Here is a 72,089-nt window from a genome sequence, read left to right as displayed (position 1 = left end):
GAAAGAACGAGGTCCATGCCAGGACTCCTTTGGGCAAACTGATCTCTTTGGTTCTCGTGTAAGATTTTTCTATGCAGGTCTTTGCCGGGGAACCATGGCTCAAAATCTCGGAATGATGGCAGAGGTGCTCGGTCATCCATATCTGTAGGAGCAAGTTACAACCTTCGAAGAAATTTCCCCCAGCTTTACAAACTGTAAGAGCTCGAAAGATGTCAGATACCACCATAGGCGCGAGAGTACTGTCATTTTGCGTGAGTAAAGTGCTGACGACCCCGGATATCTTCAAATCAATGTTTCCGTCTTTCCTTGGAAATACCAGAAGGCCCAGGAACATCATTATGAACGCTACCCGTCTGTGCTTGTCCCACTTCTGACGAACACCTTTGCTGCACAGTTTGTTGATTGGATTGTTTAATCCCCCCTCATGACTGTACCTATCATATATGAAGCATGGAGTACAAAATCCGGCTGCCAGATCCGGGTTGTGGACTGTTCTGGGTATCTTCAATGAATCTAGGAACCGATGTACCGTGACGACTCTTGGGGCGACCAAGTATTTTTGCCTTAACGGAAGTTCAGCATTCCCGATGTACCCAGCCATTTCTTCCAAAGTCGGGGTGAGTTCAAAAATCAGAGAAATGGAAAACATTGTGCGCCGGGTCCCAGTAGGTAATCAAAGCTCTTATGATATCTCCCCGAGGCTGGATTTCCAACAAACCCACGAGACCTTTCAGATATTTCTTGACCTCATTTTGTCCTTCAACACCTAGATCATTCCACCATAGCCGTAACTTGACAGGGATTTTGGTCATTATTGAAAAATGTTCATTTTGCATCGTGCTCATCCTGCACATTTATTAAGGTGATTTTAACAAAAATGAATTGACTCAAAAATATTTTACAAAGGGGATCAAGTTTTGAACACGGCCTTTAAACACTTTGGGGACGAAGATTTTAAGGCTGTGTGGGTCAACTGGACAAAAATGCTAAGCAAGACCCAAAGGTGGCTGTTTATGCAAAGTCAGCCTTCCGGCGTCCCTTTTTTCGGAAACATTAGCGTCACCCGACTTATTTATGACTCTTTTTTTTTAAAATTGACACATCTTCTTTTTTCCTATTTATTTATTGATTTTGGCTATTTTAGCAAAATGGGGTTGAACCCGACGAGGGTTGCCTACGTATCTCACATCCGGTGAGAATCAAACCGGCGTAGTTTGGGCTATCGTGAATAGAGAAAATCAAATAAACCTAGAAAACAAGAATGTATATTTTTATACTACTTTTGAAAAGAGATAAAGACTAAAGAAAATATTTATTATTATTTTTTTTTAGGAAATATTTGGACTATTAGTCTGAATTTATAAAGGGGTACTACAAAAGAAACAACATTTTTTTTGAATTATGAATTTTCCCTTCTTTTTTTTTTACTTTTAAATCAATACCTTCTCTTTTTTTTTTTTTTGATTTTGAAAATGATAAAAAGAATTTTTTTATATTTTTTTAAAAAAAAATCAAACTAGAAGACAATCTCTCTTTTTTTTATATATATTTTAGAAGAAATTCCGGCGAGGTTTCGACACTACTCGGACATTGGTTTTTCCAAAAGAAGTAATTATCTCCCTACGCTGCTATTTTTTCCTTTTATTTTTTTTAAAAACCGGTCAACATGCGGAACTGAAGCAAATAAATGCACAAAACAAATAGGATGCAGCAGGATGGTCTTTTCATTTCAGGTTGCCTGTCCTAGACGGACCCAACCCCTGTGTTGAGTCCCCTAAGTCAAATGCAACATGATGCAAATAAGCGTTCCTACTAGGGATCCGGCATGAAGTCAAGTTATTCTAGGTTCGTAACCTGGGTATTTGTTCTGGACTGTGTACCCGAGCGGACAACTCGAGTCGAGGAGGGGGCTACGTACCGGGGACCCGCGAGATCGTCCGGCTTTGTAACTTGTCCGACCTCTTTCTTATTTCAGGTATTGACACTGACAGAATAGGGAGTCTCGACCAGCGAGCTTCTCCCCGGAGGTAAGAAGAGAAGGGTTTCGGCACAGTTTATATACAGTTCAGATAATATCAAAGCGGTAAAAGACAACGTTTAGCACGTTATGCAAAAACATGTAATAAAGATCAGATAATAAAGCCAAATATAACAATTATTCTAAGCTCGAATTCTTGAACCCTGAACCAGTGGTTCTGGGTTAAACCTCCCCAGCAGAGTCGCCAGAGCTGTCACACCTCCTTTTTGCGCGCCCGCCCCGAAGGGTTAAATGCGCGAGGGGAGTTTTTCCAATTTAAGTGACAATATTCGAAATGGGATTATTTATTTAATTCAGAGTCGCCACTTGGGAAAGGTTTGGCTTTTGGTGTCCCAAGTCACCGGTTTATCTTGAATCCCAAATCGAGGAAATTTTCGACTTTTCCAAATGAAGTCTGCGAACCAGAAATTCTAAGTAAGGAATTCTGTTGACCCGAGGGAAGGTGTTAGGCACCCTCGAATCCCGTGGTTCTAGCACGGTCGCTTAAATTGTTATAATGGCTAAATATCTGATTTAAATACATGTTATGACTTACGTGCTTTTATTAAGTTTAAACCGCTTTTATTATTATCATTTATTTTTATAGAATTGCAACGTCGTGAAAATGCATCTCGAACCACGTCACAATCAATGCACCCGTGGTCGTCGACACATTTTGACTCCGTTGAGATTTGGATTTGGGTCACATCAATGTGCACCCGTAATTTAAGAATATAATTTAATTAAACCGTGCCTAAAAGAAAGTCTAACGCGTTATATTTTGGAGAAAAGCCGTGAGATTCACTAAACGACCTGTCCTGAATTCTAAATATTTATTATGGTTAGTTATTGAGGGCCCCGCAATTTGCATTCTTACTTGGCGAGGCTCGTCTCATTATTTTAGAAAAGGATATCCTGAAGCGACTATATTTCTATTACGTTTGTCTCTAAAAAGAATAAAAGAGAAAAATACCAAACTTACTTGTTTAAGCGACTAACGTCCTAAATCTCTACTATATGTGACGAGTCCGAATTTTGCTTGATTGCCTAATTGGTTGTTTATGGGGTGAGGATTATTTCATGCCTCGTCTTCAAGGAGTGAATAAGCTTTGTTAATTTGATAGGAGAGATTGCAAGCAACAAATAACTCATACTAAATTTACATTAAACAAACCTTAAGTTTGAACTTTATAATTAACTTATTTAGGCTTGATAAATGAAATCGGCTACTTATTAAAAAAAACTACTGTTAATTGGATTCGAGAATGCCTATTAGTTTTCCTCGAAAGTCATCGCATCGTTTCGAAATAATGAATATATATTGAAACCCATATCGAAACTATGTAGAAACAAGTAATCTAACAAAAAGGGTAGGCGTACATTATCACCCTGTTAACGTAACGCTGCGTGAGAATTAGTTTGGGGTACACTTATCTTGAAGTCAAATGGAACCGAATATAGCAGATTCGATAGTTCAGAGATCTAGGCAAAAATACATACATATGCTTGCTATGATTCTATGTTGTGATGTCATAACTGAAACAAAACTAACGGTTGTATGCCTTAAAACACATCTGATCTAACAAGCAAATGCTATCTAATTGTTCATCTCAACTTAAGATGTATGTTAATTTATACAGAATATTTGCAGTTTTGCAGTTAAACAAATACAGGCTAAACTAGCATTCAACCTACTTTGAACACAAGTATTATAAAGTAAACAGACATTTGTTTCTTTATTTCTGCCTCAAACTTCAAACTTTCAACGACATATAGTTTCAGAAGTTGTGTACCTGGAAATGTTTGACAATTGAAGAAAAAAGGGGAGTCAGCAGAGTAACAATGGCAACAAGTGCAGCAGCAGTAACAGCAGGTAACCAATAGAACAAATCCCAGTGCAAGATGCAGTTAGAGCCGATGGAAAATGGCAAAAAAAAAAAACAATTTCCCAGTACTGTGGAATCAGAAGTTAGGCAGAACAAATCCAGAAGTGAACCAGTGCTACCACCCAACCAGTAACCTCAATCAAGACTCAGAGGAAAACAATATGGAACAAGGAAATCCAGACCAGTGAGAATCGAGATGAAGATGAAAATGCAGTCCATTTTCCTGTGATATGGCTCTGTCTATCTATTTCTGTCTGTCTGTGTATCTATCCAAAAATCCCCCCCTGTGTCTGTCTCCTGTATGTTCTGTGTGTATTAATATGTATGTATTTCAGCTCTCTCCTCTCAAATCTATCCTCTCTCTGTTCTCTTATGTCTCTCCTTAAACTGATGGAAGTTCTTCCTTTTATAAGCCTAAAGTCTGCCCTTAACAGCCTGTTCATCAATCAGATACCCCTCCCATGTGCTATCTTCTTTTCAGTTCCACTTAGCTATTTAAGTATTAACCCCCCATCAACATTCCCTGGCAGACTTACTCTTTTAAAAAAGGTTTAATACTTCTTAAACTAAAGCAGGGTAATGGGCAGCAGAATATATCTGACAGCATATGCTGTCAAACTATTTTAAATGTAACAAAGGCCTTTATGCACATGTTGTGCACAAGTGCACATGTTGTGCACAAGTGCACATGCCCTCCAATTCTGACCGCAACTAAACAAAACCAATCCTTTTATACTTCTGATTCAGATTAACAACTATAAGTAGCTAAATTCAATTCCTAACTGATTCATACTTTGATTCAAACAAAGTTGCAGCAGGCAACAGGTTCAATTGTTAACATTTGAACTACTGAAATTAATTAACGACATTTGTCGACTCGACTATATTAGTTATAACACATACAACCAAAATCAGACATTTAACAGTACAGGACACGTGATTCGAATTGTATTGACTAAACAGAATTGTATCCGAGGAATCAGTTAATCAGTTCAAATTTGAAATTCAACTAATTGCACAACAAATACATACATACACATTATCAGAACAAGTAGAAGAAGAAACTCAATCAAACAACAAAGGTTCAGGCAAGGTGGACAGGACACAGTTGATAAAACTCAAAACACAGATTTCACGAAACATGAACAGCCTTTAGAACAATCACATGGACTAAAACAAATAAAGAAAAGAGAAAGCAAAACTCACCTTAAAATCCGAAAAATCAAAAGACCCTAGCTTGGACTCGAACAGACCTTTCTTAAGGCTGAACGGACTTTAATCGAAGTGTTTCTCAGATGAGAAACACTTCGATTAAGGTCCATTAGACCTTAATCTCTTCGGCTTGAACAAGACACGGACCATCGACGAGGAACCCTATGGTTCCAAAAATCAGATCTGGGATTCATGCTTCCCTGGTCAGATTCGGACCAAACCAAGCATGGTTTGGTCACGAGGGGGGTCTGGGGAGTGTCTGGTGTGAAACTGGGGTCAAACGGTGTAAGTCAGGTTCCGACTCGAATCTTCAAATGAAGATTCGAGAAGGTGGGAAGGGATTCGAGCTAGGTGGTTAACAGATCCAGGTTCAGGATGGCAAGGGGGTTCTATGTTGTTAAGGGGAAGGTTACCGGCGTTCATGCCGCCGGGTTTCTGGTGAAGGGAGATGGGGGCGGCTAGGGTTTGAAGGGGAATGGTCTGTGAAGACGAAAGCCGGGGTATTGGATAGGGGGGGCAGGGTATGGTTGGAAGATTATATATGGGATAGGTGGGTTGATCTCGGCCGTTGGATGAGTCAAGATGGAAGGCCCAGATCTTTCATCTGATGGGGAAACGGTGTCGTTTCATCCTAAAGGGGTTTGGGTCGGTCCGGGTGGAAATGGGTCGGGTTCCTCAGTGGGTTATGGGGAATTGATCTTGGCCGTTGATCAATTTGAGATCAACGGCCCAGATCAGACTGGATTAACACGGCGTCGTTTGGACGCTCTGGGTGTTAGGTGGTGTGGACCGGGTTTCACAGGGGTTTTGGGCTGAGTTTCTTTGGGCTTTGAAAAAATAAAAATAGGCCCAACCGATTTTTAAACCCAATTCTGCATCTCTTTTTTATTATTTTTATATAAATATTTTTTTATTTTATTTTTAAAACAAAACCTAAGTAAATAAAAATAAAATTTCATAAACACTTAATACAATTATTTGCACACATATATCAAAATATTTAAAGCAGGCAAGATCGAACAAAACAACAATCACGGAACAAAGATGCATATTTATGATTTTTTTATTTAACAACCGGATTTCGGTTCAAACAGCACATGACACACACATTTTTTGTATTTTGTTTTAATAAAAATGGGCAAAAATCATAAATAATTAACAAAGTGCCATGTAAAAATCCAATTCGTACAGCAGGACCATTTGTTATTATTTTTTAATTCTTTTGGAGTGATTGTCGTGTAAAACAAAAATCACGTGCTCACAATATTCCCACGAGCACCACGATCAAAATACTTTATCCTGAAAAGACTTTATGCGAATCTAAATCCGCTACCTTTACCTTCATGATACTGATACATAAAATCCCATAATTACATAGAAGTTCCACAAGTCTTGAACCCTTCCAATGAAAACTCGATTTCTAGCCGCATATACTACTTTGAGATACCCAGTTGTTACATGTAGAATCTTGAACACATTAGAACCTTTCTCGAGAGTCATTCACACTATTCCAACTGCAATTAGCCTGATCAAATGAACAGACCACCCGTACCTCATTAGCAATCTGACACTGCAAGATGTAGCCTTATCTCAATACAACCAAGCAATCTCCTGCTCTATGCACCGATCACCCTTTACCAATGATAACTTAAGACATCCCATGATTCTCTTTCTCCATAAAGCATAGTATACCCTTTGTCAAAATCTTCCTTTACTCGAGCCATTCTCGGTCTCAATTTCCACAAGTCATAGCTAATTCACTCGCACGCCTCAAACTAAAACCAACATAGCACCTAACCGTGCAATTAACTGCTCACAGCAGACTCCCCCACTTGGTTCGATGCCATAGATCAAGATACCCTCAATAACTCATAACACTTTTACTCTATTGATGCCACAATACCATAATGACATTAAACTCAAATCATTTGTAAGCCTGTGAAAACACAGATCATCTAGTACTATAAACCTTCTACAAATCTCGCATTCATCCCCACAAGAATTAATCCCACTCTCTTAAGTGATCCGGAATTTCAAATTTCAACACGTACTTTTCACTTACACATGAGATCTTCTAACATACACATAAGGATCACACCACTTCAGAACACTCCGCAGGAGATAACCCGCCTACTTCGCCTCAATATAACATTTTTGTATACCTTCTACCGTCATACATATTACACAGTCACTTAGTCTTCCTTAGTCTGAACTCATACCGTAATATGAAATTTACTTCACTCCAACTAGGGGATATGAAAAGATTCTTCACACGCCCATAACTCGGGGCCACACATCCAATCACAATGGAAATCAAACACTTAATAGTTCATCTATCATCCAGTAGACCTTCCTCGTCACTTCCAAGTCATATAGATACATCTCGCAGTACTAACATACTTACCACATAACTATCCAGTCGTCATTCCCACTAATAGGGACAATACCGAACATATAAGTTCAAAAAACTTTCTGACACAATCAGCACCTCGGTGCTCAAGCCCTAGGCAAAGATCCGGCCTCAAGTCCTTCAGACTGGCCCAACATCAACTCATAGAGATCACATCTCGCCCCTGGATCAGGGGATCATAAGCTAACAAGGCACATCTGATATTGAGCGCTCATGCGCGCATGCGAACACGTGGAAGGAATTTAAAGAGTTACTTCCCAAGCTCAAATAAGGACACACGATAAGAATTCCAAGAATGTGAAGTTTTTCCTAAAGGTTCTGCAGCCTCTTGAGGATAAATACAGACGTCTCTGTACCGATCCGTGAGACTCTACTAAACCAGCTCATGACTCGTGAGACCTATGTAACCTAGGCTCTGATACCAACTTGTCATGACCCCAAATCGGCCCGGTCATGATGGAGCCTATCGTGAAGACAAGGCCAGCCGGCACAACACTCACCTTAACCCTTTAAGCATTAAGAGTCATTTTTAAGTCTTTAAATTAAACAATGTTTCCTAATAAAATCCTAGAATAACAGTGCAGAATAAAATACCAGCCCGAAATCGGGGTGTCACTAGTCATGAACAACTATCAAGGTCTGAATACAACAAAAGTCTAAAAATGTACTAAATACAATAACAACAATGAGGGGAAGGAAGTGGTGCTGCGAACGTCATGCAGCCACCTTGCTAACTCTGATGACTCCGCGGCTGAGCTATCAACACCCGCTACCGGGTTTTGATATACCTGAATCTGCACACGAGGTGCAGGGAGTAATGTGAGTACTCCAACCCAATAAGTAATAAGAGTAAATAAAGACTGAGCAATAGGAAACAATGAATCCACATTCACGTTAGGCTCAATAAACACAACAGGCTTTCAAATCATAATACGAGTCAATCTTCCCTTTTAAAATCCAGCTTTCAGTAAAAATCATTTTGAAATACTTTCCAGCAGTTTCGATAGGGGTTCAATACCATTTAAGATAATAAAAGAGATTAAAGTCATACTCGGCCCCTCGGGCAAAACATAGTTCGTAAAATAGCCCCTCGGGCAAAACAGTAAACATAAACACTTCATAACTTGAAAATCTCAGTGGAAATAACCAATGTCAAATCAGTGATTAATTTCTGAACATCTCATTAACCCAGTTTAAATAAAAGTTGTTTTAAAATATTTGTGCAACTTTCCGACAGAGGCTCAATATAAATATGAGTGAAAATAGTAAATAAATCAACATATTCGATAGAAACTCATTTTAAGAGGAGTCAAATCAATAAGTCCATAAACAGGCCTCTCAGGAAAAACAACACTCATATGCATGTATATATCTATAGCCCCTCGGGATAGCCTCTCTGTCACTCGTGACTCAACTCTTACCAATCAGTACTCGCACTCAGCATTCACGCTCAATTGGTACCATATAGTAACCGTTGCGGCGTGTAGCCTGATCCGTATATCTTTCACAATAACTAAAATCAAAGTAACCGCTGCGTCGTGCAGCCCGATCCATGCATCGCTGTGGCGCACAACCCGATCCATATAAATAGTCGATTGCGCTCACTGGGGGTGTGCAAACTCCGGAGGGGCTCCTACAACCCAAGCGATATATTGCTGCGGCGCGCAGCTCGATCCATATAAGTATTGCTGCGATGTGTAGCCCGATCCATACACACACACACACACACACACACACACACACACACACACACATATATATATATATATATATATATATATTGTTGCGGCGTGCTGCCCGATCCATACATATATAATCCTCACAACTAGGCCCTTGGCCTCTCTCAGTCATTAGCCTCACCATCAGACTCTCAGTCTATCTCAGTCATCAATCTCACAATCAGACCCTCGGTCTATCTCAGTAAAACAGGGAACTCAGCCCAAAACAATTTCCACATGTTAAGAATATAGTGATAAAGCCAGATTTGAGCAATAAACAGGTAAAACATGACTGAGAATATGCTTTCAAACAAATAGGGTGAGGAAAGATAGTAAAAATGCCCCTAAGTGTCTCAACAAGTCGGCACAAGGCCCCAAACATGGCATACAACCCAAAAATATAATAATGTCAAACAATTAACTATCAAATACGCATTAAAATATTCGTTCGGGATGGACTAGGTCACAATCCCCAGCGGTACTCTACCCCACGCTAGTCATCCAGCGTGCAAGTCACCTCAAAGTAACACAACGACGTATAATCCGGGGTTTCAAACCCTCATGACAGTATTTACAATCATTACTTACCTCGAACCGACGAAATCTCTAGCTCGCGATGCCTTTGCCCCTCAAATTGGCCTCCACACGCATTGATTCTATCCAAAATCAGAACGAATACATCACAATATGCTAAGGGAGCAAAGCCCAAGCGAAAACAATCGAAAAGTATCAAAAATCCTGAAATTAGCAAAACCCAAGCCCTTGGCCTACTTCTAGAAATTAAGAAATTTTTACATCAACGGGTCCCTTATCCTTCCATGAGTTTAACCATACAAATTTTACCAAAAGCCGACAACAATTCAGCCTCCAAATCTAGAATTTTCGTTTTTGAAAAGTTTACAAATTTTCTCCAATTTCTTCCATTTGATTCACTAATTCTTGATGAAGATAACCATGGAATCATTAAATATAATCACTTTTAGATATAGAACACTTACCCCAATCGATATGGTGAAAATCGCTTCGAAAATCGCTTCAATCCGAGCTCCACAGCTCCAAAAATGAGAAAACTCTCAGACTGCCCGAATCATACAATGTGCAGAAATTTTCACGGTTACTGTTCACGCATTTTATTGTTCCTCGGTATTGTATACGGGGTACTGTTCATATGTACTGTGCATAGGTACTGTTCATGTTTACTGTACATGGTACTGTACACGAATACTGTACACGCAGGTGCGGTTACTGTTCACACGTGCAAAAAATGCAGAAACTGCCCAGAAAACTGCAGCAATTTTTCTTTTCACTAAAAAGGCTCTAACTCGTAATTCAATGATTCTTGTTCCTATGAGTCACAAATAGTAATACGAACATAGCCCTTTAGTCGAAACTCAATTCGGAGCTCATTTGCTCAGTTCAATACCCATTTCGCTCGTTAAACAATTAACGCATGTTTCGTGTCAAAAACCCAATCGTGACTTGATGAAATTAGACCAAACATTTCAGATCAGTCCTATAATTCATTATCAAAATTTCGAAAGTCTCAAAATCAAATTTCAACCTCTAGAACTAAAAATGGACCTTTGGATCATTACATGCTTATAATCAAAATGCCAAAATCTTCCAAAAACTCTTCCAAAACATATCCGAGCCTCATGGGACCCCGACCAAACATGACAACACACCCCATAACAGAATTCAAACTTGTTCCAACCTTCAGAACGCTCAAAACAACATCAAAGCATCAAATCACCCTCGAATTCAAGCCTAAGAATTTCAAAACTTCCGAAATCCGAAATCGATCAAAAAGTCGACCAAACGACGTCCAAATGACCTGAAATTTTGCACACACATCACAAATGACATAACGAAGCTACAAAAACTCTCGGAATTCCATTCCGACCCTCGGATCAAAATCTCACCTATCAACCGGAATTCGTCAAAATATTAACTTTGCCAATTCAAGCCAAATCCTTCCACGGACTTCCAAAATGCATTCCGATCGCGCTCCTAAGTCATAAATCACCCAACGAAGCTATCCAAATCATAAAATTTCCGATCCGAACTCATATACAAATAAGTCCACTCTTAGTCAAATCTTTCAAATTCAAAGCTTTCAACTGAGACTGTTCCTTCAAATTCATTCTGATTTTTCCTGAAAATCGAAACCAACGATCTACATCAGTCATAATACGTTACACGGGGCAATTCATGCCCAGGAACTGGCGATTAAAGTGCAAAAGTTCAAAATGACCGGTCGGGTCGTTACAATTCATGAGGTTATTATTAGGAAATAATTGAACTGCGCGGGAAATAAGAATATTCATTTAGTGTCATTTCTTGCCGTACATATGGACAAATTAGCCACCACGTATATTTGTTGTTAGATATTGACTGAACCCAATTTTGAGGTTAAAGTACTCTATTAAGAATAGTAATGGTCTTTTTTTACCATACCCTAAAGTTTATTTTAGGAACCAAAACATCCTTTTTTCTTCTTCTTTTGCAATTACGAAGAACTCCTATACAGTGATAACATATTGCTTTCTACGTACCCTATTAATTTAATGAGTTATAAGTATCAACATAAATAGTTAATAATAATAACAAAACAATGTAACATGCAGTAATGAGTTGTCAAGAGCTCGTTAGAAATTCAACCTTTGTACTCAGGGGTGAAAGTTTCGAACTTCCTCACTCAGTCCACACTTTTACCCTTTGCTAGTACTTAAAAAAAGGTAAGTCAACTCAAGCAAAAGAAAATTCAACCTTAGTTGACCCTTTTTCCTAATAAACAACATAATAAAAGTTCAAGATGATTTAAATCCAAGACCAATTTTAAGTTGTTAAGACGTCCATTTAGATTATCATTATATAAAAATTAAATAAAAAGGTAAAATCTACGTTAATTTAGCATGATTTAAAGATAGGCAAAAATCAAATAATCCAACCTAATAATATAAATTAGATGCAGAACATTTTTATGTTACCCTAAATAGTTTCTTTCTATCGTTGTTATATTGTGATTCAAAATATAAAATATGAAGAATTTCGGAGATATATTGGTATCATTTATCTTGTAAATCTACTAGATTTATAGTGTTATATCTGTCAAGAGTGGATCTAAAATATATGGGGAGAAACTTAAAAATAGCCAGATTTACAAGTGGTCATTCAAAAATAGTCACAGTTTCAAAAGTAATCGCAATTTAGCCACTTTTCATGTAAAGATAAATCTGAATGAAAACACTATTCAAAATCCGAAATACTCTAGCATAATATACTGGAGTTCCAGCATAAGTATACTAGAACTCTATCATATTATAATGGAGTTCCAGCATAAGTATACTAGAACTCCAGCATAATATACTGGAGTTCCAGTATAATATACCGGTCCAGTATAATATGCTGGAAGTTCATACACAGGTGCTTCAATCTCCAGTATATTAAACTGGAACTTTCCGCGTGTTGGAGTTCCAGTATAATATGCTGGAAGTTCATACACAGGTGCACGATCTCCAGTACATTATGCTGGACCTGTCCCTATTGCAGCAAAATAGTGGCTATTTTTCAATGACTTTGCAAATACTCACTATTTTTAAATGATCAGTCCAAAATTTGGCTAGCCTGTGATATTTTAACAAATATATGTAGGCTAATTAGAACTAGGGAGTGCCTCTTTCTCCAAAATGCAATGTGCATGTAAGGGTGAATTTGGTACGTTGGTTTTTCTATTTTTTATTAAGATATTATTCATATATTCGACCTCAATTTGACTAGGACTAAGAAAGTTATTATTGTTGTTACATTGTTTAAGATATTATTCTTTTCAATTAAGAAACCTTCTGAAAATAAGATACAAGAATTTTCTTCCTATATACGTATATAACGACTAAATTAAGGGTTCGACAGTAGAAAATAATATTTGAAAGTATTTGTAGACAAATTATTTCCTTGACACCGATTTTGCAAAGGCTAGTGCTGAGCAGAGGTGGATCCAGAATTTATAGGTTCAAGTTTTAAGATTTTAAAAATTGAACCCATAATAATTTTAAATTATGGGTTCAAATCTACTATTTTTGTAATTTAATCAATTTTTGTACATAAATATTAACTCCCCATAAAAGATTATGGGTTCAATTGAACCCATAACTAGCACATTACATCCGCCCTTGGTGCTGAGTACTGGTAAATATTGACCAAATAAGAAAAAAAACAGCCATCACGATCAAGTCTTCAGCTTAGTTCCCTTCTAATAAGAACATATTGAGGTTTGTCCAGATTAGTTTCAAGGGTTAACTAATGCTTCTGGACTAAGTTAAAGGAGCTAATTTTGACTCAGAAAAAAAAGTTCTACCAATCATATTGACATTTTTGCTAAGATGGAAGTCATTTTTTCGTGAAAAATGTATTCTAATAGGTGGTTGGTAAGTTAAATATATTTTTTTAAAAATATATATGTTCAAAATTGATAAAAATAATATTGGCACATTGTAGGTAGGGATGGCAATGCAGGTGGTGCATGTACAGGGCATGGCAGGTTTAGACATATGCGGGACATGACAGGTTGAAATAGAGGTGTCAAACGGGTTGGGTTGACTCGGGATCAGACCGGCCCAAACCGGTTAAAACCCGGACCGGCCCTATCCGATACTTAGGGGTCCGAGTAGGCCGTCGGGTTACTGGGTTAGGGGGTTGGTCCGTTCACTTTCATTCATTCGGCCCATACCGGTTTAACGGCTGGATTTCAAACTTTTTTTTAACGTTAAAGAATGTTGGCAAAGGTCAGGTGCATTATGGTCGTTGCCCAACGTTATTATTGCACAATTAGCCCTTTTTGTGCATTTTTTTTATAAAATAATAATTTTTATAATTACTAATTTTGCCCTTTGAAAAACTATAAATACACCTTTCCTTCTTCATTTCTTCACTCATCTCTCATTTCTCAAACTCATATAATTCTCAATTCAAGTTAAATCATGCCCCGTACTTCTAGACTGCGCTCATATGTTTGGGAACACTTTGAGGTGGTAAAAGAAAAAGAAGAAGTTCACAAAATAAAGTGTAAGAACTGTGGTCTAGTTGAAATCTTCGTTTAAAGTGGGTGGGCACAAGCGGTTTAAGGAGGCATATGAAGAGTTGTTTTGAGCGTCCTCCAGAAATTCGTATTTAAGTTGATTTGAGACAATTTGTGTTATTTTAAAATTATCAGACATATTTATGCTTAATGCTTTAGTTTGTTAGATTAATTTAAAGTATTATTATGCAATGAGAATTTATCTTTTCTATTTTTTTGTTAATTTACTTGTTGTTAAATTAAATACAAACTTTAATTTGTAAGTTTGAAATAAAAAAAGCACTTGCAAATTATAAGTGCAATATTTTTTCCATCTTCATTGTATTCTTTATATTTTTACTATATATTAATATAAATTACAACAGTTATACAAAATACAAAAAATACTAACCCGGCCCGGCCCCTTGGACCTATAACCTTTACGGTTCAGTTTTACCCGGATGGACTCGGACCCCGTTAAGACCGATTAAGATTAACCCGTAACCGGCTCAGTTGGAAAACTAGCTGGTTTCATTTTTTCCCAACTCGGACCGGCCCGACCCACCCGTTTAACACCCTTAGGTTGAAATAAATTTTTTTGAAGTGCTGTGCGAATCGGGGCAGGTTAGGATTAAAATTTCTTGCCGAATTACATATTTTTCGGCTATGCTAATTCTCTTCGGATTTAACCTTCGGAAGGTGATCACCTTCCTCTCTTTTGCTATATCTATGATGACTGAAGCTCTTTAATGTTGTAATTTATAAAAAAAGCTTTTGAGTAGATCGCACTCCCAGAAAGTACTTCCCCGAGTCTAACATCTCCTAAAAAAGGTTTTTCCATTTGTTTATACATATCCAAGGCAACCCTCATATGTAATTAAATTTTATTGTCTGGATTTAATATTCTTTTTGTTAATATAAAAATATTTTCTGCAATGTTGTTATAAGGTATTCACAAAGCCTTCCTACAACAGCCTACCTTCACAATTTGCGTATTCTCCATGATCCTAATTGCAAATCGTGTGCTCATACCCCTGAAACCATAACTCACTTATTTTTAGACTGTAATATTGTTCGACCAATATGGACTTTCTTCCATATAAACATTACTGATACTAACTCCAATGAATGGCTTTGCTTACATTGTCTGCGTAATCAAGGGCCCTTTTTCTACCAAGGAATTGAGGTCCCTGCTATGTTAATAGTTCCTTTCATCCTTTGGCATATTTGGATTATACGGAATCATAATCTTTTTCATAATCCCCAGAAGGAGTTGTCTGTAATTGATATCATGTATTATCTTATAGAATTTTTCTTTCTTTCACCAGCTCGCTCTCCTAAAGCCAATACGTGCACTCTTTACATTAAATGATATCCACCGCCTAATAACTTTGTTAAGCTTAACATTGACGGCCCCTTCAATCAAGCAACTGACAGAGCGGAAGCTGTAGTCGTAATTCGACCAATCAATGTATCCAGGGATTCACAAACAGTTTAACTTGTTCTCTGCTACTGAAGCTGAATTAATAGCACTTCGGCTAGGCCTATAGTTAGCTAAAGTCTTTAGCCTCTGGCCGCTTCAAATAGAAACTGATTTTCAGGTCACTCATGTTGGAACTGGATCGCGTGGAGCTTAGATATGTATATGTTGCGGAAGTATAATATATATAGTGTGAATGAGTCAGAACTACTATACCAAAAATTATAGTAGCCATTAAATAATAAATGAAACAACAAAGCAACAATAAAAGGAACACCAGAATTTACGAGGTTCGGCCAATTTTACCTACTTCCTTGGACACAACCAATATTTTATTCCACTCCAAAAATACAAGTGAAATAATACTAAAGAGAGAAGATACAAATGCCTTAAGAAGATAAGAAGGCAAATAAGAGGTGTGTCTTAATCCTAAACATTAGGCCTCTTTTTATAGGGAAAATTTTTTATCCAAAATTGTCACCCACCGATGTGGGAATTTTGACAATTTCAACGAATCTCCACCTTGGCAAAATTCCACATCTTTAATTTTCTGTCAATAATAAATTTTGATTGTATCTTCATCTTCAATCTTTAGTGTTCAACAATGTTGATCAAATACAAACAATGTTGAAACTTGACTGCAGTCACCCCTTTTGTCAGCATATCGGCAGGATTCTCCGTAGTATGAATTTTTTCCACTGTGACTCCACCTTCTTCTATGATTTCTCGTACGAAATGATACCGAACATCAATGTGCTTCGTCCTTACATGATAAACTTAGTTCTTCGCTAATTTAATAGCACTTTGACTATCACAAAAATTGTGATACTTTTTTGTCCAATACCAAGCTCCTTTAGCAACCCCTGAAGCCAAATTGCCTCATTCCCAGCCTCTGTAATAGCCATGTACTCTGCCTATGTTGTAGACAAAGCAACTGTTGACTGTAAGGTTGACTTCCAACTAACTGGTGCCTTTGCAAAAGTAAACACATAACCAGTAGTTGATCATCATTTGCCCAGGTCACCCGCAAAATCTGAGTCACAATATCCCACTACAGACTGATTGCATTCCTGCTCAAAAACTAACCCAGCATCTATAGTATTATGAATATACCGTAGAATCCACTTCACTGATTGCCAATTCTCCTTTCCTGGATTATGCATATATCTACTAATAACTCCAACAACTTGTGAAATGTCAGGTCTCGTACAGACCATTGCATACATCAAGCTACCAACAGTATTTGCGTATGGTACCTTTGACATATACTCTCGTTCAGCTTCATCTTTTGGAGACATAGTAGTACTTAGCTTAAAATGGGAAGCAAGTGGAGTAGCAACTGGCTTAGTCTTTTCATCTATGCCAAAACGTTGTAGTACTCTTTTCAAATATTCTTTCTAAGATAAACAGAGTTTCTTTGAACGTCTAACTCTTATTATCTCCATGCCAACAATTTTCTTAACCACGCCCAGATCCTTCATCTCGAACTCCTTCTTCAGTTGAATCTTCAACTTATCAATTTATTCCGAATTCTTGGAAGCTATCAACATATTATCAACATATAGGAGAAGATATATAAAGGAACCATCTTTAAGCTTGCGCAAATACACACAATGATCGTACTTGCTTATCTTATACCCTTGCCACAACATAAACTTGTCAAATCGTTTGTTCCATTGTCTAGAAGATTGTTTCAATACGTACAACGATTTTTCAAGTTTGCACACCATATTTTCCTTTCTAGCAACTTTGAATCCTTCTGGTTGAGTCATGTAGATTTTCTCCTCCAAGTTTCCATGTAAAAACGCAATTTTTACATCCATCAGAACTAGTTCCAAATCTAACTGTGCTACCAAAGCCAACATAATTCAAATGGAGGAATGTTTTACAACTGGAGAAAACACTTCATTGTAGTCAATTCCCTCTTTTGAGCATATCCTTTGGCCACCAATCTTTCTTTGTAGCGAACATCTTCTTGGTTAGGAAATCTTTCTTTCTTTGCAAATACCCATTTGCACCCAATTGCTTTCTTTCCCTTCGGGAGATTGGCCAATCTCCATGTATGATTATGATGAAGGGACTGTATTTCATCATTCATGGAAATCCTCCACTTATCTTCTTCTGAACTTTGGACTGTGTCTTTATAAGTGGTAGGAACATCATCAGCTACAATTGAGGCGACACAAGTAACTGTCTCTATAAGACGAACATGTTTTGTTGGAATCTCCCTCTCTACTGGCTCTTCTTCTAGATGATAATCTTCATTTGTTTCCTCCTCTACTTCTTGTGTAGGAAAAATAAATTTTCCCTCAAACTCTGCCTGCTTAGAACACGCTCATTTTGTTTGGTATTTTCTATTACCTTATTTACCATAGCAGATTCATCACAGGTAACATCCCTGCTGAATATTACTTTCTTTCTCACAGGACACCATAAGCGGTATCCTTTGACACCAGAAGTAATTCCCATAAAAATAGCCTTCTTTGTGCTTGGATCCAATTTTGACTCTGTCACATGATAATATGCAGTTGAGACAAACACGTGTAAAGAGTCATAATCTACAGCAGGCTTTCCATACTATTTTTCAAATTGTGTCTTTCTGTCAATAGCAGCAGATGGTAGACGATTAATGAGGTGACATGCATATGTAATTGTCTCAACCCAAAATTCTTTGCCCAAGCCAGCATTGGACAACATGCATTGTACCTTCTCTAGTAAGGTCCGGTTCATACGTTTTTCCACTCCATTCTATTGTGGTGTATATGTGACAGTGAAGTGTCGGACAACGCCATCATTTTCACAGACCTCATTGAAATGACCATTTCTGTATTTACCTCCATTGTCTATGCAAATACATTTGATCCTCCTGCCTGTTTGATTCTCCACCATTGTTTTTCATTTGAAAAAAATTCCCAACACTTCATCTTTCCTCTTCATTGTATACACCCACACTCTTCGGAAAAAATCATCAACAAAGGTTACAAAATAGTGTTTCCCACCCAATGAAGGTATTTTGGAAGGACCCCAAATATCAGAGTGTACATAATCCAAAATGCCTTTAGTATTATGGATCTCTGTACCAAATTTAACCCTTGTCTATTTTCCTTTGACACAATACTCACAAAACTCCAAGTTGCAAGTCTTTACTCCTTTTAACATCCTTGATCTGATAGAGTTTTCAAGGATGTTCCTCCAGCATGCCCCAAGCGCATGTGCCATAGCCTGGCTGCTTCTGCCTCTTTGTCGTCGCTGGATGTCACTGTCCCAATAATTGTTCTACCACGATAGCGATACATATTATTGTTCTTCCGATTGGCCTTCATTATTACTAGTGCACCGAAGCATATTCTCATCACTCTATTTTCTGCAATGAATTTGAACCCTTTTGATTCTAGGGCTCCCACAGAGATGTGATTCTTCTTCAAATCCGGTACATATCGAACATCTGTTAATGTTTTGATCATTCCATCATGGTTCCTTAATCGTATTGAACCAATGCCATATGAGGTAAGAGGGTTGTTATCTGCTGTGTGGATGACTCCATATTTTCCTTCTTGAAAATCCATGAACCAGTCCCTGTTGGGACACATATGATAGTTACAAGACGAGTCCATCAACCATATGTATGATGATGTTGATGACTGTTGAAACTAATGAGAAGTGTAAAACATCACAATCAGCTACATTTGAATCTATAATAGTCTTTCCATTGTTATGTTTGGCCTTATTCTTCAACTTCGGACAGTCTTTCTTCCAGTACCCCTTTTATCGACAAAAGGCACATTCATCTTTGCTGGGTCTAGATCTTGACTTTGATCTTCCCTTCTTTGTCCTCGTTTGATTATTAGGACAACCCCTTACAACCAGTTCTTCTCCTTCTCCGCCCTTCTGTTTTTCTCCCTTTATTTGTTCATAGCCGTACAAAGCCGAACAAATTTCTCTGAGAGAAATTTTGTCATTTCCATGGAGTAGAGTAGTTTCAAGATGCTCGTACTCATCAGGAAGTGACCCCAACAACATTAAGGCCAAGTCATGTAACGACCCGATCGATCGTTTTGAGCTTTTGTGCTTTGATCGCCAGTTCTCGGGCATGACTTGCCCCGTGTTATGTATTATGACTGATGTAGATCGTTGGTTTTGGTTTTCAGGAAAAAAAAATCAGAATAAATTTGAAAGAATAGTCTTAGTTGAAAGCTTTGAATTTGAAAGATTTGACCAAGAGTTGACTTATGTATAAATGATCTCGGATCGGAATTTTTATGATTTTTCTAGCTCCATTAGGTGATTTATGACTTAGGAGCGCGATCGTAATTGGTTTTGGAGGTCAAGGTGTGGAATTTGGCTTGAATTAGCGAAAATAGTATTTTTAGCGATTTCATGTTGATAGGTGAGATTTTGATCCAAGGGTCGGAATGGGATGTGTGTGCAAAATTTCATGTCATTCGAAGGTGATTTGGTCGGGTTTTTGATCAAATGCGTGTTTCGGACGGTTTTGGAAAACTTAGGCTTGAATTCGATGTGAATTGATGGTTTTGATATTGTTTGAGGTGTTTTGTTGATTGGAAAAGGTTTGAATGATGTTATGGGGTGTGTTGGCATGTTTTGTCGGGATCACATGAGGCTCGGATAAGTTTTGAAAGAGTTTTTGGAAGATTTTTTGCCATTTTGAGCATAAGCACGTAATGATCCAAAGGTCCATTTTTAGTTCTAGAGATTGAAATTTGATTTCGACACTTCCGGAATTTTGATAATGAATTATAGGACTGATCTGGAAAGTTTGGTCTAATTTCATCAAGTCGCAATTGGGTTTTTGACGTGAAATATCTGTTAATTGTTTAACGAGCGAAATGGATATCGCATTGAGCAAACGAGCTCCGAATTGAGTTTTTATTAAAGGACTATGTTCGTATCATTATTTGGGACTCATAGGAACAAGAATCATCGAATTCAGAGTTCGTATGGTGGAGTTAGAGCCTTTTTGGTGAAAATAAATATTGTTGGTGCAGAGGTTCTGGTGTGCACCTTTATCGACCAAATTTGGCACCTTTAGCGACCGGAAAGGTCTTTTAGCGACCAGAATGGGCTTTATTAGTGCTGTTCTGTTTTTTTTTTGCTCATTTTCACATTTTTCTTGTGAAAGAACACGTCTTGGGGCAATTTTTGAGCAAGAAATCATGGGAAATCTTGAGGTACGTCACTTGTGATCATTTCTACTCCATAATATTGAATTATTATCGAATAATCCGACTAGATTACATGTTTTTGAGTAGTAAATTGGGGATTTAGGCCTAGGGATTTGAAAATAAGATTTGAAGATTTGAGGGTCGAGTTGATGTCCGATTTTGGTAAATTTTATATGTATATACTCGTGGCGAGATAAGGAATCCGTTGATGTTAATTTTTCTGAATTTCGAGAAGTGAGCCCGGGGCTCGTGTTTTGCCAAATTTCGGGATTTTTATGTTTTTTAGTTATTTTTGATTGGGTATTGTTTCTACAGCATAATGTGACATATTCGTTCTGATTTTGGATAGATTCAACGCACGAAGAGGCCAATTCGAGAGGCAAGGGCATAGCGAGCTAGACTTTTGGCCGTCTTGAGGTAAGTAATTGATGTAAATGATATCCTAAGAGTTTGAAACCCCAGAATTTCACATCATAACACTATATTGAGGTGACTTGCACGCCAGATAACGGGCGTGGGGTAGAGCACCATTGGGAATTGTGACTTGGTCCGTCCCGAGAGATGTTTTTACCGTGTTTTCTACTTGAACTAAATTGAGAATCATCCTTACTTAGATTTAATTGGTACATTTGGGCTTCTTGCCAATTATTTGAATCCTTCAAGGATTGATATCACTGCTTTCGCATATTTTGCATATCCTTTGATCTCAGTCCGAGGTTTTAAATACTGTTTTGCAAACTCAGCCATCTTTCTAAGATTTGAAAACTTAAATGATATTTCTAAATGATATTTCGGGTTGAGAACTATTGTTTTATGAATGCCCAAGGGGCTTATGATGATTTCTGGACTGAGCATGGATCGTGTTGCGCGCCGCAACAGTGTTACATTGATATTGAGGCTGAGAGCCTGGTTGATTACATTGATATTGAGGCCGAGAGCCTGGTTGATTACATTGATATTGAGGCCGAGAGCCTGGGTGATTATACTGATATTGATATGAGGCCGAGGGCCTAGATTTGATGCCACGAGATGGCTTGATATTGCGCTTGGGATGTAGGAGCCCCTCAGGAGTCTGTACACCCCCAGTGAGCGTCGTTGACGATAATTAAATATGGATGGCTCGGGCTGCACGCCACAGTGGGTACCAGAGGGTACCGTCATATGCATTGCATTGCACTCATGCATTTATTCCTTATCTGCATTATCTGCCATAATAATTATGTGCTCTTATTTCATTGACTGGTTGCTTCATACTGTTTTGAGCCTGAGGGGTTGATACTGTTCTGAGATACTGAGACCGAGGGGCAGATTTCTACTTATTATTTTGATACTGAGCCCGAGGGCAGATTTCTAATTATTATTTTGATATTGAGCCCGAGGGGCAGATTTCTGCTTGTTATTTTGATACTGAGCCCAAGTGGCAGATTTCTAATTATTATTTTGATACTGAGCCCGAGGGGCAGATTTCTACTTGTTATTTTGATACTGAGCCCGAGGGGCAGATTTCTACTTGTTATTTTGATATTGAGCCCGAGGGGCAGATTTTACTCGTCATTTTACTGCCAAATTACCTGTTTTATTAATTTAAAAGAAATTTCACATGATGTTTCACTGAATTGTTATTTTAAATAATTTCACTACTTTTGTATAGAAAGTTGTGTGCCTTAACGTGTTTTCTTACCTTCAGTCATTATTTATATTTATTACTCACTGGGTCGGAGTACTCATATTACTCCCTGCACCATGTGTGCAGGTGCAGATATTCCTGAGGCATAGAGCGAGTTTTGTGCTGTTCAGTTTTCATCGGAGTTATCGAGGTAGCTGCATGGTGTTCGCCGACCCATTTTCTCCCTTATCTTCTGTTATTTATGATATCTTCAGACTTTGTTCCTAATTCCATAATTTGTAGAATTTTAGTAAACTCTATAGTAGCTCATGACTTGTGACACCCCGGTTAGGGCTGAGTTGGGTTGAATTTCCGTATTTTATCTATATTTTCCGCTATTGGATATTATTAAACCATATTTATAATATAATTGTGTTAATTAATTGTCTTAAAAGGATGAATTGGATTGAATGAATGGCCTTGTCTTCATGAGAGGCGCCATCACGACCAAGTTCGGGAATTGGGTCGTGATAAGTTGGTATCAGAGCCTAGGTTAATAGGTCTCAAGAGTCATGAGCAGGTTTAGTAGAGTCTCGAGGATCGATACGGAGACGTCTGTATTTATCCTCGAGAGGCTGCAGAACCTTTAGGAAAACTTCATATTCTTGAATTCTTATCATGCATCCTTGATTCAGCTGAAAAAAAAAAGTAACTCTTACAATTCCATCCACGTGTTCGTATGCGCGAACGAGCGCTCAGTATTAGATATGCCTTGATGACTTGTAATTCCTCGGTCGAAGGGCGAGACGTAATCACTGTGAGTTTGATGTTAGGCCAGTCTAGAGGACTTGAGGCCGGATCCTTGCCTATGGCTTGAACACCGAAGTGCTGATTGTGCGAGCAAGAGTTTTGAAATTATATGTCCGGTATTGTCCCTATTTGTGGGAATGATGGTTGGATAGCCACGTGAGGAGTATGTTAGTACTGCGAGATATATCTATATGACTTGGAGGTGACGAGGAAGGGCGGCAGGATGATAGATGAACTATTAAGTATTTGATTTTCATTGTGATCTGATGTGTAACCCCGAGTTATGGGCGCGTGAAGAATCTTTTCATGTCTCCTATTTGGAGTGAAGTAAATTTCATGTTACGGTATGAGTTTAGACTCAGGAAGACTAAGTGATTGTGTAATGTGAATGACGGTGGAAGGTATACAAAAATATTAATTAGAAGTGAAACAGGTGGGTTATCTCCTGCGGAGTGTTCTAAGGTGGTGCGATTCTTATACTGTCTATTAGAAGATCTCATTTACAAGTGAAGAATATGCGTTGAAATCTAAATTTGGTTGCCTAGAGAGTGGGCTTAACTGTTATGTGAGTGGATGCAAGAATTGCAGAAGAGTTAAAATTCCAGATGATTTGTGTTTCCACAAGCTTATGAAGGAGTGAGTTCAATCTCACTATGGTATTACGGCAATCATAGAGTATGTGCGTTATGATTTATTGAGTGCGTTTTGATCTATGACTTTGAGCCAAGTTGGGGAGTTTGCTATTAAATAAGTTGATTGCACGATTATGTGCTATATTGGTTCCAGTTTGAGGTGTGTTGGTGAGTCGATTCTTGCTTACGGGGACTAAGGTCGATCAGGCGGTGGACGAGCCTATTTTTTTATGCTATTGCTTTAGATGCTGTCATTGCAGGAATTGTCCAGTCTGCCATAGAGATGCTTCTGTATTATTCGATCCCGGTTCCACCTATTCTTATGTGTCCTCATATTTTGCTCATTATTTGGGTATGCCCTGAGAGTTTCCTTCTTTACCTGTTCATGTATCTACCCCGGTGGGTGATACTGTTGTTGTGGACGGTGTGTACCGGTCATATGTTGTGATTATTGAGGGTCTGGAGACCCGAGTTGATCTATTGCTATTGAGCATGGTGGACTTTGATGTTATATTAGGCATGGATTGGTTATTTTCATGTCATGTTATTCTAGACTGTTATGCTAAGACAGTTTCTTTGGCTATGCCAGGTGTACCGCGGATCGAGTGGTGTGGTATGACTGATTATGTTCCTAGCAGAGTAATTTCTTTCTTAAAAGCCCATCATATAGTTGGGAAGGGTTGTCTGTCATATCTAGCGTTTGTGCTAGATGTTGGAGCTGAGACTACTAGTATCGATTCTATCCTAGTTGTGAGGGATTTTTCATCCATTGCATCGCCCTTGACCAAGTTGACTCAGAAGGGTGCACCGTTTGTATGGTCGGACGAATGTGAGAAGAGCTTTCAGAAGCTCAAGACAGCTTTGACCACAGCTCTAGTGTTGGTTTTGCCATCAGTTTCAGATTCATATACCGTATATTGTGATGCTTTACAGATGTTTTATGGCAATATTTTTTGGGTTGGTGACCTACATGGCCTGGTCAAGCCAGAGGAATTCCGTTTTGATAACTTGGGTGTGTGTGAGCAGATTTGAAAGTTTTCTTGATGGTTTTTACCATAGTTCGAGCCGGATATCTTCTACCCTTGCGCGGAACATATTGTATATTACGAACTCCTCCTAAATAGGACCAAATAGAAGATTTCTAACTACCGGAAAGTAATTTTCCTATAGCCTAGAAATTTCTAATGAGATTGTGTTTGCAACAAGATGGCATGATAGACGTGGTGTGTGGTACATGATTAATATTTTCATGTGCAACGTGGTAGTTCATTCTTAAAGGGAATGTCACGAGTTCTGGATGGAATAGTCAGTTTCAGGTATTTAGATGAATGTTATAACTGCTCGGTAAGACCATAGAAGGGTGCACACTATATTTTAACCAACAAATGTCTATTGGTATTTCAACACCCACTTGGTTGATCGACTGCCAATATTTCGACCTTGCTATGTATTGTAGGAAAATTTTGAGAATAATTATTATGAAATGATCGTACTTGAGGTATGTGTCAGTCATTGAGTGCTGAGGTTGTGATTAGTTGAGGTGATTTATGTAATCTAGGAATTTGGAGATGGGGAATTCTCAAAAATATACTATTTCGGGATTGTGGCATGTTTGAGGTGAGTGTCTTATCTAAAATCTTTGGATGCACTAGTTGATCTAATTGATGGTGATGACTATGCGCTGTGAGCGAGAATATATGTGAGGGTTGAACATGTGTGCAAGCACCGAGCTAATATTCATGCTCGAAAGATATGTAGGCTATGATATGCCTAGAGTGGGATATTGGGCTAAGGTATAATGTTTCTCGTATTCGTAACTCTGTTAAAAACTATCTGGACTATACTTGAGATTTCCAAGATGCTAAATTCCAGATCAAACTTGGTAATTACTAATTTTGTGTTAATTTGCTAATTTGAGCTATGACAGTGCAGTTTGCTCATGCCTACGATATAGAGTGTTATTTATTCCAGTCAAGGAGAATGAGAATCTTGTTTCAGTTAGCATATACATGTGTACTTGTTGGATTGCTTCTATATGATATGCTTGGACTGGAGGTCTGTGACCGTGCCATGTGGATTATGTTATTGGCAACTAAGTTGCTTGTGAGGTTGATATCAATGTGAGCTATAAAATAGCCGGTTATTATTATTATTCTATTCATATATCTTGGTTCCACTGTGATTGACGAGCCCATAACATATCTTTGGGGTGGTACTTGTGGAACTTGCAAAGCGACTCTTTTCTTTAAGGTATTGTCCCTTTTTGGGGTAACCGGATGGCGCAATAGTGAGGTTTTCTGGTATGGCATTTTATTATGTACTTCTCCGTGGGTATGGTGATTCACTGGTGGTACTAGATATCAAATTGCGCTTGGTTGATGATTTTGAGCATGGTGACTTGGGGCATCTAATGTGAACTAGTGTCTGGATAGGATTGTGCATGGCAGCGAAGCTATGTGGAGATATGACCTTCCGGGTTAGATTCGTGTGTTATATTTCTATGATGTGAGACGGGTTCTCAGCCTTGTGTTGTGGTGGTATTGGTGATCTTGAGGTACAGCTCTTTCGTTTGAGTCATTTTCATGAATTGAGTATGCTCGAACTGTTACTTATTGGCGCGCGTATTGTGCGAGTGGTGGCTTAGGCCTGTATTGATGTGTCATGTCACCAGAATAATATGTTGGATTAGAAGATATCAGTTGGATCATTAATGAATACGAACTGATTTGATTTCAGCATGTTGGAAGGATAATATCGAGCTTCGGCTCAGAAATTTGATGTAGCATTTGCCAAAGGAGAAGTGGCTTCATGAATGGTTGATATGGAAAATGGTTATGGCTTACCGCGTGATTTAGTTAGCATTGGCAGTATATAAAAGTGTTGAGATGACACTTTAGTTGATAAGAGTTTTTCTATCAGTATTCGGGTGTTGTGTGCAACTGCTGTGATTAGAAGTTATCACTACAAGCGTTTGAGTTATGTGGTCTATCATGTAATTGCACCTGAGGTTGCAGGCATCGGTTATTACAGCTGGTTCGGGCTTATTCTGAATATAGATGTGAGGTTCTGACCTTGTGTATGATTTCGGAAATGGAAATGTGGTTCTAAGGTAATGGGCTAGATTGTGTTGTGAAATTTCAGTTATATTGTGCTATCAGAACTATATGAGATAGGCTGACGTGGGATCACCCCCGGGTATGTGTTTGGTAAGGTTATTCAGCTATTGGTTAGCTTCTAGAGCAACTCTGGAACGTTCGAGGACGAACGTGTGTTTAAGTGGGGAAGGATGTAACAACCCGCCCGGTCGTTTTGAGCTTTTGCGCTTTGATCGCCAGTTCTCGGGCATGACTTGCCCCGTGTTATGTATTATGACTGATGTAGATCGTTGGTTTTGGTTTTCATGAAAAAAAATCGGAATGAATTTGAAAGAATAGTCTCAGTTGAAAGCTTTGAATTTGAAAGGTTTGACCAAGAGTTGACTTATGTGTAAAAGATCTCGGATCGGAATTTTTATGATTTTTCTAGCTCCATTAGGTGATTTATGACTTAGGAGAGCGATCGTAATTGGTTTTGGAGGTTCGGTGTGGAATTTGGCTTGAATTGGCGAAAGTAGTATTTTATCGATTTCAGGTTGATAGGTGAGATTTTGATCCAAGGGTCGGAATGGAATTCCGAGAGTTTTTGTAGCTTCATTATATGATTTGGGATGTGTGTGCAAAATTTCATGTCATTCGGAGGTGATTTGGTCGGGTTTTTGATCAAATGCGTGTTTCGGAAGTTTTTGGAAAACTTAGGATTGAATTCGATGTGAATTGATGGTTTTGATGTTGTTTGAGGTGTTTTGTTGATTGAAAAAGGTTTGAATGATGTTATGGGGTGTGTTGGCATATTTGGTCGGGGTCACATGAGGCTCGGATATGTTTTGGAAGAGTTTTTGGAAGATGTTTTGTCGTTTTGAGCATAAGCACGTAATGATCCAAAGGTCCATTTTTAGTTCTAGAGATTGAAATTTGATTTCAAGACTTCCGGAATTTTGATAATGAATTATAGGACTGATCTGGAAAGTTTGGTCTAATTTCATTAAGTCGCGATTGGGTTTTTGACGCGAAACATCTGTTAATTATTTAACGAGCGAAATGGATATCGCACTGAGCAAACGAGCTCCGAATTGAGTTTCGATTGAAGAACTATGTTCGTATCATTATTTGTGACTCATAGGAACAAGAATCATCGAATTCAGAGTTCGTGTGGTGGAGTTAGAGCCTTTTTAGTGAAAATAAATATTGCTGGTGCAGAGGTTCTGGTGTGCACCTTTAGCGACCAGATTTGGTACTTTTAGCGACCAGAATGGGCTTTATTAGTGCTGTTTTTTTTGTTGCTCATTTTCACGTTTTTCTTGTGAAAGAACACGGCTTGGGGCGATTTTTGAGCAAGAAATCATGGGAAATCTTGAGGTAAGTCACTTGTGATCATTTCTACTCCATAATATTGAATTATCATCGAATAATCCGACTAGATTACATGTTTTTGAGGAGTAAATTGGGGATTTAGGCCTAGGGATTTGAAAATAAAATTTGAAGATTTGAGGGTCAAGTTGATGTCCAATTTTGGTAAATTTTATATGTATAGACTCGTGGCGAGATAAGGAATCCGTTGATGTTAATTTTTCTGAATTTCGAGAAGTGGGCCCGGGGCTCGTGTTTTGCCAAATTTCGGGATTTTAATATTTTCAGTTATTTTCGATTGGGTATTGTTCCTACAACATAATGTGACATATTCGTTCTGATTTTGGATAGATTCAACACACGAAGAGGCCAATTCGAGAGGCAAGGGCATAGCGAGCTAGACCTTTGGCCGTCTTGAGGTGAGTAATTGATGTAAATGATGTCCTAAGGGTTTGAAACCCCGGAATTTCACATCGTAACGCTATATTGAGGTGACTTGCACGCCGGATAACGGGCGTGGGGTAGAGCACCATTGGGAATTGTGACTTGGTCCGTCCCGTGAGATGTTTTTACCGTGTTTTCTACTTGAACTAAATTGAGAATCATCCTTACTTAGATTTAATTGTTACATTTGGGCTTCTTGCCAATTATTTGACTTTCGCATATTTTGCATATCATTTGATCTTAGTCCAAGGTTTTAAATACTGTTTTGCAAAATCAGCCATCTTTCTAAGATTTGAAAACTTAAATGATATTTCTAAATGATATTTCGGGCTGAGAACTATTGTTTTACGAATGCCCAAGGGGCTTATGATGATTTCTGGACTGAGCATGGATCCGGTTGCGGGCCGCAATAATTTTATTATCCTAGTTGATTACATTGATATTGAGGCCGAGAGCTTGGTTGATTACATTGATATTGAGGCCGAGAGCCTAGTTGATTACATTGATATTGAGGCAGAGAGCCTGGTTGATTACATTGATATTGAGGCCGAGAGCCTGGGTGATTATACTGATATTGATATGAGGCCGAAGGCCTAGATTTGATGCCACGAGATGGCTTGATATTGGTCTTGGGCTGTAGGAGCCCCTTCGGAGTCTATACATACCCCCAGTGAGCGCCGTCGACGATAATTAAATATGGATGGCTCGGGCTGCACGTCGCAGTGGGTACCAGAGGGTACCGTCATATGCATTGCATTGCACTCATGCATTTATTCCTTATCTGCATTATCTGCCATAATAATTATGTGCTCTTATTTCATTGACTGGTTGCTTCATACTGTTCTGAGCCTGAGGGGTTGATACTGTTCTGAGATACTGAGCCCGAGGGGTAGATTTCTACTTATTATTTTGATACTGAGCCCGAGGGCAAATTTCTAATTATTATTTTGATACTGAGCCCGAGGGGCAGATTTCTACTTGTTATTTTGATACTGAGCCTGAGGGGCAAATTTCTAATTATTATTTTGATACTGAGCCCGAGGGGCAGATTTCTACTTGTTATTTTGATACTTAGCCCGAGGGGCAGATTTTTACTTGTTGTTTTGATATTGATCCCGATGGGCAGATTTCTACTCGTCATTTTACTGCCAAATTACCTGTTTTACTGGTTTAAAAGAAATTTCACATGATGTTTCACTGAATTGTTATTTTAAATGATTTCATTGCTTCTGTTTAGAATGTTGTGTGCCTTAACGTATTTTCTTACCTTCAGGCATTATTTATATTTATTACTCACTGGGTCGGAGTACTCACATTACTCCCTGCACCATGTGTGCAGGTATAGGTATTCCTGAGGCATAGAGCGAGTTTTCTGCTATTCAGTTTTCATCGGAGTTATCGAGGTAGCTGCATGACAAGTCACCATCATCAAAAGTTGCATCCATATTTTGCAAAACTATGACCAACTTATTGAAACTAGTGATATGTTCATTCATCGTGGTACCAGGAATATAAGTGAAGCGAAACAGTCTCTTCTTCATGTGCAATTTATTTTGACTGTTTTTCTTCAAAAATTTATCCTCCAGTTCTTTCCATAATTTACTTGCAGAAGTTTTCTTTGTGTATGGATATTTCTGCTCTCTAGCAAGGTAGGATCGAATGGTACCGCAAGCAACACAGTTGCTAATTTTCCAATCTTCTTCTCCAATAACATCTGATTTCTTTTCTTCAATGGCAAGATCTAGCCCTTATTGAAAAAAGGACATCTATAACCTCGCCTTGCCACATCCTAAAATGTCCTGACCCGTCAAAAATTTCTACCGCAAATTTCGCATTTGACACAATTTTTGTCATAAGCGAAGATGCCAACGATGACGTATTATTGACACTTGATGTAGATTCTTCTTGTTTATTGTCTCCCGTTTTTTACACAAATATTATTTTATAGCTGATGACACAAATCAAGATTATTTCCTTTATGGCGTGGAAGATCAGACTAAGCTGCAACCACAGAGCATACTCAGGCAGAACCTTGACTTAGTTACCAAGATAAATCTTTTCTGATGTGGAAGATCAGACTATGTTGCAACCACAAAGCATACTTAAACAGTACCTTGACTCTTATACCAATTATTGCGGAAGTCAAATGTATATAAAGTGAATGAGTCACAACTACTATACCAAAAATTATGACAGCCACTAAATAATAAATAAGACAACAAAGCAACAATAAAAGGAACACCATAATTTACGAGGTTCGGCCAATTTTACCTACTTCCTCGGACACAACCAATATTTATTCCACTCCAAAAATACAAGTGAAATAATACTAAAGAGAGAAGATACAAATGCCTTAAGAAAATAAGAAGGCAAATGAGAGGTGTGTCTTAATCCTAAACATTAGGCCTCCTTTTATAGGGAACAATTCCCATCCAAAATTGTCACCCACCGATGTGGGACTTTTGACAATTTCAACATTATACGCAAAAGCTAATGTTGAAGCTGATGCCTTGGCTAAGCATGGGATAAACCTCACACCATCAGCTAGACGGCAACCTGTGATGACCCAAAATGTCATCTTTAAATTAAATAATTATCTCAGTATTTTTAAGACCTTAAAAGCGGTATCAATAATTTCTCGACTTGCGTGCACAGTCCGTATAATTTTCCGGAAGGTTTTTATGTGAAAAATGGATTAAATTGTGAACTAAAGCTTTAAAACTCAACTAAGTTTACTTCGGTCAATATTTTGAGCAAACGAACCCGGATAAAAGTTTTGACCATTCTGGTAGTTCCGTATCGTGATTTGGGACTTGGTCATACTCCCGAAATCAAATTTGGAGGTCCCTAGATTAAATTATCGCCATTTAACGGAGAAATCTAAGGTTAAAGATTTCTTAGGTTTGACCGGAGAGTTGACATTTTGATATCGGGGTCGGAATCTAGTTCTAAAAATTTTCCTAGCTTTGTTATATCATTTATGACTTGTGTGCAAAATTTGAAGTCAATCGGACTTGATTTGATAGGTTTTTTCATCGAATATAGAAGTTGGATGTTCTTAGTTTCATTAGGTTTTAATGGGGGTACGCCTACCACAAGATATAATGAAATGGGAGCGGGTGGTACGCCTACCACAAGATATAATGAAATGGGAGCGGGTGGTACGCCTACCACAAGATATAATGAAATGGGAGCGGGTGGTACGCCTACCACAAGACATAATGAAATGGGAGCGGGTGGTACGCCTACCACGAGATACATGAAATGGGAGCGGGTGGCACGCCTGCCACGAGATACATGAAATGGGATCGGGTTGCACGCCTGCAACAAGATGTGAAAAGAAAGTGAAATATGCTTTTGTTTCCCTTATTCTTGTTAGTGATTGGATTTTGATTCCTTTATAATTCTCTTGATATTCTATTTTTTACTTTTTTTATATATATGTTGAATACTCCAAATTTCAACAATTGTTACATTTTTTTTAACTCAATTAATTTCTCAAATAAATTTTCCTTAAACCGTTTGAGGTTGTACTTTACAAAAAAAAGGGAATTTCTACTATGTTTTGATTTATTGATTTCTCGTATTAAAGGTGAAGGATTCATTCGATATTGTACTTTAATTGAAAAGGGTATCTTCTTTATCAAATGATTTCTAAAAATAACTTCGTATTTTCTTGTTGATTTCCTAATTGGGTTGGAAGTTGTACTCTACTTTATGTTAAGTGAATGAGGCGTCACAAGGTGACATTTACTCGAAAGAATTATATTTGAAAGATGCTTATTTGAAAGATATTTTATTTAAAGGAAATATATTCGATATATATTCATTGAAAAACATATTATCTTGGAGATTATTACTTCAAGGATTTATAGGCGAAAGATTTATATTTAAAGGACTTGATGAATTGATTGCACTTGTATCTATTATATGTTATGAAACATTTATGGTGTTCTTGTGGCCTGCTATTTACATCACTGGTTGGTCATTGTTGCCATCATTGTTATCTGCTTCCTATTATTTTTGAACGCTATATTGCACAGGTTTATTTGGTAGTCTGGTCCTAGCCTCGTCACTACTTCGCCGAGGTTAGGCTAGGCACTTACCAACACATGGGGTCGCTTGTGATAATTCTACACTCTGCACTCTTTTGTGCAGATCCCAGTGTTGTAGACTTCGGACCGCAGTGAGATTGTTGTTTTCTTGTTCATCAGGCGATCCGAGGTAGCCCTACAGGCGTCCGCATGCCTTGGCGCGTCTCCTTCTATCTACTATTCCTATTTCTTTCATGTATTTCCAGAGACAGTATTGTTATATTTCTTTCAGACCTTTATATGTAGTACTCCTAGACAGTCTGTGAAGTTGTGACACCAGTCTTGGGTAGATTTGTTATGGTTTGGTATTAGCAGTATTATTAAATCTCTACAATGCAGTCTTCCGCTTATTCAATTGTCACATCCCAACCTTGGGAGGTGTGGCTGGCACCCGATGCCCGAAGGCCCGAGAGAACCAACCATGAGATATGATCTGAAATATAATAACATGCAGGTAGAAGATCCCAACACGACATATATATATATATATATATATATATATATAAACTAGGCCAACAAGGCTGCAAAAACAGTATAACAACTATCCAGAAGGCCGATAGGGCGAAACGAAAAATATATATATACAATGACCGCTAGTCTGCAAGCCTCTAAGAGTGTAAGACAATCTCAACAGGGCGAGACAAAGCCCCCGACATGCCCAAAACAGCACATATACATCTGTAATAGTACCTATGGACTCAAAGTCAGCAACTCCGAAGAAGTGGAGTGCGAAACCCAACGCTGATCCTAGGGGTCCTACTGAGGAGGCACACCGCTCTGTCTATCCGAACCTGTGGGCATGAACACAGCGCATAAAAATGCGTCAGTACGAAATATGTACTGAATATGTAGGGCGACAAGTGTAACATGAAAAATGTAATTAACAAGAGAAGAGACATAGAGACAATTTGAATTCTGAAACTAGCCTCGGTAGGAAACTAAAATTCAACATGGATATAAATGTATGCTCGTGAAACCGTCGTTCACTATCGCTACTTATAATATATCACATTATATAATAATAAATCCCTCTTTGGGGCTATAATATCCATAACATACACGACCATAATAAAGGCTCGGTAGAATCGTACCCGGCCACGTGAAGCTCGGTAATCCCAACTGATCAGTGGTTACACAATATGTGTCATACCCGGCCATCTATAGTGCGCCTCGGTAATGAAAGTAAATACATACATATACTAAATCATGAATTATATATGTGCAATGCGAAACCAAACTTAAAAGACGTATTCTAAGAAGAGTCAAAGTGGCCTATCATCATTATTCCCCGACTATCATGGTTGTGGCTAAAAATATTTAATTTTCAACTACAAGCCAACAAGTACTAAGAACATGAGAGTTATGTATTATGAGTACCTTTGAAGTAAATGTTATTTATTCATGATTTATATGAACGTCGAAAGGAGAACGAGTAAAAAGGCTCTAGTTCTTTTTTAAACAAGGAACAAGGAAAACCGAGAATTCATATATATTCTCTGAAGTAAGCAATCTATGAGAAAGGATTAGGTCTAAGCATCTTTATAAGTTTAAGGTGAAATAACTCGAATCCGATGAAACAATTCGATAAACATTTATTCGAATTCTAGTCATGCCGAAAAGTATAGCGAAAGCCCTACATACCTTGTCGATGGAGTTATATACTGTTTCCAAGACCTCAAAAGTCTTAGTAATGATTTCCTACATAATACAAACCATTCAAAATCAAATTCAAGCTCATAGCTTATATAATTCTTCATTTAGACATTTATGCGAACAACTTGTGGCCATGAATTTGTAGACTCTTTTGTAGATTAATTTCCCCCCAACACACCACCAAATATTACTTTACTACATCTCCTCATCGACAGGATTCCATCCACATCTTCACAAATCCAAACAACACAATAAAACCATATAGAACAGCTCCAACAATCAAGCCATATTAAGAGAGGTTTCTTAACAAAATCAAGAACATTTCTATAGAGGTTTCAACTATTTCTTAGGAATTCTTATGGTAGAAGTTTGCAAAGATCAAAGAGGAAGTTAAATCATACCTTATGTGACCAGAATTACTCAAAAATCGAAATTACTTCAAGGCGGAGTCTTGCTATGAAAAGTGAAACACCGAAGAATTCACGATTCCGAAGCTACCATAGTGTTCTCCATCTTGAGGATGACTAAATTGTTGTTATGATTGGCTAGATGGATGGGAATAGTTTGCGAGGAAATCCCTAGGTTTTTGGTTCTATTTTGGAGAGGATAAAACGCAGGGGTTCTGTTTTAAAAATTGACTTAAATAAAGAAAGTTTAACAAACCCGACTAGGCACACTGTTTTCGTAACAGTGTGCACCCCTGTACGAAAATGTTAATATCTCTCTACTCCGAAGTCGTATTAACGAACGGTTTGTTGCGTTGGAAACTAGACTCATAGACCTTCGATTAGGTAGGTAGAACACACCATAACTCCCAGTATATTGAGATAAAAGCTTAGCATATAACTATCGCATCATAACTATCGCATCATTTAAATATCTCATAGAAATTATCTTCCTATCGAATTAGCCCATTTACAACATGATAACGCCGAATACACAAGGTGTAACATTCTCCCCTCCTTAAGAACATTCGTCCTCGAATGTTAACGGTTAACCTAACTTCTGAATTATTTTTTTAAAAAAATAATTTCGCCAGTGTTTCCCCTATAAATAGGAATATCCAAAACCTGTCATCAAACCAAACATACATATCTAAGGCCAGACAGGGTTGCACATCATAATAATAACATCAACTTGGCCTCACACGACCATTTACTTATACAATAATGATAATAAGAAGGTTAGCCATAACTTAATTACCTCAACTGTCGCTCGTTGATATATGTGCAACACCTGCCATATTTGTCTCAAGCATATCACCTGAAGACTCAAATAAATGAGGGTATCTGGACTTCATGTCCTCCTCGGCCTCCCATGTCATTTCCTCTACATGATTGCTCCTCCAAAGTACTTTTACTGAGGCTACCTCTTTAGTCCGTAGTTTACGGATTTGACGGTCAAGAATGTCAACATGTATTTCTTCATATGACAAGTTCTCGGAAATTTCAATAACCTCAATAGGGCTGATGCAAGAAGGATCACCTAAGAATTTCCCAAGCATGGAAATGTGAAATACCGGATGGATTGCTTCTAATTCTGGTGGCAGGTCAAGTTTGTAGGCTACTCGCCCAATTCTCTGAACAATCTGATATGGCCCAACATATCTAGGGCTGAGTTTTCCTTTCATACCAAATCTCATTAAAACCTTCATAGGCGACACTTTCAAGAATACCCAGTCTCCCACAGCAAATTCCAAGTCTCGACGTCGGTTATCTGGATATGATTTCTATCGACTTTGAGCTGTACACAACCTTTCCTGGATCAACTTTACCCTTTCTACAGCTTGCTGTACCAATTCAGGTCCTAGCAACTTTGTCTCGCCAACATCAAACCAGCCAATAGGAGATCTGTATTTCCTCCCATATAGTGCCTCATAAGGTGCCATCTGAATACTGGCGTGATAACTGTTATTGTAGGCAAACTCAATAAGCGGTAAATGATCTTCCTAACTTCCCTTGAAGTCTAAGACACAAGCTCGCAACATATCTTCGAGTGTCTGAATAATGTGTTCGGCTTGTCCGTCGGTATGCGGATGAAATGTTGTACTAAGGTTAATAAGAGTACCCAAAACTTCTTGAAAAGACCTCCAGAAATTAGTTGTAAATTGGACACCTCTGTCAGATATAATAGAAAATGGAACTCCATGTAGCCGAACTATTTCCTTGATATACAGGCTCGCATAGTCTTCAGCTGAATAGGTGGTCTTAACTGGGAGAAAGTGAGCTGATTTTGTCAGCCTATCCACAATGACCCAAATAGAATTGAACTTACGACGAGAATTGGGCAATCCTTTAATGAAATCCATATTAATCGATTCCCATTTCCAAGCTGGAATCTCAATATTTTGAAGTAGCCCTCTAGGTTTCTAGTGTTCAGCTTTAACCTGCTAGCAGTTGGGACACTGAGCCACAAATGTGGCTATATCTTTCTTCATGTCGTTCCACCAGTATAGCTGACGAAGATCATGATACATTTTGGTTGAACCAGGATGAACTGAGTACCGAGACTGGTGCATCTCCTGTCATAATTTGCTTACGAAGCTCCCCAACATTAGGTACACACCATCGACCTTTATATTTTAGAATTCCATCATCAGATTGCTCGAACAACTGCTTCTTCTGAAAAGGGATGCTCTCTTTAATTTTGACTAACTCCGGATCCTCAAATTGACGCATTTCTACCTCAGCTACTAGTGATGACCCCGCAATATTTTGGACTACTACACCCTGGTCACCTGTATTATGTAGCCGCACACTCAGGTTAGCCAATCGATATATCTCCTTAGTCATTTCTAATTTCCCAGCTTCTACATGCTTCAAGCTGCCTATGGATTTGCGACTCAACGCATCAGCTACCACATTCGCTTTGCCCGGATGGTACAAAATATCCACATCATAGTCCTTCAGCAATTCAAGCCACCTTCTTTGTCTCAAGTTCAAGTCTTTCTGCTTAAATATATATTGTAAACTTTTGTGATCTGTATAGATATCCACATGAACACCATAAAGATAATGACACCATATTTTCAAGGCAAATATAACGGCTGCTAACTCAATATCATGAGTCGGATAATTGTGTTCGTGCTTCCACAACTGCCTCGAAGCATATGCAATAACTTTTCCATGATGCGTTAGAACACATCCCAATCCAACCCTCGATGCATCACAATATACCACATAACCTTCAGATCCTTCAGGAAGTGCTAGAACAGGTGCTGATGTTAAGCGTTTCTTCAACTCATGAAAGCTCCTTTCACATGCATCAGACCATTGGAACTTAACGGCTTTGTGTGTCAATTTTGTCATGGGAGCAGCAATAGAAGTGAAGTTCTCAACACAGCTCCGATAATAACCAGCTAGGCCCAAGAAACAACAAACTTCCGTAGGAGTTGTGGGTCTAGGCCAGTTTTGTACTACTTCAATTTTCTGACCATCTACCTTAATACCTTCATCGGAAACGATATGCCGAAGGAAAGCTACTAAATTCAACCAAAATTCACATTTGGAGAATTTAGCATATAATTTCTAATTTTTCAAAGTCTGCAACACCACACGCAAATGATCCTCATGTTCTGCTTCTGATCGAGAATATACCAGAATATCATCAATGAAAACAATTACAAATATATCTAGAAATGGCTTGAAAACCCGATTCATTAAATCCATAAAAGGTGTTGGCGCATTAGTAAGACCGAAAGACATCACAAGAAATTCATGATGGCCATATCTAGTCTGGAAAGCCGTTTTCGGAATATCTCTCTCCTTTACTCGCAATTGGTGATAGCCGGATCGAAGGTCAATCTTTGAGAAATATTTGGCACCTTGCAACTGATCAAACAAATCATCAATTTTGGGTAAAGGGTACTTGTTCTTGATAGTCACTTTGTTGAGCTGGGGATAGTCAATACACATTCTTAACGAACCATCCTTCTTACGAACAAACAAGACTGGTGCACCCCAGGGAGATGTGCTGGGCCTGATAAAGCCCTTATTCAGAAGATCCTTCAACTGAGCTTTCAATTCTTTTAACTCGGCAGGAGCCATTCTGTATGGAGGAATAGATATTGGTTGAGTATCTGGAAGCATATCAATATCAAAGTTGATTTCTCTTTCTGGAGGAAGACCAGGAAGTTCATCAGGAAATTCATTCACGACGGGAACTGATTGAAGAGTTAGAGATTTCACCTCCATATCATGCACTCGTACCAAATGATAGATGTAACCTTTCAAAATCATCCTTCGAGCTTTAAGGTAAGAAATAAACTTTCCCTTAGGCGCTACAGCATCACCTTTCCATTTAATAATAGGCTCACTTGGAAAATTAAAACGAACAATCTTTGTCCAGCAATCTACATTGGCATAACAAGAAGCCAGCCAATCCATACCCATAATGATATCAAAATCAACCATTTCTAGCTCATGCAAATCAGCTAACGTATGGCGGTCATGATCTTCACATCACAACTTCGATATACCCGTCTAACTACAACAGACTCACCCATTGGCGTAGATACCTTAAAAGACTTATGCAACAATTCAGGCTCTCTATCCCATTTACTAGCAACGAAGGAGGAGATATACGACAATGTAGAACCAGGATCTATCAAGGCATACATATCGATAGAAAAGACGGATAGTATACCTGCAACCACGTCCGGAGATGACTCTAAATCCTGACGACTCGATAAAGCATATATGCGATTCTGCTGACCTCCTGAACCAGAAGCTCCAAATCTTCTCCTACCCCTGCCAGCTGATGTCTGCATACTCTGCCTAGGAGGACGTACCGAAGAAGAAAAAAAAGCCCATGCAAATGCCGTCAGCTGAGCCATACCCCCTCCACCTGTCACCGGACAATGTCTCATAATATGACCTGGCTGTCCACATGTATAACATGCATCAGAACCCTGGAGACATGGTCCAAAATGATTTCGGCCACATCGATCACATCTAGGAAACTAAGGCCTCATCTGACTGAACTCGCCTCTAAACTGTGGACCTGGGGTCCGTGAACTCTGACCTGGACCAGAAAAAGTGATCTGATCCTGTCGTTGTCCCTGAAACTGTAGTGGTGCACTGGCTTCCAAATAAGACTGACGCTGGGGAAACTGTGGCCTAAATCCACCTCGAAACTCTCCTATGTTACCTGCGAACCGCGCCCTCTTCTGCTTCCCTCTATCATGCTCTCGATTGACTTGTTGTTTCCTCTTGCAATCCTCTAGACCCTGTGCAAATGCTTGAATACGGGCAATACCCATTCCTTGGTTTAGAGAAGCTGTAGTGCACTCATTTATCAAGTGTTCCCCCAAACCACTAACAAACTGGTGTACCCAATCACTCATATCAGCAACAATCGTAGGAGCATACCTAGCCAAAGAGTTGAACTGCATGCTATATTCCCGAACGCTCATATTACCCTGTTTTAAGTGTAAGAACCTATCTCGTCGGGCTCTTCGAAGCTCGATTGGCAAATATTGTTGTAAAAATGCCTCATAGAACTCCTTCCATGTCACTGGTGGCATATTAGGCCCCCGAGTCTGCTTCCAAGTCTCATACCATGTCACAACAACATCACGTAGTCTATAAGAAGTAAACTCCATTGACTCAACATCCGTGGCCTGTATAATTTGTAAGGTCTGTTGCATAAGATCCAGAAACTCCTGTGGGTCAGCATTAGGATCAACCCCTGTAAATACTAGAGGATCCAAGTTGATAAAGTCCCGAACTCTCGCACTCACGGACCTATCAGCAATACCAAGGTTCTGGTGTTGGGCCTGGGAGGCCACTATTCGAGTCAGCAATTGTACAGCACTCCGCATGTCTAGGTCCTGATCAGGAACAACTGGGAGAGGGACTGGAGGTATGTTAGCTCCTTTACGCCCTTCCGAGGGTGGTGGGGGTACTGCCCCGGAAGCCTGAGAATCAGCCTCATTCTGTGGCTCATGTTGATCTACATTAGCAGGTGGCACCTGACTTGTGCCCTCTCCCGCCTCCTCATCCAACCTATGAATAAATTTCATAGCCACTTGTCGTCTCGTAGTATTAGGCATCACTGATAAGGTAAACAAAAAGAGAATTAGGAATGAACACTTATGATTAGGCTCTATTGCACGATCTAGATCAAGAAGAAAGTAATAATCCTAAATGCCCAATAGCCTCATGTTTATAAGTGTGGTGCATAATACACCATAAACAAGATTCTACTAGACACGGCTTGTAGACTCCCTAGGACTGACCTGCTCTGATACCAAGTTTGTCACATCCCAACCTTGGGAGGTGTGGCTGGCACCCGATGCCCGAAGGCCCGAGCGAACCAACCATAAGATATGATCTGAAATATAATAACCTGCAGGCAGAAGAGCCCACACACACACACACACACACACACACACACACACATATATATATATATATATATATATATATATATATATATATATATATATATATATATATATATATATATAAACTAGGTCAACAAGGCTGCAACAACTAGGTCAACAAGGCTGCAACAACAGTATAACAACTATCCAGATGGCCGATAGGGCGATACGAAAAATATATATATATATACAATGACCGCTAGTCTGCAAGCCTCTAAGAGTGTAAGACAATCTCAACAGGGCGATACAAAGCCCCCGACATTCCCAAAACCACACATATACATCTATAAAAGTACCTATGGACTCAAAGTCAGCAACTCCGAAGAAGTGGAGTGCGAAACCCAACGCTGATCCTGGGGGTCCTACTGAGGAGGCACGTCGCTCTATCTATCCGAACCTGTGGGCATGAATACAACACATAAAAATGTGTCAGTACGAAATATGTACTGAACATGTAGGGCGACAAGTGTAACATGAAAAATGTATTAACAAGAGAAGAGACATAGAGAATTTGAATTCTGAAACTAGGCTCGGTAGGAAACTAAAATTCAACATGGATATAAATGTATGCTCGTGAAACCGTCGTTCACTATCGCTACTTATAATATATCACATTATATAATAATAAATCCCTCTGTGGGGCTATAATATCCATAACATACACGACCATAATAAAGGCTCGGTAGAATCGTACCCGGCCACGTGAAGCTCGGTAATCCCAACTGATCAGTGGTTACACAATATATGTCATACCCGACCGTCTATAATGCGGCTCGGTAATGAAAGTAAATACATACATATACTAAATCATGAATTATATAGGTGCAATGCGAAACCAACCTTAAAAGACGTATTCTAAGAAGAGTCGAAGTGGCCTATCATCATTATTCCCCGACTATCATGGTTGTGGCTAAAAATATTTAATTTTCAACTAGGAGCCAACAAGTACTAAGAACATGAGAGTTATGTATTATGAGTACCTTTGAAGTAAATGTTACTTATTCATGATTTATATGAACGTCGAAAGGAGAACGAGTAAAAAGGCTCTAGTTCTTTTTTAAACAAGTAATAAGGAAAACCAAAATTTCATATATATTTTCTGAAGTAAGCAATCTATGAGAAAAGATCAGGTCTAAGCATCTTTATAAGTTGAAGGTGAAATAACTCGAATCCGACGAGACAATTCGATAAACGTTTATTCGAATTCTAGTCATGCCGAAAAGTATAGCGAAAGCCCTACATACCTTGTCGATGGAGTTATATACTGTTTCCAAGACCTCAAAAGCCTTAGGAATGATTTCCTACATAATACAAACCATTCAAAATCAAATTCAAGCTCATAGCTTATATAATTCTTCATTTAGACATTTACGCGAACAACTTGTGGCCATGAATTTGTAGACTCTTTTGTAGATTAATTTTCCCCCAACACACCACCAAATATTACTTTACTACATCTCCTCATCGACAGGATTCCATCCATGTCTTCACAGATCCAAACAACACAATAAAACCATATAAAACAGCCCCAACAATCAAGCCATATTAAGAGAGGTTTCTTAACAAAATCAAGAACATTTCTATAGAGGTTTCAACTATTTCTTAGGAATTCTTATGGTAGAAGTTTATAAAGATCAAAGAGGAAGTTAAATCATACCTTATGTGACCATAATTACTCAAAATTCGAAATTACTTCAAGGCGGAGTCTTGCTATGAAAAGTGAAACACCGAAGAATTCACGATTCCGAAGCTACCATAGTGTTCTCCATCTTGAGGATGACTAAATTGTTGTTATGATTGGCTAGATAGATGGGAGGAGTTTGAGAGGAAATCCCTAGGTTTTTGGTTCTGTTTTGGAGAGGATAAAATGCAGGGGTTCTGTTTTAAAAATTGACTTAAATAAAGAAATTTTAACAAACCCGACTAGGCACACTGTTTCCGTAACAGTGTGCACCCCTATACGAAAATGTTAATATCTCTCTACTCCGAAGACATATTAACGAACGGTTTATTGCGTTGGAAACTAGACTCATAGATCTTTGATTCGGTAGGTAGAACACACCATAACTCTCAGTATATTGAGAGAAAAGCTCATCAATATTTGTCTCATAGAATTTTTAATCACAACTAAAATGACTTCCAACATTAATGTATAACTCTAGCATCATTTAAATATCTCATAGAAATTATTTTCCTATAGAATTAGCCCATTTACAACATGATAACGCCGAATACACAAGGTGTAACATCAATTCTATTGTTATCTAATTGTTGGGTCTTAACCGTTATCGGAATAAAAATGGAAATAAGGTAGATAGTTCAATTGGTTGGCTTGCCTAGCTTTCACTAGTAGGCGCCATTCCGACTCCCGAAGGTGGAAAATCCGGGTCGTGAGAAGTTAGTATCAGAGCTCTAGGTTACATAGGTCTCACAATTCACAGACAAACTTAGTAGAGTCTGAGGGATTGTTGCGACCAAACACACATGCAAGTATACGCGGTCGTCAAGTAATAAAGTGACTAAAAGTCGGATGTCGATCCCATGAGGACTTGTGATTAACTATTAACTAAATTAGACTATCCTAATTATCTATACAAGAATTAAACCTAGAAGTATTTGATTCTAAACTAATTAAAATAAAAAGAAAATAAATAATGAACTCTGAGCCAAAGGATAGCAGAGTTTTATGATATCAATGTAATGAAAACGGTCTAGGGTTATGGGCTATCTAACAATCCTATTGTATTCTTCTATTGAATTGGCTAACTAATTTATCTAGTTTATTGGTTGACAGGGTTAATATTGCTCATAAGAATCTGTCGAGTTCTTACTCGCCTATTCAAGCTAACCTAACGCCTATATGTCTATGGAGTTAGAATAAACAAGAAATTATTTATAATTCCTGTAAATCAACCAAACAAGGCAATTAGGTATATGTCTATCCTAACCGCGAATTCGTTCCCTGATGCCCAGATTCAAGAACTTGCCCTATTCAATCCTATATGCAATCTAGAATTCCCACTTTCGAGTTCAATTCAAGATTTGTAGATAGTATTCAATTGGTGATCAATCAATCAAATAATTAAGTGCATGATTGAATAAATAAACCAATATTATAAACTAAGAAATCAAACTCAATATCCGAATAACAATAGTCATGAAAGAACCACAACCCTAGAACGTGAAGTTTAGCTCCACATAGACATGGTAGCAAAACAACAACTCATACAAAGAAACATAAAAATTACTAAGTTTGGAGGAAGAAAGATGAAACCCGATGAATTTCGGCCTCCACGGCGGCTTTATGCTTGTATTTTCCTCTCAAAAAATTCCTCCCCCTCTTGCCTCTCTATTTCTTGCACTAAACTATGAAAAACCATCCCTTTTAACCTTGGGCGAGCTTGATTTTATATAGGTTAAGTGGGTTTCCCTCCAGATTTAGAATTTTACCCCAAGAAATGTTTTCCCGGACCGGACACGCGCGAACTACTGCGCGCCTTCGCGCGTTTCTTCGCGCGTGATTCTGCCTCAGTTCATCTTTCGCGCGAACTACTGCGCGAAGTCGTGCGTTTCTTCGCGCATCTGCTGCTCAATATATTTTTCCAATTTGATTCTTGTCTTGTTAGTGCTAGTTGCCTAACTTTTCATTCCACGATTCATGCAACTCAAAACCAAAGACGTTGCCATTCCAGGTAATCAACCAAGGGATGGGTAGGATGTATTTAGGAATAGTGACTCAACCCCTAAGTACTTTAACACATCACACGAGCAATTTTCAGCGCAAATTCTTCAACCCACTTCTCATTCATACACAATATCATCCCACCAATACGCCCTTCTTATTTAAGCACTCTATTAATTCATTCTCACTAGATAGAGCATGACACAATGTAATCATCTCTTCTTTTTTTTTTTTCAGTTTATTTTTCTTGTCACTCAATTTCTGCTAGTGGTGTATTCGTTTACAACATAAGTGCACCTTTCATCCTTTTATTGGTTCCACTCAAAAGCCACCTCACACTTATTTCCTTCTTACTTCTTTTAGCGCTCTTCTCACAATTAAAGTGCTTTAAGAGGTAAAAGGATCAAAACAGTGTCAATTAAAAACAAAAGGGTATAGGCTTGTAATGCGGGTGCCAAACAAAAGTCCAAAGGCTCAAAAAGGGTTAACTAGGGACAAATTTTATTTGTGATAAACAATTAATCTCAAAAAGGTCAAAGAAAGCCTATCATCATTTTTCAAACCGAGCATCACCTCAAATTTCGCTTCAACTCACATACCGGGAAAGTTCTAGACACAAGTACAATACATGCCCTACACAAATACTCACCACACATGGCATATGACTCATTCAGATCAGCTCATCAAGACACTTCATTACGAGTATTCAATTCAGTACAAATATACTATTTAAGGCACTTTCAGTGAGATTAAACAATTAGGACAAAGCGTTACACTCTAGGGTCTATTGTGTTCAGGTGCGCCAACGCTATGGGTTCTCTTTCAGTTTTTATAGCTAGTAGCCCATTACCCTAATCTACAAATCAGAAAGAAAACAAAAATAAAAACTACCTATGCCCGGTTCAAGCTAACCCTTGGAAAAGAACCGCGACTTAAAGAAAAACCAAGGGGGAATTGCTACACTACCTAAGAAAAAAATAAAAAATCTTTTTGTTGTTTTCTCTAGACTCACTTCCCTCAAGAAAATCGTCTAAAAGATCCGTCATCACGAAGAGCCTACAATTTTTTCAGTTTTTTTTTCTCGACTCAGTCCCTCAAGAAAACTGTCTAAGAGATCCATCGTCGAGAAAAGTCTAATTTTTCTACTTTGTTCAAATTTTTTTTTTCTTGTTTTCCACATAAAAAAAATTAATCTACTAAAATACTACACAACTACGAAGAAAAGAAATAATAAGCTAAACTACTAAAAAGCTAAGTATCCAAAGGAATTCTCCCACCCCACACTTTAAAGAGTGCAATGTCCCCAATGCACAACTAAAGTAAAAATAACAAGGGTGGACAAGAAACTATCTGAAAGGCCAAAGGCCGAAGCATTAGCAGCTCACGGGGTACTCAGACTTCTCCCGAGGATGGTCTTTTGTGCGGGTACCTCACACTAGTTCCAACCAGCTGGCTCGTATTTGCACACTTTCCGTGGCTTTTCTTCTATGCTCATAATCCTACAAAAAATGCTACAAAGATAGAAAACTAAAATAAACAAAAATAAATAAAAATAAAAGAAAGCAGTAAAGCTGTGTTGCCTCCCAACAAGCGCCTAATTTAACATCGCGGCACGACGTGAACCACTTTTTGCCTCCACCTCGAACTTATAAATTGAGCCCCCAATTTGGCTTCAAGCTTTTTGCTATGCTCAAGGGGTGGTGAGACAAATTTAACAGGGCTAAGCAACCAATATCGTGTTCTACACTTTTTTGCTTTCAAATGAGGTATGTAATATCGTCTCTATGGCATGATACATTCCAGGATATAAGCACCCAGGTCCTCGTACATTGGCTCCCCCAAAGGCTCAGATGACTCTATTTCCATGTCATCATCCAAACACAATGTTGAAAAATGTATGGAATGAGGAGCAGTACGCCCCAACTCTAGAATTGTATCACTAGTTACATCCTCATATGTACACACACTAGAGTCTTCAAATATAACATTATCTACTTCCTCACATGACTCTAGAGTGCTTTCCTCAACATGGACATCATTAATAAAAGTACGCTCGAATGATTGGCTATCCAATTTTAGCTCCTCGAATTGGCGTATAAGCTCTTTTTCAGTTTCACACAACTCAGAACTATTTTGTTGGGCATTAGACACATCAACCTTTGCAATCAATTGAGCTCCCAAGTCATGAATAGCAGTGCCAAATTTTTTGATCTCTTGTCCTATTTTAGCTCTTCCTTCTATTAGGTCTTGTATCCCATCTGTAATTTTCTCACGTTGAGCCTCATATATCTCCAATCTTTCAGCTTGTTCCACCAGCCAAGTTTGACTCAAAATCTCCTCTTTTTCAAAATTTTCCTTTTGTTGGTACTCACTATCTTCATTCAATTCTTCTATATTAGCCTTCATTCTTGTGATTGTTTCCCTCATTCTTTTCATATCTTTTTTGAGTTCATCCTGTTGCTCTGCTACTTGCTTTAAAATATCCCTAATATATGCATCAGGTTCCATATCTTGTACTTCATTGCCCTATCAAACTCACAAATATTATTAGAATGATCATAATAAGGGCTTAGAGAAGGATGAAAAGAATTAGGACAACCATTCCAGTGGCCATCTTGACCACCACACATATTACAAATATTCCACTCAAAGGGTTGAGATTGTGCACACAACACGTTTCCGGGAACATTATGACAATTTTTCCACCAGTGCGGTCCTCCACAATATGGACAAGGATCATCAATAAGAATAACCATCATCCGAATAACTTTCATTCCAAGATTCCATGTTAAAATAAATAAAAAATATTAACTAAACTAAAACAAAAAAATGAATAAATAAAAAAAATTCAATGTCTAATCTAGATGACTAGTTAATTTCTAAGTCCCCAGCAACGGCGTCAAAAACTTGTTGCGACCAAACACACACGCAAGTATACGCGGTCGTCAAGTAATAAAGTGACTAAAAGTCGGATGTCGATCCCACGAGGACTTGTGATTAACTATTAACTAAATTAGACTATCCTAATTATCTATACAAGAATTAAACATAGAAGTATTTGGTTCTAAACTAATTAAAATAAAAAGAAAATAAATAATGAACTCTGAGCCAAAGGATAGCAGAGTTTTATGATATCAATGTAATGAAAACGATCTAGGGTTATGGGCTATCTAACAATCCTATTGTATTCTTCTATTGAATTGACTAACTAATTTATCTAGTTTATTGGTTGACAGGGTTAATATTGCTCATAAGAATCTGTCGAGTTCTTACTCGCCTATTAAAGCTAATCTAACGCCTATATGTCTATGGAGTTAGAATCAACAAGAACGTATTTATAATTCCTGTAAATCAACCAAGCAAGGCAATTAGGTATATGTCTATCCTAACCGCGAATCCGTTCCCCGATGCCCAGGTTCAAGAACTTGCTCTATTCAAACCTATATGAAATCAAGAATTCCCACTTTCGAGTTCAATTCAAGATTCGTAGATAGTATTCAATTGGTGATCAATCAATCAAATAATTAAGTGCATGATTGAATAAATAAACCAATATTATATACTAAGAAATCATACTCAATATCCAAATAACAATAGTCATGAAAGAACCACAATCCTAGAACGTGAAGTTTAGCTCCACATAGACATGGTAGCAAAACAACAACTCATACAAAGAAATATAAAAATTACTAAGTTTGGAGGGAGAAAGATGAAACCCGATAAATTCCGGCCTCCACGACGGCTCTATGCTTGTATTTTCCTCTCAAAAACTTCCTCCCCCTCTTGCCTCTTTATTTCTTGCACTAAACTATGAAAAACCTTCCCTTTTAACCTTGGGCGAGCTTGATTTTATATAGGTTAAGTGGGTTTCCCTCCAGTTTTCCAATTTTACCCCCAAGCAATGTTTTCCTGGACCGGACACACGCGAATTACTGCGCGACTTCGCGCGTGATTCTACCTCAGTTCTTCTTTTGCACGAACTACTGTGCTAAGTCACGCGCTTCTTCGCGTGTTTGCTACTCAATATATTTTTCCAATTTGATTCTTGTCTTGTTAGTGCTAGTTACCTAACTTTTCATTTCACAATTCATGCAACTCAAAACCAAAGACGTTGCCATTCCAGGTAATCAACCAAAGTTCTCATCTTCTTTTTCGTTAATTTCTCCTTTGCACAGCTTATCTCTGTTCGCCAATTTCTTTGTGCACTTTGCTCCAAGTTTTATCTCAAAGTACCTACATTATGCATTAACATCTAAATAAGTGTAAAACTCCATAATTAAGTTAAATTGGACATATTCACTATCAAATTTAATCAAATAGCGGTAAAAATACGAGTAAAGTGATGTCGAAACATATGAAAATATGCTCAACATCACTACCCCACACTTAAACCTTTGTTCGTCCTCGAACAAACAACTATACTCTCTAGAGAATCCTTCACTCAACCATTTCCCTTAACGCATTACACCTAGAACAATGTACATGTATTACGCCTAGAAGTGAACAATCCTAGCCTCAAAGTCGACTCTCAAGTGCCATGCAATATTCACACTTCCTCAAAGTACTCTACCCAGAAGTCAAGACTTGCTTTTCCGTCACGAATCATATGCCCTCACAATTACATCAACAAAAAAAACTGAGTTCAATCCACTACATTCAATTCATATACTCACATATATCAAGAAAATCACTCACTCTTACAAAAGAGGTCAAATGCATGCAATTGGTACTATAAGTTTGCCCTTAATGTAAATCTCTACTAAGGTAGGCTAGCTCGATTCAAAATCAATTAGGACTTTTTCATGGTTGTAATGTGGGCTAAGGGACGGGTACGATGCATTTAGGAATAGTGACTCAACCACTAAGCACATTAACATATCACACGAGCAATTTTCAGCGCAAATTCTTCAACCCACTTCTCATTCATACACAATATCATCCCACAAATACGCCCTTATTCTTTAAGCACTCTATTAATTCATTCTCACTAGATAGAGCATGACACAATGTAATCATCTCTTTTCTTCTTTTTTTCAGTTTATTTTTCTTGTCACTCAATTTCTGCTAGTGGTGTATTCGTTTACAACATAAGTGCACATTTCATCCTTTTATTGGTTCCACTCAAAATCCACCCCACACTTATTTCCTTCTTACTTCTTTTAGCGCTCTTCTCACAATTAAAGTGCTTTAAGAGGTAAAAGGATCAAAACAATGTCAATTAAGAACAAAAGGGTATAGGCTTGTAATGCGGGTGCCAAACAAAAGTCTAAAGTCTCAAAAAGGGTTAACTAGGGACAAATTTTATTTTTAATAAGCAATTAAGCTCAAAAAGGTCAAAGAAAGCCTAACATCATTTTTCAAACCGAGCATCACCTCAAATTTCGCTTCAACTCACATACCGGGCAAGTTCTAGACACAAGTACAATACATGGACTACACAAATACTCACCACACATGGCATATGACTCGTTCAGATCAGCTCATCAAAACACTTCATTACGAGCATTCAATTCAGTACAAATATACTATTTAAGGCACTTTCAGTGAGATTCAACAATTAGGACTAAGCATTACACTCTATGGTCTATTGTGTTCAGGTGCGTCAATGCTATGGGTTCTCTTTCAATTTTTATAGCTCGTAGCCCATTACCCTAATCTACAAATCAGAAAGAAAACAAAATAAAAACTACCTATGCCCGGTTCAAGCTAAACCCTTAGAAAAGAACCGCGACTTAAAGAAAAACCAAGGGGGAATTGATACACTACCTAAGAAAAAAATAAAAAATCTTTTTGTTGTTTTCTCTAGACTCACTTCCCTCAAGAAAATCGTCTAAAAGGTCCGTCATCAAGAAGAGCCTACAATTTTTTTAGTTTTTTTTCTCGATTCAGTCCCTCAAGAAAACTGTCTAAGAGATCCATCGTCGGGAAAAGTCTAATTTTTCTACCTTTTCAATTTTATTTATTTATTTATTTTTTCTTGTTTTCCACATAAAAAAAATTAATCTAGTAAAATACTACACAACTACGAAGAAAAGAAATAATAAGCTAAACTACTAAAAAGCTAAGTATCCAATGGAATTCTCCCACCCCACACTTAAAAGAGTGCAATGTCCCAATGCACAACTAAAGCAAAAATAACATGGGTGGACAAGAAACTCTCTGAAAGGCCAAAGACCGAAGCATTAGCAGCTCACGAGGTACTCAGACTTCTCCCGAGGATGGTCCTTTGTGCGGGTACCTCACACTAGTTCCAACCAACTGGCTCGTATTTGCACACTTCCAGTGGCTTTTCTTCTATGTTCATAATCCTACAAAAAATGCTACAAAGATAGAAAACTAAAATAAACAAAAATAAATAAAAATAAAAGAAAGCAGTAACGCTGGGTTGCCTCCCAACAAGCGCCTAATTTAACATCGCGGCACGACGTGAACCACTTTTTGCCTCCACCTCGAACTTATAAATTGAGCCCCCAATTTGGCTTCAAGCTTTTTTCTATGCTCAAGGGGTGGTGAGACAAATTTAACAGGGCCAAGCAACCAATATCGTGTTCTACACATTTTGGCTTTCAAATGAGGTATGTAATTACGTCTCTCTGGCATGATACATTCCAGGATATAAGCACCCAGGTCCTCGTACATTGGCTCCCCCAAAGGCCCAGATGACTCGATTTCCATGTCATCATCCAAACACAATGTTGAAAAATGTATGGAATGAGGAGCAGTACGCCCCAACTCTAGAATTGTATCACTAGTTACATCCTCATATGTACACATACTAGAGTCTTCAAATATAACATTATCTACTTCCTCACATGACTTTAGAGTGCTTTCCTCAACATGGACATCATTAATAAAAGTATGCTCGAATGATTGACTATCCAATTTTAGCTCCTTGAATTGGCGTATAAGCTCCTTTTCAGTTTCACACAACTCAGAACTATTTTGTTGGGCATTAGACGCATCAACCTTTGCAATCAATTGAGCTCCCAGGTCATGAATAGCAGTGCCAAATTTTTTGATCTCTTGTCCTATTTAAGCTCTTCCTTCTATTAGGTCTTGTATCTCATCTGTAATTTTCTCACGTTGAGCCTCATATATCTCCAATCTTTCAGCTTGTTCCACCAGCCAAGTTTGACTCAAAATCTCCTCTTTTTTTAAAATTTTCCTCTTGCTGGTACTCACTATCTTCATTCAATTCTTCTATATTGGCCTTCATTCTTGTGATTGTTGCCCTCATTCTTTTCATATCTTTTTTGAGTTCATCATGTTGCTCTGCTACTTGCTTTAAAATATCCCTAATATATGCATCAGATTCCATATCTTGTACTTCATTGCCCCTATCAAACTCACAAATATTATTAGAATGATCATAATAAGGGCTCAGAGAAGGATGAAAAGAATTAGGACAACCATCCCAGTGGCCATCTTGACCACCACACATATTACAAATATTCCACTCAAAGGGTTGAGATTGTGCGCACAACACGTTTCCGGGAACATTATGACAATTTTTCCACCAGTGCGGTCCTCCACAATATGGACAAGGATCATCAATAAGAATAACCATCATCCGAATAACTTTCATTCCAAGATTCCATGTTAAAATAAATAAAAAATATTAACTAAACTAAAACAAAAAAAATGAATAAATAAAAAAAATTCAATGTCTAATCTAGACGACTAGTTAATTTCTAAGTCCCCGGCAACGGCAGCAAAAACTTGTTGCGACCAATCACACACGCAAATATACGAGGTCGTCAAGTAATAAAGTGACTAAAATTCGGATGTCGATCCCACGAGGACTTGTGATTAACTATTAACTAAATTAGACTATCCTAATTATCTATACAAGAATTAAACCTAGAAGTATTTGATTCTAAACTAATTAAAATAAAAAGAAAATAAATAATGAACTCTGAGCCAAAGGATAGCAGTGTTTTATGATATCAATGTAATGAAAACGATCTAGGGTTATGGGCTATCTAACAATCCTATTGTATTCTTCTATTGAATTGACTAACTAATTTATCTAGTTTATTGGTTGACATGGTTAATATTGCTCATAAGAATCTGTACTCGCCTATTCAAGCTAACCTAACGCCTATATGTCTATGGAGTTAGAATCAACAAGAACGTATTTATAATTCCTGTAAATCAACCAAGCAAGGCAATTAGGTATATGTCTATCCTAACCGCGAATCCGTTCCCGATGCCCAGGTTCAAGAACTTGCTCTATTCAATCCTATATGCAATCTAGAATTCCCACTTTCGAGTTCAATTCAAGATCCATAGATAGTATTCAATTGGTGAACAATCAATCAAATAATTAAGTGCATGATTGAATAAATAAACCAATATTATAAACTAAGAAATCAAACTCAATATCCGAATAACAATAGTCATGAAAGAACCACAACCCTAGAACGTGAAGTTTAGCTCCACATAGACATGGTAGCAAAACAACAACTCATACAAAGAAATATAAAAATTACTAAGTTTGGAGGAAGAAAGATGAAACCCGATGAATTCCGGCCTCCTCGGCGGCTCTATGCTTGTATTTTCCTCTCAAAAACTTCCCCCCCCCCCCTCTTGCCTCTTTATTTCTTGCACTAAACTATGAAAAACCTTCCCTTTTAACCTTGGGTGAGCTTGATTTTATATAGTTTAAGTGGTTTTCCCTCCAGATTTCCAATTTTACCCCCAAGCAATGTTTTCCTGGACCGGACATGCGCGATTTCGCGCGTTTCTTCGCGCGTGATTCTGCCTCAGGTCTTCTTTCGCACGAACTACTGTGCTAAGTCATGCGTTTCTTCGCGTGTCTGTTGCTCAATATATTTTTCCAATTTGATTCTTGTCTTGTTAGTGCTAGTTGCATAACTTTTCATTCCACAATTCATGCAACTCAAAACCAAAGACGTTGCCATTCCAGGTAATCAACCAAAGTTCTCATCTTCTTTTTCGTTAATTTCTCCTTTGCACAGCTTATCTCTGTTCGCCAATTTCTTTGTGCACTTTGCTCCAAGTTTTATCTCAAAGTACCTACATTATGCATTAACATCTAAATAAGTGTAAAACTCCATAATTAAGTTAAATTGGACATATTCACTATCAAATATAATCAAAGAGCGGTAAAAATACGAGTAATGTGATGTCGAAACATATGAAAATATGCCCAACATCAGGGATCGGTACAGAGACGTCTGTATTTATCCCCTAGAGGCTACAAAGTTAGGAAAAGTTTCACTCACATTCTTCTCTGTCGTGCAATTTTGTTCTCTCGTTGCTAAATTGAAACCTCTACTCTTGTCCTTTCACAAATGGCGAGGTCACGTGCCGCTTTTTCAGCCAAACAATGTCACAGACCGGTGATAGATCAATTACGTCTTCAGAGACTTTGCGGAGGCTGGATAGGTCTCACCAAGCTCTTCGCTACCACTTTTAGCGGTGCATCTTTTGAGGACCCGCGGGATTATCTTGACCACTGCTATGAAGTATTGTAGAACGTGAGAATAGTCAAAAGCGATGGGGTTGATTTTGCTATGTTTCAGATGACAAGTAGAGGTAGTGGAAAGATAATGTATTTACTAGACCAGTTGTGGCTCCGACGGAAGATGTAGGCGTATCAAGAGATCACCTAATGAATCATGTTGGGGTTCAACGTACCTTGATGTCTAGTTGATTTATTTGAGTTGTGAAGGTCAAATATTGTGGATTATTGGATGTTGTGACCTATGGATTCGTGCCAAGTGAGGGGAGTCCACTATCAACGATCAAATTGCGGGGTCATGTGTTATACAAATTTTGGCCTGAGATGTATTTATGTGGTATTGAAAGGTTTTCCAAAAAGTTGTATATGATTAAGAGTTGATATTTGAATGGGATGATGATGAGACTTGAGATATTCCCTCGTCCTTAATAATTCTACATTTCAGTATCAGCGGGGTCATGGAAACATATTCAGTATACTCGTACTGCTTAAGTTAATCACAACACCCACGTGGGGTAGTCATCTTTTAATGTACCAGTGGCATGGAATTTCCTGAAATGGTTATTTAAGTTATCCAGTACAGACTCAGTAGGAGCAGTCGAACTGCGGATGGGTTGTTATGAAAATGGCGATACTAGGAACATCCTGAGAAATTATCCTAGACTTAGGAGAGACATATTTCATCAAAGCACTCAGGCTACGTGCCCCATTGCACTTACTACTCCACTTACATGACCAACCATAGGTAGGGGTCAGGATATTAGAGGTGGAGGTGAGACTCCTAGAGGTGGAGACCCAGTCCGTTGATATATTTTCTATGGTACGGCTGAGCTTGCTACAGCAGACAGTATCGTTATAAGTACGGTCTCAAATTATTATAAAGTCAAAATTTCCTTAACTTGATTCGGTTTTGAGTATCGAGGAAAGTTCTCCTATTGTGCTTCACTTATGAGTGAGCTTTGTAATTCTTAAATCTACATATGTGAATAATTCTGTTGGGAGATTATATGGAGATAGCCATGTCTATCGTTATGTGTTGGTCACTAAAAATAGTTGTGAGGCTAAAAGTGACTTTTATGAATCAATTCGATGAGTTTAATGTAATTTCTAAATAATTGATTTTAGTTGTAAATTATATGCCCTACCGGTATGAGGGATCATTGTATGTTGTGATTTTGTTTAGCCAAGATTATTTGAAAGAAGGAATAAAGGAAATGGAATTTAGTTGGCACAATGTGCAAAATACTTGTGATTCAGAGTTGAGGATGAGATCCTCACATTTTTATATGAGATGAAATATTTAAACCGGGCTACAAGCTGAGGTGGATGTTATATAAGGACGAGGTCCTGTTGGTGAAAATTTTATGTGTTTAAATTCTCCTTTTGTGAAATTAAAATTTGTGCTATAGCGCTTGTAGGGAGTCATGCCTATTAGGCTTACTTAAAAATTCTTGTGTGAATATTTCTGTGCATAATTTGCCAAAATTGTATTGTAACTATTGAGTTTTAGCCTACAAGGTGAGAGCCCAGGTGGAGTTAAATTGTGACTCGTTACTTCGAGTAAGTAATTATAAGATCTTCATGCCTTGTTGTTAGTAAACTAGAGGTTTGAAACGAAATTTTGTTCACATGAGGTTAATTGGTGATGTTGTAATTTATTATGAACAACCATTAAGACTAGAGATGTGGTTATGGTCATACATGTGATGCATTTTATGTCAAGATATCATTGTGATAATGGCATGCGTGTAATGCAGAGATTAGTGTTATTGATATATACTTTGTGGTGCGTTGTTGGGTCGTGGACATGTTGGTAGGAGTTGTTTTGGTGTTACTCTGATAGGTGGATAGGCCCAATTACAGGGGAGACTCTGCCGAATTTTCTGCAAAATTTGGGAGTTAGAAAAATTTGGGATATTGAGATGTGCAAAGAAAAAGATAAGTTACATTATGTGTTGGAGGACAGACTCTACTTCTCATTTGAGGATGAATGACCCGAAGTTGGGGAGAATGTAATACCCCGTATTTGATGGGTGCATAGGCACGAGTTGCTATAGCTTGTCGGGACTAATATCATGCGTTGACGTAAAAAAATCAGACCTTTCTAGAAATGATTAGAGTGTAAGAAATTTGGTCTTGAAGTTTACGAATATGGATAAAGGAAATGATCTCAATTGAAATGGCGTTGTCGGACTTATGTCGAATGCGATAATGTGGGATCAACCGCGAATAATTGTGTAAAAGTAAAATCATCAATTTGGTAACTTGAGAATAATTCTTAGTACATTCGAGGACGAATGTTTGTTTTAGAGGTGGAGAATGTGATGACCCAAAATGTCATCTTTAAATTAAATAATCATCTCGGTATTTTTAAGACCTTAAAAGCAGTATCAATAATTCCTCGACTTGTGTGCGCAGTCCGCATAATTTTTCGGAAGGTTTTTATGTGAAAAATGGATTAAATTGTGAACTAGAGCTTTAAAACTCAACTAAGTTGACTTCGGTCAATATTTTGAGCAAACGAACCCGGATAAAAGTTTTGACCATTCTGGTAGTTCCGTATCGTGATTTGGGACTTGGTCATATGCCCGAAATCAAATTTGGAGGTCCCTAGATTAAATTATCGCCATTTAACGGAATCTAGAAATCTAAGGTTAAAGATTTCTTAGGTTTGACCGAAGAGTTGACTTTTTGATATCGGGGTCAGAATCTAGTTCTAAAAAATTTCCTAGCTTTGTTATATCATTTATGACTTGTGTGCAAAATTTGAAGTCAATCGGACTTGATTTGATAAGTTTTTGCATCGAATATAGAAGTTGGATGTTCTTAGTTTCATTAGGTTTTAATGGGGGTGTGATTCACGAATTTAGCATTGTTTGATGCGATTTGAGATTTCGACTAAATCTGTATTATATTTTAGGACTTGTTGGTGTATTTTGTTGAGGTCCCGAGGGCCTCGGGTGGATTTCGGAAGGTTAACGGATATAAAAAGGCTGTTGAATTTTCTTTTACAGCATGTGAATAGTACCGTGTACAGTACCCCATGAACAGTAACGTGTACAGTAACGTGTACAGTACCCCGTGTACAGTACCGTGAACAGTACCGATGAACAGTAAAAATGCGTGAACAGTATCCCCCGAATTCTGGACAGAATGTTTATTTCTGTCCATTTTTGTCAAATTGGAGCTCGGGAAGAGGCGATTTTCGGGAGATTTTTAGAGAAAACAATAGAGTAAGTGTTCTTAAATTAATTTTGGTTAGATTACCCGAATCTATTACTAGTTTTGGTATTAAATCTATGAATTTAGTTGGAAGAGTTTGAAAACTCTCTCGGATAGATTTGAGGATTTGAGGGTCGAAATGTTATCGAAATTTAGTAATTTTGGTATGGTTAGACTCGTGGTTGGATGAGGTTTCATATTCCGTAATTTTTGTCGGGTTCTGAGACGTGGTCCCCACGGGCAAATATTTAGTGCAATTTCGAATTTTTAATGGAAAATGTAGAATTTCATATGGAATTAATTCCTATAATTTTTATTGACTGAATCGAATTGTTTATGACTAGATTTGAGAATTTCGGGCACGAATTCGCGAGGCAAAGGCTTGTTGGAATTTTGAATTGGTTGCAAAGCGAGGTAAGTGTTTGGTCTAACCTTAGCTTGAGGGATTAGGAGTTGTGTCTTAATTGCTACATGTTAATTGTAGAGTACGACGTACAGGCATGGTGACGAGTATCTATACGTTGGTGTCAAGCATGTCCGTGAGTCTTGTATTATAATTGTTATGACTCCGTTGTGGTTTATTGCACTTCATATGTTATTATCACCATTGTTCCCTTGCCAGGATGTTTGTTTGATATTATTGTTACCTTGCCAGGATGTTTGTTTGATATTATTATTGCCTTGCCAGGATGTTTGTTTTGATAGTATTGTTCCCTTGCTGAGATGTTGTTGAAATATTATTGTTCCCTTGCCGGAAAGTTGTTATATTGCTCTTGTTCCCTTGCCGGGATTCCTTGTGATTATTGTTGGCTTGTAACTGGGAGCGGGTGGTACGCCTACCACAAGATATATAATGAAATGAGAGCGGGTGGTACGCCTACCACAAGATATATAATGAAATGGGAGCGGGTGGTACGCCTACCATAAGATATATAATGAAATGGGAGCGGGTGGTACGCCTACCACAAGATATAATGAAATAGGAGCGGGTGGTATGCCTACCACAAGATATAATGAAATGGGAGCAGGTGGTAAGCCTACCACAAGACATAATGAAATGGGAGCGGGTTGTACGCCTACTACGAGATACATGAAATGGGAGCGGGTGGCACACCTGCCACGAGATACATGAAATGGGATCGGGTTGCACGCCTGCAACAAGATGTGAAAAGAAAGTGAAATATGCTTTTGTTTCCCTTATTCTTGTTAGTGATTGGATTTTGATTCCTTTATAATTCTCTTGATATTCTATTTTTACTTTTTTTTATATATGTTCAATACTCCAAATTTCAACAATTGTTACATTTTCTTTAACTCAATTGATTTCTCAACTAAATTTTCCTTAAACCGTTTGAGGTTGTACTTTACCAAAAAAAAAGGAATTTCTACTATGTTTTGATTTATTGATTTCTCGTATTAAAGGTGAAGGATTCATTCAATATTGTACTTTAATTGAAAAGGGTATCTTCTTTATCAAATGATTTCTAAAAATAACTTCATATTTTCTTGTTGATTTCCTAATTGAGTTGGAAGTTGTACTCTACGTTATGTTAAGTGAATGAGGCATCACAAGGTGACATTTACTCGAAAGAATTATATTCGAAAGATGCTTATTTGAAAGATATTTTATTTAAAGGAAATATATTCGATATATATTGATTGAAAAGCATATTATCTTGGAGATTATTACTTGAAGGATTTATAGGCGAACGATTTATATTTGAAGGACTTGATGAATTGATTGCACTTGTATCTATTATTTATTGAGAAACATTTATGGTGTTCTTGTGGTCTGCTATTTACATCACTGGTTGGTCATTGTTGCCAACATTGTTATCCGCTTCCTATTATTTTTGTACGCTATATTGCACAGGTTTATTTGGTAGTCTGGTCCTAGCCTCGTCACTATTTCGCCGAGGTTAGGCTAGGCACTTACTAGCACATAGGGTCAATTGTACTGATACTACACTCTGCACTCTTTTGTGTAGATCCCAGTGTTGTAGACTTCGGACCGTAGTGAGATTGCTGTTTTCTTGTTCATTAGGCGATCCGAGGTAGTCCTGCAGGCGTCCACATGCCTTGGCGCGTCTCCTTCTATCTACTATTCTTGTTTCTTTCATGTATTTCCAGAGACAGTATTGTATTTATTTCTTTCAGACCTTTATTTGTAGTACTCCTAGACAGCCTGTGAAGTTGTGACACCAGTCTTGGGTAGATATGTTATGGTTTGGTATTAGCAGTATTATTAAATCTCTACAATGCAGTCTTCCGCTTATTCAATTCTATTGTTATCTAATTGTTGGCTCTTAACCGTTATCGGATTAAAATGGAAATAAGGTAGATAGTTCAATTGTTGGCTTGCCTAGATTTCACTAGTAGGCACCATCACGACTCCCGAGGGTGGGAAATCCGGGTTGTGACACAACCAAGGCATCCCTTATATCACTTATCTCCCCCTCCCTTTGCTTTATCAGCTTTCAATAAGGACTGTTATGAAGACTTGATCGCTGAACAATCTTGGCTTGTAATAACTATAACTATTACGTTACTTAATTTCTTATATAAGTGTCCTTATTAGCAAAAAAAGACAAAATACATAAGTTGGCACCCGAACAATGGACCAAATCCCTTTTACACACTTTCTGTGGACACAAATAATATTACACACTCAACCTTTTAAAAGTGTATCTAATACACCCTACTTTTGACCAGGACTCAGCATGTGTAAAACACCACGATAGAAGAGCGTCTACTAATAAAAATATTGTCTAATTATTTATTTTATGCCATGTGTCTGCAATCTCCTCATCTTCCCCACCCTTCCTCTATCTCTCTCTTCCGTCAGCCAACACCTCCCCTGTCACGACCCAAAATCCCAACCCGGTCGTGATGGCGCCTCTCGTGAGGACAAGGCCAGCCAATCAACAAAACAGTACATCTCTTTATAATTACTTAGCAGGAATAAATCTAAATCATGGGCAATATAATCTTAAATGCGAAATAAACGTGATATAACAAGAAAAACCCTCCCAACTCAGCCCGAAATCGGGGTGTCACAAGTCATGAGCTACTACTGAGTTTACTAATATTTTACAAAGTCTGGAATTATCATAAATAAAAAAGATAAGGGAGAAAACGGGGCTGCGGACGTCAACAGCTACCTCGTTACTCCTAGTCACCGCTTGGTCTGGAAAGAATCAGCGCTCAGGAGCAAACTCAGCTCTGCCTGTATCTGCACACATGGTGCATGGAGTAATGTGAGTACTCCGACCCAGTGAGTAATAAAAATAAATAACGACTGAAAACATAAAATCTCATAACGGCACAATATAGCGCTATCCCAAGCAGTAAAATCAGTTATACAGTAAAATAGTGAGTATCAGGTAATTCTTCTTTTAAAACAGTAAAGACAAATAATTTCCACAGTAAGGATAAATCAAAAGCTTGCCCCTTGGGCTCAATATGTAAATCTCAGTATAGTATCAGCCCCTCGGGCTCACTCCCAACTCACCAGCACACAACATCAGTCCCTCGGGCTCACTCCCAACTCACCACACACAAGCAACGGCCTCTCAGGCCCACTCCCAACTCACCTGGGTACCCTGCACTCACTGGGGGTGTGTACAGACTCCGGAGGGGCTCCTACAGCTCAAGCGCAATATCAATAGGCCTGAAAGCCTTCACACATCACACACGAGGCCTGAAAGCCTCCTCATATAACACTCGAGGCCTGAAAGCCTCCTCACATCACTCAACATATCCTCACGTATGGCCCTCGGCCTCAATCAGTCCAGAAAATAATCATAAGCCTCTTGGGCATCAGTAAAACAATAGTGCTCAGCTCAACAACATTATAAATATCATTAAATCTCGAGTTGAGTATAAATGTAGCTGAGTTCACAAAATAATATAATTCAATTGGACTGAGTTCAAATAATATTTCAATTCGTGAGGAAAATAGTGATGTAAATTCACAAAAGATTTCAGATAATTGGCACGAAGCCCAAATATGGCAATAAGCCCAATCATAGTGAAAAATAATAAAATGGCGCGGTTACTGTTCACTGTTCACCCGCGCGGTTACTGTTCACGCGCGGGTACTGTTCACTGCTGCAGAAAATACAGCAGCTTTTAAGAAATTTGCAACACAGCCATTTTTCACTAAAATGGATCTAACTCCATCATACGAACTCGGAATTAGACGATTCTTGTTCCTATGAGTCAAAATAATAATACAAACACAACCCTTCAATCGAAACTCAATTCGGAGCTCGTTTGTCCAGTTCAATACCCATTTCGCTCGTTAAACAATTAACTCACATTTCACGTCAAAAACCCAATCGCGACTTGATGAAATTAAACCAAAATTTCCAGATCAGTCCTATAGTTCATGATTTAAATTCTGGAAGTCTCGAAATCAAATTTGAATCTCTAGAACTAAAAATGAACCTTTAGATCATTACATTTATGCTTAAAACGGCAAAAATCTTCCAAAAATGACCCGTTGGGCATCCGAAACACACCCAAGGCCCCCGAGACCCCGACCAATAATACCAACCAGTCCCAAAATACATTACGGACTTGCTCGAGGCCTTAAATCACATCAAACAATGCTAAAATCATGAATCAACCTCTAATCCAAGTTTTATGAACTTTAGAATTTCCAACTTCTATTTCTGATGCCGAAACCTATCAAATCACGTCCGATTGACTTCAAATTTTGCACACAAGTCCAAAATAACATAACAAAGCTGCAACAACTCTCAGAATTCCATTCCGACCCTCGCATCAAAATCTCACCTATCAACCGGAATTCGCCAAAATACTAACTTTGTCAATTCAAGCTTAATTCTACACCGATAATCACAAAAATATTACGGACACACTCTTAAGTCCCAAATCACCTAACGAAGCTATCCGAACCATAAAATTTGCATTTTGAGCCCTTTAACACATAAGTCAATATCCGGTTGACTTTTTCAACTTAAGCTTCCTTAAAAGAGACTAAGTGTCTCAAACCTTACCAAAACTAGTCCGAATGACTTCAAATTTTGCACACAAGTCGCATTCGACATTACGGACTTGCATCAACTTTCGGAATTGCATTCCGAACCCGATATCAAAATTTCCACTTCCAATCGAATTTTCTCAAAAACCTTCAAATTTCTATATTTAGCCAAATGACTTCAAAATGACCTCCGGACATCCAAATTCACTTCCGATCGCGCTCCCAACTCCAGAATCACCATATGGAGCTATTTCCAGACTCGGAATCCCAAACGGACATCTATAACTCTGAAATGCCTTCCAACCTAAATTTATGAAATTCTTCTAAAATACTAACTTCCACAATATACACCGAAATTCTCACGGGTTATCCAAAACCAAATCCGGACATATGCCCAAGTCTGAAATCATCATACGAACATGCTGGAACTTTCAGATCCCAATTCCGAGGTCGTTTACTCAAAATTCCAATCTTAGCCATTTTCTTCAACTTAAGGTTGCCGCAATGAAAAGTTTCTTTCCAATTTGACTCCGAATTTCCCGAAATTCAACTCTGACCATACGTACAAGTCAATATACCTGAAATGAAGCTGTTCATGACTTTCAACTACTGAACGACGCGCTAGAGCTCAAAACGACTGGTCGGGTCGTTACATTCTCCCCCACTTAAATAGACGTTCGTCCTCGAACGTTCCAAGAACTGCTCTTAAGTTATCTGAAATCACTGTTTAACACCTCGTGCACCTACCCGTGCTAACACAACTCATATGGACACATTAGTTTGAACAAATCTGCAGATATCCTCTTTTATCCATACAATAAGCTCAGAACCCAATTCCAACACCTGAAATTCTCTGCCAGACCTGTTCCCTGTATATAAACACTGTATCAACTACCACACGAGGTACCAGAACACGACTGCGTACCTTTGTTGAATTAGCACCATGCATCGCATAATTCACCATCTAACCACAATGACATTCCATGAACCTTAATAACCAAAATTCTACGACTCTGATGCTCCCAATGCATACGATGTTATACCTATACATTCTGTTATAATGCTGACGATACAACCACAACAGAGGAGATGTGTAGAAATTTCTAACCATTTGCAGAGTTAACCAAATATTAATTCTCTCCTTTTTGACTAAAATCATCACCTCATTACACCCAAATACTGGTAACTGCCCTGTAATATACCTCACATAATCCCACTGCAATGGTCCCCGATACCAATAGTCTCGCCTCACCTAGTATGAGCTGCTCAGACAACCAATCACCACAGACAATGACCAACCGTCTCATATGATGCAAAATGCGCCAATAGGCCATAATGCGAACAAGATACATAAGGAAATGATTCAGGAATGGACTGCTCAACTCACACAACTAATATGGACTTTTCCCCATAGAATAGGAATTTATCAAGCCGTTTCATGACACACATGGCACAATCACAATATTACATGAGTTGACGAACACGGAACAACATATGATATTCCAACACCCCTCCTTGAGGAGCGCTATACTAAAATGAACACATCTGACTCACATGAAGCCCATAATCCCATTTAAACCCATTCACCCACTTCAGGTCGATTCTGCTCGCACTGAACTAGGCTGATAGCCTTTCCTGGACCCGTAATAAGTCATTTCTTCTCATAACATGAAAGAACTACCACCATAGCCGGGACAACACCCCACAATCCACAACCAAATGAACCGAACGACTTCATATAGATCTTAGATATTCTTCCAACATTTCAACTTTCTTAAGTCCCCAAAATTTGACTAACTCCCAGATTTTTTCAGATATTTCGGCAGAGTCTCCCTTGTAATTGGGCCTATCCACCTATCAGAGTAACACCAAAACAACTCCTAACAGCATGTCCACAACCCAACAAGTACCACAAGTATATCAATAACACTAATCTCTGCATTACAAGCCTGACATTATCACAATGATATTTTGACATGAAACACATCATTTGTATGATCATAACCACATTTCTGGTCTTAATAGTTGTTCATAAATAATTCCATCATTATCAATAAATCTCATATTAACCACCACCTCATTTCAAATTTTCACAATACTGACAACAGAATGTGAGGCATGAAGACCTCATTATTACTTACTCGGATTAATGAGTCACATTTAACGCCACCTGGGAACTCATCTCATAAGCTAAAACTCAATGTTTACAGTACGAAAATGGCTGAATATGAACATAAAATATACAAGAATTATCATTCAACCTAACTGGCATGACTCCATTTAATATTATCGTACGAATTAAACTTTACAAAGGAAAACTTTAAACTCATAATTATGTACCACAAGGACCTTGTCCTTACATAACCTCCACCGTGGCTTGCAGTTCGGTTTAAATATTTCATATTGTGCCAACTGCAGTTTTCAATTTCCTTTGTTTCTTCTTCTCAATAAATTTTGTAAACATTTTTTTTTCATAGCACATAACGAACCCTCTTACCGGTAGGGCATATAATTCATAAAAAAAGTTGGAACCAATTATTCCGAAACACATTAAACCCATTGTAGTGAATAATAAACATTACTTTAACCTTACCCCAAATCCTTGGAGCCCAATTTCTAACATCCAGAATTCTTTTCAAGACCTGAATCTCACATACACACACTGTATAAGTCCGAACAAACTGTGTCAAGCCATAACAATAACCCTGGCTATAATCGCATAACATACTACACAACTCGTATACTCGCAACACCATTCTCGATCACCATAACTACTCAAACAACCCAAGTACCAGTAGGAAACCCCACATTAAACAGAACCTCGCTCCAAAACCTTCGTACCCCATCAATAATGAATAAATATACAGGAACTCACAATACACAACACGTTCCCCATACCTGTAGAAAATATCTATTTTAAACCATGGTAGAAACTATCAAGAACACTTGGAAATCCATTTTCTCCTAATCAAGCTATCAGAACTAAATTCCTCTAATTCAACCAGGCCACGTAGGTCATCAAACTCAGAAATATTGCCATATTACTACAGCTAGTTCAATAAAAATTCTTCATAATCTTAGGTAACACAGACCGTAAAATATCTCAATTCCACTACTAAGATCACCTTCATTCTCGTGACAATCAACTCAAATTTCTCAATTAGAGTCAAATTCAAATCTCAACACATACACCCTGTTAATAGAAAAGAAACTCTCTACTCAACATTATAAGGAACACACCTACGTAGATTATTCCACATGAGATAACCCACCTAATTTGCCTCCTGTCGCACCTCCTTTTTCCCGCGCCCGCGGGGCGCGTGGGGAGTTTTCTCCAATTAAAGGACAGTCGAAACGGGATTTGTTTATTTGTATCAGAGTCGCCACCTGGGAATTTTGAGGCATCCCAAGTCACCAATTATAATCCCTGAATCGAGGAGAATATAACTCTGTTTATTTTTTTCTGCGAACCAGAAATCCTGAGTAAGGAATTCTGTTAATCCGGAAGAAGGTGTTAGGCATTTCCGAATTCCGTGGTTCTAGCACGGTCGCTTAACTGTTTTTTATTATTGGCTTAATCATCTTGATTTTATTAAATATATTGATGTTATCTGATTTTACTACCGCTTATACTTATCGTGATTAAGGACCCTTCTTCGAATCGAATTACGCGTACGTATATTCGTGTTACAAATTTAAAAATGCGGAATTGTGTCACGCGTACGTGTACACAATAATTTTTGATAATATTTTAAGCAATCATTTTTCTGAGATTGTGTTGAATCAAGAATATTTATTTTTCTTGAATAGTGAACTGTACATCTCGGGTTTTTATGAAATTGGTTTAACGTCTTTGGATAAATCCTTTTATTAAATATTTGTTCAAAATTGCGCGTACGAATAATCCGAATTTTTTGCTTCTAAAATATAATCAAGGTACGCGAACGTATCCCTAATTGCGCAAAAATATTTGCAATGATATTAAGGATTTTTCCACAAATTATTCATACATTTTTATGTGAAACTCATGACAAATTCCCATTTAAGGTTTCAAAGAACTTACAATATTAAATGTTGACCTTTGATTATATTTTCCGAATATAAATAATTTATTCCAACTGTTCAAATTCAAAGGACATAATAAAAATATGATTAATACTATCTTTTAAAAAAAATATATGACACATATATATATATATACATGCCGAAGAATAAATGGCATATGAAACTGAAAATAAATAATTCATAAAGGGAAGGAAATATTTTCCGAGAATTTTCATTGTTTACTTAATACAAATTCTATTTCTAATTATCAATGATGTAAAATGTGGCAATCTATGCTTGTACATCTCTTTTCATTCTCATACACTCACTTTTAATCTAATAGGCCTAATTACTTGGTCACTTTGTTTTATGAAAGTAGATAAGCATCGAATTTATAGAAAGGGAATTATTATGCAAGTTAATTTAACAAAGTTACATTACATGCAACCCGACTATTTGGCGTAAGCATTCATAACGTTCTGTCATCATGACGAGCTATACCAACTTACTTTACTCATATGATTATACCTGTCATCATACCATATAATAACTTATACCAATCTAAACAAAATCATACTCATTACAAGATATTCTACTAATGTAACTTCTTTATCTTTGCATTTAGTTAATAGTATTAAGGGATGCAATCAATGGTCCATTTTTATGCCTTACTCCCTGTCTTGACAATTTATTAAACTAATGAGATAATGAACTAATATTATTACAAACCTTTATACAAACTTTTAAAATAAGACAAATAGCCCATAGCTATCAAATTGAATGTACTACTAATTAACTAACATGAAACAAAAAATGAAATTTAAATTGATGAACTTGGACAAATAAAAATAGACTTTCATTTCAAGCTTTATCGACAAGTCATGTTGAATCTCTTTTCAACTTAAAATTTAAAAGACATATACCTGAAAATGGAGGTAGAAGAAGTAAGTTTCAGCAGTTACAACAGTAACAAATTCAGTAGAATATACTGATAACACAGTAAATCTGATCAAGAATAGGATTCGAAGAGCCCAGATGCACAGTAAGATACTTTGAAAGACACTTCAGATTTTAACTGAACAGTGGAATCACACAAAATTGAACATATTCAACACAAGAACAATATTTCAGATTTCAGCCTTTCTTCAGTTACAAATTCAGTTTGTTTCTGATTTTCTGTTTCTGCTGCTGTATCTGTGTGTGAGTGTATATGTGAGTGTTCTATTTTCTGTTTCCTTTCTTTAAAATCTCAGCCCTCAAAATCTCTTAAAGATTCTCTCTTAAAAATTCTCTCTGCCTTTCTTTTTCTTTATTAAAATCTTCCCTCTGAAAATTTCTGCCCTTAGAAATTCTCTTCTGAAAATTCTATTTTTTCTTCAGAATTCTGTTTTTTTCTCTCTTAAAATTCTCTCTTTCTCACTCAAAATTCTCCTCCCGAACTGTCTGTCCAGCTCCTGTATTTATACAGGGCTGGTCCTAGGCAATTTAAGTGTTTCTTGGACCCCTTCTTCTTTTTTAAAAACAGAAAATCCCATTATGTAAAACCTTTTCCCTGATTTTCAGCAGCCCATTATCCCTTGTTCCCCATTAGTATCATTAACTAATAGCCACTAACATTACATTATAATATACTAGTACTAACACCCTGTTTTTTACTGCTCATTCCCAGAAATGCCCCTGAAATCTTGATGTTATTACTGAAAAATCAGAACCTATAGCAAAACAGTTTCTAAAATCTGTACAAACTTAGTTATCTCCTGATTTACAGCTATAACCAATCCTATGATTTTGAAACAGTATATTACATCTCTAATAGCTGACTGACAAAAACTGAATTAAAACAGGGAATTATCAACTGAATAAAAACAAACTTAACATTATACAGAACATGCAGGATTCTTTCAACTGGAATTCAAAACTGAATTAAAAGCAAACAAATACAGGAGCATTGTCAATATACTGACAATGTCCCGTTTAGAAAACAACAATACAGCATACATTTGAATTCACTAATTCATAAACAAACATGATTTAATTGACGAATACTAATCAATTGACTATTTACAACATTTGTCAATAATTAGTCTAAACAATAGAAGCAGACTGTTTCAGTCAACATTTTCAGAAATGAAAATTCGTAATATAACTAATCGACGAACTTAATCGAGTCGATTACACACATTGTAAATAACCACAACCAACAGAAACAATTCACATTCAGATTAAATAGACAGAAATGACAAAATTGATCAAAACAAATATGAAAAATTAACAAGCTATTAATACGGACAACAATACACGTAGAATACACAAAAATAAATAGGAAAATACCTCTGAACTTTAATTTTATTCTGACTCGAACTCAACTTGGATTTCGGATTTTTTGTTTGAAATCAAACTGACCTTAGTCGAAGTATTTTCCACTGAAAATACTTCGACTAAGGTCGATTAAACCTCAATCTTCATCATAATCTGAACCGAATCCGGAAGTTTGGTATTTTTAGGGTTCTTAAATACTCGATTTGGGATTTAACCATTTCTGGTCAGATTCGAGAAGAACCAAAGATATTCTAGGCACGAGGGAGGCTAGGAGGGTAACTGGTGTGAGTTTGAAACAGATCTGGGTAAATTTTTATTTGGTCCGAATCTTCAAAAGAAGATTCGAGAAGTTCCGAACGGATTCGAACCTAACAACCAACAGATCCATACTCAGGATGACTAGGGGAAGCCATGGTGTTAATTTGGGGCTGATTGGTTTAGATCAAGTTTTCAGGCCAACCTTCGATTTAAGATTCGAAGAGTTGTGGCCTGATTCGAAGGAAACTAAGGTTGGATTCGTGTAGGGGAGGTTCAGGAGGTCCTAGGGTGTTAAGTTGGTGACCGGCGGCGTTGATGCCGCCGGGTTTCAGGTGAAGGGGAATAGGGGCGGCTAGGGTTAGGGGTCTGTTTGGAACGATGATGAACAGGAGCGGAGAGGGGAGGTGTTCAGTTAGGGGCTGGGTAAGGTTTGGGATTTATATAGGGGTAGGGTGGATTAGTATCGTCCGTTGGATCAATTAGAATGGAGGGCTAGGATCTATTCACTTAACCAAACGATGTCGTTTGGTTTAAGTTGGGGGACGGGTTGAACCGGGTCAATGGATCGGGTAAGGGTCTTGGGTTCGGGTGATGAGATCTTGGCCGTTGGTTGGATTTAATCCAACGGCCCTTGATGAGAGATGACCAAACGACGTCGTTTGGTTCTGGCTTTGAATTGGACCGGACAGGGCTATTTTGGATTGGGCTGTGAAAGGGATTCAATTGATTTGGGCCTGGATTTTAATCCAGGTCCAAATCTTATAACTTGTATGCATTTTTTATTTTCTGATTTTATTAATTAATAAAAATCCTAATAAAAAAAACAAAATTACAATAATATTAACTATAATATAATTTTAACTTCTCAAAAATATATTAATCAATCTATAATAATTATTTAACACATAGACAAAACATCAATCAAACAATGAAACATTTGAAATAGAATTAATGCATATTTTTGTGATTTTATTTAAATTAACTTAATTAAATGCGTACTTAAATCCTAGATATACATGAAACATGTATTTTTATTTTTATTATGATAAAATAAACATTTACGGACATAACACAAATATTTAACACCACGCAAATTCAAAAAATTACATAGTAAAAGAAATTTATTTTATTTTTTGATTTATTTTAGGAGTAGTTTTCGTAAGGCAAAAATTACGTGCTCACAGCTGCCCCTCTTTGTGCGGAAACTTGAAGAGTTTTCGTACAAAGATAAAGTGAGCGGACACGAGCGATTTTTGCCCGTTCGAATACTCCGTGGGAAGCATTTTTTGAAAGATTTGACCGAACCTCTGCTTCAAAGGTTTCCTACATATCCTTGGCTATAAAGGAATCAGGTCAATGTAGTTCGGGAATTTTTGGGTAGCTGGGACTACCGTGGTACTGTGATGTTACTGCTGCTTCATGCTGTTTTTACTGCTTGCTGACCTCCTTATTACACCTTACTTTAAAGGAAATACAAAATTAAACTAGACTATGGTACATGAATTATAAAATCTTATCTAGATCATGCCCTTGCGTTTCTTGTTGTCTTGATATCTTGGTGAATCTTGGGCATTTGGCTTATTCCGTATTCCTCTTGGAACTCTTGTTGTTTCTTGCTGGGGATTCTGTTGGATTCCTTTGCTTTATTGATTCTAAGTGTGCTCCTTTCTCACGTGAGTGGCTTTTGGTTTCAACACTTCAATTGCATTTCCTCGTTCTGCAGGTGGGTGCCTCGACTGCTTTTCTTCCTTCATCCTCGTTCTCCAGGTGGACGCCTGTTTTCTTCAATTCTTTATCCTTATTCTCCAGGTGGACGCCTGACTTCTTCTTTCTCTTTATCCTCATTCTCCAGGTGGACGCCTGACTTCTTCAATTCTTTGTCCTCATTCTCCAGGTGGACGCCTGACTTCTTTAATTTTTTTTATCCTCATTCTCCAGGTGGACGCCTGATTTCTTCAATTCTTTGTCCTCATTCTCCAGGTGGACGCCTGATTTCTTCAATTCTTTGTCCTCATTCTCCAGGTGGACGCCTGACTTCTTCTTTTCTCATCCTCATTCTCCAGGTGGACGCCTGATTTCTTTAATTCTCATCCTCATTCTCCAGGTGGACGCCTGATTTCTTCAATTCTTTGTCCTCATTCTCCAGGTGGACGCCTGACTTCTTCTTTTCTCATCCTCATTCTCCAGGTGGACGCCTGACTTCTTCAATTCTTTGTCCTCATTCTCCAGGTGGACGCCTGACTTCTTCTTTTCTCATCCTCATTCTCCAGGTGGACGCCTGACTTCTTCAATTCTTTGTCCTCATTCTCCAGGTGGACGCCTGACTTCTTCAATTCTTTATCCTCATTCTCCAGGTGGACGACTGACTTCTTCTTTTCTCATCCTCATTCTCCAGGTGGACGCCTGACTTCTTCAATTCTTTATCCTCGTTCTCCAGATGGACGCCTGATTTCTTTTTCTTTACCAGGTATTTCCTGACACAAATATTGTATTTGCCCCTGTTTTAAATCAAAGAAAACTTCGTTAGTTTAAAGCAGGGTGGCTGGTTGTGGTATTCTTGCCGATGGTGATGTTTCTCTTCGTCTTTCTTTATTGCCTTGGAATGATTGAAAAGACTGTTTTGTCTTTGTAATTGATCCTTGACTATAGGATTTCCCTCCGTATGTTTTCCTTCAAAACCTTTTAACTGTAATCATATGCCTCTTCTGACTTTGCTGATCCACTTTTGATTTCCTCTTTCTTACACCCATATTTTATCTCCCACCTTTCGTGGCCGTATTTTGTAGCCTTGGATCTTGGTAGTATACCTTGACATTTTTTTCTTATTTGTTTAGAATAAAATTTATCTCAAAGCTTGGAGAAAGTAAGATTATTAGTAGCGAAATATGCTGATTTCGACAATTATAGAATGAAAAGAAAAATCCAATTTTTTGATGACTGTTGGAAAAGGAATAAAGGACTTATCTGATTGGAATTACTGACACCAATGATCAGGGTATGCATTTCGGATTAATCAACCCAGTCTTTTAATCAATCTC

At 37.9% G+C, this 72,089-nt stretch overlaps 1 protein-coding gene across 1 annotated transcript; it reads right to left on the bottom strand.

Annotated features, from left to right (window-relative positions):
* Positions 1-35,850: 35,850 nt before the first annotated feature.
* Positions 35,851-36,954, bottom strand: LOC138876536 (uncharacterized). Its single transcript, XM_070155637.1, has 3 exons — positions 36,734-36,954; positions 36,421-36,553; positions 35,851-36,294 (listed from the first exon to the last, which is right to left on the bottom strand). Exons 1-3 carry the CDS (start codon positions 36,952-36,954, stop codon positions 35,851-35,853), a joined length of 798 nt encoding a protein of 265 aa, XP_070011738.1.
* Between the last annotated feature and the right edge of the window lie 35,135 nt (positions 36,955-72,089).

Source organism: Nicotiana sylvestris, chromosome 1, assembly GCF_000393655.2.
Source record: "Nicotiana sylvestris chromosome 1, ASM39365v2, whole genome shotgun sequence".
Taxonomy (NCBI): Eukaryota; Viridiplantae; Streptophyta; class Magnoliopsida; order Solanales; family Solanaceae; genus Nicotiana; species Nicotiana sylvestris.
The sequence above is the reverse complement of the archived record's forward strand: the minus strand, read 5'-3'. Positions and strand labels throughout refer to the sequence as shown.

Coding starts and splice junctions, on each gene's coding strand:
- LOC138876536 (XM_070155637.1), bottom strand. CDS start 36,954: ATGGATTTCATTAAAGGATTGCCCAATTCTCGTCGTAAGTTCAATTCT. Junction 36,554..36,733: donor TTTACAACTAATTTCTGGAG/GTCTTTTCAAGA, acceptor CTACAATAACAG/TTATCACGCCAGTATTCAGA. Junction 36,295..36,420: donor TACAGCAAGCTGTAGAAAGG/GTAAAGTTGATC, acceptor TCGCCTATGAAG/GTTTTAATGAGATTTGGTAT.